Source organism: Martes martes (assembly GCF_963455335.1).
Source record: "Martes martes genome assembly, chromosome: 5".
NCBI classification, from domain to species: domain Eukaryota; kingdom Metazoa; phylum Chordata; class Mammalia; order Carnivora; family Mustelidae; genus Martes; species Martes martes.
Window position 1 is genome coordinate 34269191 of NC_137892.1, and position 72089 is coordinate 34341279.

Consider the following 72089-nt stretch of genomic DNA (forward strand, 5'->3'; position numbering starts at 1 on the left):
GAGGATGGATATTTTGACAAATAAGAAAGGACGTCTAGCTCACTTAGAGTTGTTGGAAATCAAATGAACTGCTTTAGGAACAGCATAAGCACCTGTCATTAGAAGCAAATGATCAGAAACTGAATGAACATTTAGTGGAAGATCGAGGCTCTGATAGAGGCAACAGGACAGGGTGGCCTTTAAGACCTTTTCTGGCTCCTGGACAACTCAATGAAGAACGGTGGACTCTCTTCATTTTTCTCTCCAGATCGTGCCCTCCTCTTCCCTCTCCTTCTCTTTCCCTCTACATATCTACCTCCTTCTTGCAGTTTATATATGAGCTATGAGAACTTGGGAAGACGTAGGAGTGCCTCAGACCTCACGCCTGCCCCAGGGGTGCCTCTCTTATCCCCCTCAACTCCCATTCATTGCTATTGATAATTCATGGCTTCCCCTAATAAGATGTGCAAGGCAGACACATCTTCAAGACCTCTTTTTTCTCCCTTCCACCAACTCACCACCCCAAGCCACTTCTTAGATATAAATTCTGAAGTCACCATGGCATGTACCTATTTTTACCAACAGTAGCTTCCAAAACTTGGAGTAATGATTAGTCACTTTGAGAAAGAAATGAGTCGTGTCTGAGATCAGCGTCTCTATGTTTAACAAAACCATGCTTCCCATTAATGAAGAAAATCATGATGGATATTTTGTGGTCCAAACAATCTATATTAAAGGAAAAAATGGAACAAGATCCCAGTGATGGATTGTTACTGAGAACACTTCCTCCTCTTTCTCTCCAGGAAGATGGGATACAGCTTCTGGTTGTAGTTCAGACACATACCCGATATTCTTTCTAGGCAAGACACTCCGTGACTCTCTAACTCCAGACCCGATGATGGCAGCAGAGGAGCCCTGGGAATACAAGCCGTCTCTTGGCTGGAACAGTTTCTCCCTTTCCCAGGCACACCCAGCCTGACTTTGTGGAAAGTGAATTCTGTTCCAGATATCATTGTATTTCCTTTATAAAAATAAGTGGAATGAGTGATGGTTAGGAACGCTGAAAATATAACTTTTTTTTAATTGCTGTCATTGAATATCCATTGCCTTAATAATTCTCAAGCTAAGTCCTGTTGTCTTCATAGGTAATTTACAACGATCTAAGGTACGGAAATGCTTCACATTCTATGTATTCTGGGGGAGTCAAAATGCATATCAATATATTAAAGGTCCTGAGAAGACTTGCAGGAAAGACACTTTTTAAAATATGTTTAGACTTAACATTTCCTCATTTGACCACACAAAACCTTTTTGTCAAAGACCATCCATGGTGCAGGACTTCATTGTTCTGCTGGACATAGTCTGAGAAATGCTACATTATAACAAACCAAAGGTAGCATAGCATACAGTATGTAGCCTAGTACCTGACCTTCAAAGGATGCTTAATAAGTACACCTTCATTTTTGGCTTCTCAAGGCAGAGATAATTAACAGTTCACCAAAAATTCATGCTCCACTCTTTACAGTAATTTGATAGGGAAACAGACTACATTGCCAACCTCCTCTGCATCTATGTGGCTTCATGTATAAAGCTCTGACCAGTGAAATATGAATAAAAATTAAACATAGCACTTTTAGGCCTAACCTATTTTAAAAAGACCATGTGACATCTTCTACTATTTCCCCCCAGCCCATTGGCTGGCTATATTCCTTAAGATAGCATTGAGAGCCATATGTTAAAGAAGGCAAACCCTCTTGTATGCTTGAGTTTCTAGCTTATTTGTGGAGCAGAGCCCTCTCTTCCGTCATCTACCCCTCCCCACAACTGCACATATATATCACTTGGATTTTATAGGAGAAATAGAAATAGTACCTTATCCCAAATTTGTTTGCCATGCAGATTACTGAGCTCACCGCTACTTGTATAGGAAGGTTTTATCATTACTAAACAGAAATAGAAGCCAACACATACTTGATATGTCTGGTGTCCTGAGTTCATTTATTCAGTCATTCAACAAACATTTATTGGTCATGCACAGGGTTCTACATTTAAGAATAAAAGGATGAATACGTTTGAGTCTCCATCTAAACATGGATATTTAGGGGCACCTGGGTGGCTCAGTGGGTTAAGCCTCTGCCTTCGGCTCAGGTCATGATCTCAGGGTCCTGGGATCGAGCCCTGCATCGGACTCTCTGCTCAGCAGGGAGCCTGCTTCCCCCCACCCTCTCTGCCTGCCTCTCTGCCTACTTGTGATCTCTCTCTCTGTCAAATAAATAAATAAATCTTAAACATGGATATTTATACACAAAATTTGGACATTCCTCAAGTGGTTGTATTCATAGAATAAAGGAGAAAAGCCATATATCAATTTAATAGATGTTTGTATGCTTGACAAAATTCAATACCCAGTCAATATAAAAAATGTTCAGCAGACTAGGAATAGTAAGGAATTTCCTCAAATGAATAAAGAACATCCCTGAAAAAAGCAAACAGATTACAGCTAATGTTATATTTGAATGTTGAAAGACTGATTGTTTCCCCCTTGAGATCAGAAACAATGCAAGCGTGCCCACTTTCATCATTTCTATAAAGCGTAATTCAGGATGTCTTATCCAATGAATTAAGGCAAGAAAAATACATAAAATGCATAAAAGACAGAAAGGAAGATTTAAAACTACCCTAATTTGTAGATATGATTGTTATAGAAAATACTAGGGAACCTGAAAACTGGCTAGAATTAGAACTAATTAATTCATCAAGATCCCAGGATACAAGGCTAATATACAAAAAATCAATTATATACGATCTGCCAACAATTAGAAAAACAAACTTTTCAGCAGAAATTGACTTTAGAAATTGAACAAAAAAGTCTTATATTTAAGTACTGAAAACTAGAAAACATCACTGAGAAAACTTAAAGATGACCTAAATGTGTGGAAAGGTATACCATGTTCAAGCATCGAAAGATTCACTTTGCAATTCTGACCAAACTGATCTATGGCTTTAATGTAGCCAAGTCAAAATTCCAGCAGCTTAATTTTGTAGAAATAGACAAACTGATTCTAAAGTTCATATGAAAATGCAAAAGACAAGAATTACAAAAGCAATTTTTTAAAGATAGAGTTAGAAGACTTACCCTGCCAGATTTAAGGACTTGCTATAAAGCTGTAGTACTAGACATCTTTATATCAAAGTATTAACATAGAGATCAGAACAGACCTACATATATGTTGTCACTGATATCTGACGAAGAAACCAAGGCAATTTGATGGAGAAACAAATGTCCATTCAACAAACTGTGCTTATTAACCTCCTATGGGGGAAGAAAATGAACATTGATATTTACCTTACTCTATACACAAAAATTAAATCAAACTCTATCGTAGACCTAAATGTAAAACCTCAAACTATAAAACTTCTAGAAGAAAACATAGGAGAACATCTTTGTGAACTTGGAGTAGGTAAGGTTTCCTTAGATAGCATCCAAAAACCATAAACCATAAATAAAAATTGGGCTTCACAAAAATAAAAACATTTTTGATCTTCATGAGTTGAAAAAGAAATACTGGGAGAAAATGTTTGCAACAGATACATTAGACAAGGGACTTGCTCTACACCTCTAAAGAATATTAACAACCCCAAAATAAGAAAACAAACAACCTAGTAAGAAAATGGATCAACAGATTTGAACAGACACTTCACAAAAGAAGATACAGGAATAGCCAAGAAGATGCTGAACATTATTAGTCACCAGTGAAATGCAAATACAATGGGATACCACTACGCATCCATTAGAATGGGTAAAATTTTTAAAAATCTGATAGTACCAAGTGTTGACAAGGATGTGGAGCAACTGAAGCTTTCCAACACACAGTGGCAGTTTTTTAAAGAGTTAAACTTACATTCTACCATATGACCCAGCACTTCTAATCCTTAGTATTTACCCAGGAAAAACAAAACCTATGTCCACACAAGGACTTGTATACAGGTATGCATAGCAGCTCTACTTGTAATTTCCCCAAACTGGAAGCAACCCTAGTATCTATCAACAGGTAAATGAATGATCTAATTGTGTTTTCTCTACATAATGGCATATTCATTACTCAGTAATAAAAAGGAAGGAACTATCGATGTATCTAACAATGCGATTAATCTCAAAATCATGCTGAGTGAAAGAAGGAGGCCAAAAAGAGCACGTACTTGAGGAATCCATTTAAATATAATTCTAAAAAGTGCCAAATAATCCATAGTGACAGAGAGGAGATCTGTGGTTGTCCATGGATAGGGACAGAGGGAGAGAAGCCTTAGAAAAGGTCACAAGTTAACTTGTAGGGATGATGTAAATGATTTTTATCCGGATTCTGGTGATGATTTTGTGGGTATATGCATATATCAAAGTTGATCGAATTGTACACTTTAAATATGGACACGTTACTGTACCTCAATTATCCCAAGGTGAGCTGAAAAAATTTTTTAAATGAAAAAGATTGGCTTGACAGTTTTCCACCTTATTCAATGTCATGCATTTCAAAATTGATTTGTTAGGCTTTGTGAAAAAATCTGTTGGAATCTGTACACGCTGAGACATCTTTTGAGCAAAATTGATTTCACCTCTGACAGACATCTTAACTAATTCCTTTTTTGTGTTGTGTCTACATGGCTGGTAAAGTTAAAGTGAAAAATGACAAACGGATTTGCATATTTGAGCCAAACAATCTCCTGTTGTATATTTTCCCTAACTTGAAGAATATCTGAAGGAATCTTGGGAAGTTTTTTTTAACTCTTTCAGGAAATTGAAATTTCAGATTATGAAACAATAAAATAGAAATGTACACAGTACAACTGAGTTGCCTCCAGGAGTCAGCACACTTTCTCTGCTCCAACTCTTAGAGGAACGATAGGGATGAAGATTTTAGTGGAGATATTATGACCAATTATGTAGTTAGTAAGTCTCTTGAAGTGTCACCTATAGTTTGGGGGTTGTTTCCTACTGATACTGTAGAACAATGAGGCCTTCCTACTGCGAGTTCACCCAAAGCCTGAAAAGGGTCTCTATTCAAAAAGTAGCATGTGGTTCTTTGTTGTCCTACACCCACTTAGTTGAATTTCCCAATTATTGTGTGTATTATGGAAAATTTCTGGGTTTTCTCTGCTTTACTCATCAAAACGTTATTTATAGAGTTAATTTAGAACTATCAGATGCCCAGAGAAGCTATTTTCAGCTCTATTTTACAGAAGAGTCAGAAGTTTCATGTAGTTAAGTGTAAATGGAATTAGCTACTCAAAATGTAAGAGTCTAATTTGAAACACAGATCCTCCAAGTTATGAATATGTTCCAAGGTTGGCACAACATATGATCACATCTCTAAGGATTGCCATTTATACTCCAACACATGTAGAGATGACTCAATGCCTTTTTAGGCTGGTAGCTAACAAATAGCTTTAGGTTAGGACATTTTGAATGAGTTCAATTTTATCATGAGCTTACTCATTGTACTGGTATTGGTACATTCAATATACTACAGAACTTTCTGTCCTCTTCGTATGCAAACTAGAGGGGCATGGCCATGGACTAGGAAGGCAGAATTTAGTGATACAGATTAGCATGTTGGAATAAATACTTGGAGCACTACAATAATTTCAGCCACCATTTATTTAGCCATTACCTAGTGTTAGGTGCTGTGCTAGGCATATTATTAATAACTAGCTAGTATTTATAAATGGCTTATTCTGGACCAGACACTATGCCAAACAGTTTGCAGGCATTTTCTCTATTTCTCTCCTTACAATATAAACATGGATTCGCTGAATTTACAGGTGAAGAAACTGAGAAAAAAAAAAAGTAATCTTCCAGTAACATGGCTAGTAAATACCGGAAACTGCAGGAATTAATTTTTTAGTGTGTGAAGCTACTTGTTTTCTCCTTGACCATCTCTGGAGTGTGCTTTTTTATTCCTGAAAGATGAAACTGCTCCCTTCTTGTCTTAGTATGTTCCAGCTGCTGTAACAGAATACCACGGGCATTTACACAACACGAACTTCTTTCAGGGTCCTGGGGGCTGGAAGTCTGAAATCAAGGTGCCAGCATGGTTGGGTGAAGGCTCTCTTGTGGCTCTCAAACTTCTTGTTGCCATATGGTGGAAAGGGTCATGCATCTCTCTGGAGCCTGTTGTGTGAGGCACCAACCCCACTCATGATGGTTCCACCCTCGTGACTTAAGCACCTCCCAAAGTCCCCACCACCTCATACCATTACCTTTAGGGATTAGGATTTCAATACACTAATGTCGTGGAGAGTCGGGCGTTCAGACCATCCCTTTTATGCCCTGATCACCTTTATCTTTCAGACTACAGAATTCTTCCTCTTCCTCTCCCCCTCCTCCCCCTTCCCTTCTTCTTCTTCTCTTTCTCCTCCTCCTCCTCCTGCTTCTCCTTCTCCTCCTCTTCCTCCTTTGTCATCGTCATCGTCATCGTTGTCTTCTAAGATTTTATTTATTAAAGAGAGAGAGAGAACACGTGCACACAGGCAGGAGCTAGGGGAGCTGGGGGGGGGGCGGGCAGAGTGAGAGGGAGAAGCAGACTCCCTGCTGAGCAGGGAGCCTGTTGTGGGACTTGATCCCAGGACCCTAAGATCAGTCTCTTAACCGACTGAGCCACCAAGGTACCCCAGGCTACAAATGTCTTGAAGCTCAAAGACTACTACTTGAGATCTAACAAGGGCCATGAAGACAGATATGATGCCATTCTTTAAGCTTTAAGTAGAATTAGTCCAAGTTTCATCACAAAGTTCTCAATTCTTTCTGGGGATTCTGGGAGTGAGGATTTATTACTTATCTAATATAGCATAACAAATTCCCCTAAAACTTATGGGCTTAAAACAATAATACTTATTTCTTATGGCTTCTTTGAGTCAGGATACAGCAGAGATGGCTGGCCTCTGCCACACAATGTATGGGGTTTAAGCTGGAAAACTTGAAGAATGAGAATGGGAATCATTGGAGGCTTGTTTGCCCATATTTTTAGGAGTTGAAGCTGAGGTGGTTGGTTAGAATATATACACATGGCCTTTCCATAATTATATGCCTGGGCTTCCTCACATATGGAGGTGTGGTTCCAAGGGCAGGCATCCCGAGGAAAAGCAAGAACAGGTACAAGCCACATTCTCGTCTTGGACCTAACCTCCGAAGTCCTACAGTATGCCTTCCACTCTGTTTATTGGTTGAGGCACTTATGAGGCACCCCCCGGATCAGGGAGAAGGATCATAGACTCTATCCATGACGGAGATGCATCAGTGTCACATTGTTAAAAAAAAAACAAAACAAAAAAACAAAAAACCCACAAGGGTTGGGGAATACACTGGCGTGGCCTTCTTGGCAAAGAAAGGGTTCCTGCAGGAAGCGATAGTGAGGAAGTGAAAAGCTTTCCATCACTGATGCCCCTTAGCTCCTGCTTTTCCTGAGTGAGTTCCACGAATGAACTGTGTTTTACGTGCTGTCTCCCTATTCTCTATCACTTAGAAGACTCGAAGTCCGGCCTCCTTCCGTGATTTACACACACAAAGAAGGACACTCCCTACCCAACAAACACTCACAAAGAAAAACACTCATTAAAGTTTTTTCTGTGTAGCTGACTTGACTGAGGTTTGCAGCAATGGATGGGATGTACACGGGGGCCAAAGAAATCACTTAAAAATAGAATATTGGAAACCCTTAATTTGAAAAGCTCTATGGACCCTTTCCTGTGTCCCAGGGCTTTCCTCTCTCCCTGTTGCCCTGTTTCCTTGTCTGCCTCTTCTCTCTCTCGGGAGTAAAAACTTTAAAAACCTTCCATTTTTTTATAAAAAGTAATTCTTCTTGGCTGCACTGAATCTCCATACCCCACACTCAGCAGATGGGCTCTCTTTGTCTGAGCAAAGCCCCGCGCGAATGTAACCTGCTAAACCACACAGGCCGCCTAAACTTCCGCCTCACCCCATCTCCCTCCTCCACCTCTTGCTGCAAGGGGAAGGAGCAGTGAAGAGATTCAGTCTCTCAAAGGGATGAATTACCCCCTCTTCCCACCCCTGTTTTCTCCATGGAAAAGGCAGAAGTTGCCACATTCGGTTGTGGTTTTAAATAACATCCCCCCACCCCCACCCCCAGCATTGCACTAGCATGCCTTGAACTGCAGCCAGCACTATCCACTGAAGTTTTCCATCTCTGATTTCCAAAACATTCAGGGAAAGCTTCAGCCTCGGATGTTATAAATATGCCTTAAGAACAGAGCTTCCGAGGCAAAAATCACCATTCAATGGAGAAAGCCTCCGAGTCTCCATTAAAATCTAAATCAAGTAGGTAAACCCCACCGTTGTCCTCTCTCCTGTAGCCCCATTCCAAAGCCTATCCCTAAATCCTATGAATTTTCAGAACTAGATTGACTCTGGAGAAGCCTTTATGGAAACATGTAAATATGACGGAGAGGCTGTCTGCCTAGTCCCTAAATAGGCAGAGTCGGGAAGAATATTGCTTCCCACATGGCAGCTATAATACAAATTGTAACTATTTTCGCCACAGTCATGTCTTCACTGCTCCCCCAGTCCTCTTCTCAGCAAGTGTGCTCCGGGTTCTCTCCTCTCCACTCCCATGGCCCCGCCCAGGGGAGGGCACCCTGGGATCCCACACGCTTGACCACCGCTGAATGGACTCTGGTGCCCACTGGCTTGGAGTAATCCAGTCCAGTGGTTTCTACAGGACAGTGGCACAGGACTAAAAGACGGCAGCTAGGAGAGTCTGAACAAAGCAGTGCACACCTGTCAGCTGAGGCAGAAGCACAAAGTAGATGCTGAGAGATTTGACAAATATGCAATCGATTTGGCTTCCAGAACTGGAGAATGAAATCTAGTTCCCCAAAGCCAACTAGTTCTGGCTTCTAGGTCCTTAAGAGGTCGGGTTACTCCTTGCCCCCAGGGCTGGCGGAGAGACTCCCAACAATGAAACGACAAGCTGACTCCATTTCTTCAACTACTTCGCAACCAACCAAACAGATAATTCTACATACCAAATGTGAGAAGGAAAATGGCAAGCTATTTCTATTTTCATTAATTTATCTACCTACCATTTTCTGGGCATCTATGCTGTAAGCAATGAAGAATTTTAAATCAAGGAGTTTCTCTACAGTGTAACTGATGTTCCTCCCTGATACTCTAGGACCATTAAAAGGATAAAACATACTTTAATACTGAATGAGATGTTGCCATCGTGAACTTACCTAGATAATCAAAGAGTTGTCTCGAGAAATAATATGCCATTGAAGTATCTTTGAAGGTATTCTGCATTTTTTAACACTTGAATAGTGAACTTTGAGGGGGCTTCATCACAGGGCTTTGCAAAATGCCAAGGAATATGCTACTTGTCAGGGTGTTTTTTTTTTTTTTTCTTCCCAAGAGATCTCTATCTGCTCCCTAGGATGAGTGTCACAGCAAAACAAACAGGCAAACAAAAACAAACTTGTAAGGCATTTCTAAGCAATGTGTGCCCATTTCAAGAAATGGGGTCAAACACATCAGCAAATTAAGAAATGTAACAGATTGTGGAAAAAGCCTAAATCACGATGAAATAAGTAAGGAGTTGGACTCTGCATGCGTAATTCTTTACATGAGGAGTTCATCGGAATTCTGACTGGTGACGAGCCACGTACTACACAAACAGGGGGGTTCAGAGGAAAGAAGTGTGCGTCGCACTCAACTATTGAGCAAGCTGCTTATACTCATTGAGCCTGTTCCCTCAATTGTAGGAGGAGGATAACAGCATCATTGCTGCAGCAGAATGCTGTGAGGATTTAACGACAGAGTGTACCTGAAGCCCTCTGCACGTGAACTGATGTGCTCACTAAGTCTTCTACTTCTCGTTCTATAGTACTTACTGTTCTCTTCATTGTTACACATGTATCTGGAAATTCTGGTGCAATTTTCCTGGTATATGAAGAGCCTGATGTGCTGGTTGGAGATTGGAACACAACTTGATTCTCCTCACCAAGACCACTAATTTCTGGGCTGTGTGTGTGTGTGTGCGCGCGTGCGTGCGTGCGTGCGCACATATGTGAAATTGGTCTGTACTAAATCCTATGGTTTCTGCCATCATCAGGCTTCAGTTTCTGTGGCTTTCTTTAGTTACCTTGATTCACCAGCAAAACGGAGAAGCTATTTTGACATTTTGCTGCTTAACCTTTAAAGTTACCAGCCAGACAGATTCCCAGACCTCCCCTACCTCCCCTCTTTATCGCAATCATCAGCTCCTTCACAAGACAACTGGGCTTAGATGGGGAAAAGTGACCCAACCCGCTGAAAGAATATTATCAGAACCTTGCCATACTTTCATCATGCTCCTGACAAATTCCATTTTCTTCCTCCACGCCTATAACTTCTGGAACTTTGACAGTCTTAAATCATATACTTTGCCATCAAAGCTTTTATTTTTTCTTTCTTAGAGAAACTCAAAGTAGTATAAGAGTTGCTTATCTATTTATTTGACAGAGAGAGAGAGAGCATAAGCAGGGGGAGTGGCAGGCAGAGGGAAAGGGAGAAGCAGGCTCTCCACGGAGCAGGGATCCCAGAACCCTGGGATCATGACCTGAGCTGAAGGCAGATGCTTAATCAACTGAGCCACCCAGGTGCCTCATTTCTTAGTTAGCATATAACCATACCGAAGCATCACTGCATTAGCTCTCTCATACTCTCGCTGCTCCATCTAGAAATTTCTGTGTTTCCATACACATAGTATACAATTCAAGTTGTACAATTGGTCAAACAGTTGGAAGTGAGCTACCAGATCCCTCTCCAACCGCTATTTGTTTTTTTGTGATAAATATATGTTTTTAAAAAAACACAACATGTAGCATGCCTAAACATTCTCATCTAGGATTCCTTGAGAAAGTTAAGCTCTTGTACCTGAAGGTATCCGGGGCATGTAATAAAGTAACATTTCTCCTAGGCACCAGAGAGTTTTAGGTACCATACTTGGGAGAATTGAGGAAATAGTTATAAATAATACTGTGTGTGCAGTGGTTCAGATGAGAAACTCAAGTTGGGATATGCCTTCACTTAATACTCTAGCCTACAGGTTCTCCACAGGGATGGAAATAGATCACTCTCCTCCTCCTACTCATCCTCGTCTTTTTCCTTATTCTTCCTCTTTTACTTGTTTTATCAAAGTTAAATTAGAAAGTGTGTGGAGTGCATCGGTTTTAAGTGTACAGGGGGAAGAATTTTATATACGTGTACGCTCCTGTAACCACCATTCAGATCAATGTATAGAACATTCCATCCCTTCAGAATGCTCCCCCAGGCCATCAGAGACAAACCTCTAGGCTAACTTCTGTCATTGCACTTAGTTTTGCCTGTTTCAAAACTTCATATACATGAAACCATATCTGTATCTCCCTTCTTTCCTTCAACAAGTCAGAAAGATTTTCCGAGTTGTTGCATTTCCGTTTATTTTTATTGCTGAGTATTATACTATTGTATGAGTAGATCACTGTTGACTCATTCTCCTGTTGATGGACATCTGGATTGTTTTTAATTTGGGGTTGTTTTGATTAAAGCTGCTATGGACAGACTTGGGCATATCTTTTAGTGGATATAGATATTCATTTCTCTTGGGTGTCTATCTGTGTGCCGACTGGGTCACGAGGTCGGCTTTTGTTTTGCTTTGGGAAACACTGCCAAACAGTTTTCCCAAATGGTTATTCCAGTTTTGCTCATTCTTTTTAACAGCTGCATAGTATTAAGTGGATTTTTCCATGATTTGTTTAACTAGCCCACTAATAATAGACATACATGTAAGTTGTTTCCAAACACTTGCTATCACAAAATATGTCCCAAATAGTATCCTTTTCAGAGATCACTTTGTAGATATACAGGTTTATCTTTGGGAAAAAGTATAAGAAGTAAAGTTGTTGGAACGAGAGATATGTGCATTTTTAACTTTAGTAGATATGAATAAATGGTCTCCAAAACGTTTCAACTAGCATGGGCCCCTCCTGGCAGTATTTAACACTGTCTCACCTCATGTTCATGGCCACAGTAAATCAGCACATGTTTTGAACTTATCTGTCCAATAGGCATAAATCATGTTTCCTTGTAATTTTAATCTGAAAGTCTCTTACTACAAGTGAGTATCTTTCCAAAATTTAAAAGCATTCTTATTTCCTTTTCTGAGATTTCTCTTTTAATATTACCTAATCCATTATTCTTAAAAAAAAAAAAGATTTTATTTATTTATTTGACACAGAGAGAGAGATCACAAGTAGGCAGAGAGAGAGAGGGAAGCAGACGCCCTGCTGAGCGGAGAGCCCGATGCGGGGCTTGATCCCAGGACCCTGAGATCATGACCTGAGCCAAAGGCAGAGGCTTAACCCACTGAGCCACCCAGGTGCCCCTACCTAATCCATTATTCTATTGAGTTGTTGGTCCTTTATTGATTTAGGGGAGTTCTTTTGATAATAAAGAGGTTAGACCTTTGTCTGTGAGGATATTTTCCCTCAGACAGTTGCTCGTTTTCTCTCACTGTTAATAACTGACAGAATGATTTGGGATATTTCCTTTACATCAGGTTTCCAAAGCATATTGTCTTCTCTTTCTTCTACCACCCACATGATGTGTCTTGATCATTATTAATCATTAAAAATAATTTATGCCGTAAATTCACTCTCTGGATTATTAAAAATAATCTTGCCCTAAGGCATGCTCCAGAGAATTAAAAGAAAGCCTCCATATAAAAAGAGTGATTGACAGACACACAGAACCTAAGTGTGGTTGCTATCTTAGTTTTTTCAAGAAAGCAAAAGGCTAATTGCACTCTTAGTAATATTCTGTGTTAGAGTCATTTGTTTAGTTGTGAAAAGTTTTATGTGTGGTAACCAGAGGGCTCACGCTACCCTAGGGAGGCCGACAAGTCACAGAGGGATGGGAGGGCGCTTCACACTGCTCCCAACTTAGACTGTCACATAAAATGCCCCCCAAATGAGGACTGGTATAGAGAGGGACTTAAGGTGCAATCATTGAGATGCTTAAAGCTATTGATCTCGTTCCTCAGGAAGATTTCTCCTCACCCACTGACCTCTTATAAAAACCCTCTTAATGATAGAGAGCAAACTGAGGGTTGACGGAGGGAGGTGGGGGGATGGGCTAGATGGGTGATGGGCATTGAGGAGGGCACTTCTTATGATAAGCCCTGGGTGTTGTATGTAAGCGATGAACCACTGGATTCTACTCCTGAAACCGATATTGCACAGTATATTAACTAAGTAGAATTTAAATAAAACTTTGGAGGAAAATAATTTTTAAAAATCATCATGTTGTAGCCTGACATTTACTCATTTTCTCCTCTATCAGATTCTCTGCAGCCGGGGACCATTTATTGTTTGTATCTGTTTTCCACTGATGCCATAACAAATTACCATAAATTTAGCAGTTAAAACAACAACCATTTTTTTTCATCTCAAAGTTCTGCAGGTTAGAAGTCCAGGTATAAAATCCTCTGCTTAGAGTCATGTACAACAGAAACTGGGGTGTGAGCAGCGTGGGATCCTTTCTAGAAGCTCTGGGGGTGAATCCATCTCCCAGCTGTTCGGGTGGTTGGCAGATTTGCTTCTTTGAGATCATAGAGTTGAGGCCCCTGTCTCCTTTCTGGCAGGTAGCCAAGCACTCGTCTCAGCTCCTTGAGGCCACCTGCACTCCTGTCTTACTGCCCCTCCAGCTTCAAGCCCATCATAGTGCATTGACTCGTCACATTTTGAATCTCTCGGAATGCCCCTTCTGTGGCCTCTCTTTTTGCTGCAGCTGGAAGAGGTTCTCTGCTTTTACAGACCCACGTGATTACGTGGTCACAGCTGAAAAATCCAGGGTAATCTTCCCCTTGTAGGGTCTATAACTTGAATTACATCTGCCAAGTCCCTTTTACTATGTAAGGTTATCTATTCAGAGGTGGTGGGGATAGGACAGAGACATCTTTGGGGGACCATTAATCTGTCTATTGGTTTATTCTTTTTCTCCCTCCCTCCTCCCTACCGCCCTATCTCTCTCTTATCCAAAGCTCTAGCACAATGCTGGGCATGTAACATAAGGAGAACTAACTGAATACTGGTTAGTTGAATGGTGTTTTCAGAGCTCTTCATCTTGAGGCTTCAGTCTTAATTCTGGTAATATGTATTGAATCAAAATTTGTCAGGTGCTTATCAACTCCTGGAAGAACAGAGTAGAAAAAACCACAAGGGGCTTTTTGTGACCCTTTCCCTATAACCGGGGCTGAAGCGCCTGCCTGGTGTGGGAGTGTGGTGCTGTGTCTTAGGGTCTAAGCTCACCTTCAGGATTGCCCTAAGTGCTTAGAGGTTGCTATGCCATTCGGGGCCCTGTGACCATTAAGAATATTAAGAATATTAAGGACTCTGTAGAAAGCAACATATTTTGAACAAAGAAATATCCCAAGGAAGAACTTTATATCATTTAAACCCTTAGCTTTGGCTCTGGGTCCTCTTGGTAGAGAGGAAAGAGACATCTTGGCATGAGAACTTTGATCACCATCTACCCAGAGGCAAATTCTTAGAGATGTTGGTTGGGCAATGGAAAAAGATGGGTTCTCACCCTTTCCCAATAAAGTTCACTGAAGACATTCTCACTGTTAAACATTCTCAGTGGAAGAACCAGTCATTTCCAAAGTTCTTGAGCAAAGAACTTTTGACTAGTATTTCAGCTCGCACTTCTTGATTTGAATGAAATAAAAATAATGTGTCATTCCTATTTTTTTGCATCAGTCAAGGACTAATGAATGACCTCTAAATACAATTTATTACGTTTGTTTTAGAGAGTTACATAGTTATTAGAGTCTTTATGTATGTTTATAATTCTGTCTCCTCTACTAAGCTGCTCCTTCCTTGAGCAAAGATTTCGTGTTTAATCCGGGAACATAGTACAGTGCTGGGCCTATGGTAGCTCTCTAAATTGTTTTTCAAACAAATAAAGGCTCAGAGAATCGAGGGAAAGTAACTTTCCCCTTGTGCACTGTAACTTGTCCACCTTACTGTCTGTTGTAACCTGCAACTGAGGACATATAGATGATGTATGAAGATAATAGTTAAAAGACAGTGTGTTTATATATAGTAAAATTCTGGAGTTATCAATACTGTGTTGACTTTAGTTGAATACAGATGAACAGGGAACCTAAAATAGATCATCTGAATATCAATATCATCATTCTGCTATTTAAGAAAAACCAAGCAGCAGTAACCATTAGTAACAAGGTAGCATTACCTAAACTGCCATGCTCTGACATGCAGCGTCATTTATGTTAGGTCTCTTGATTAATAACATGTAATAAGGAAGAGTCATGGAAGGGAACATTTCAGGAAAATGACATCTTTCAGGGGCTGAATCTAAGGCGATTCCAGTTATGTTCTTTAGGGGAAATATCCAGCCCCCCGGTCAAAGGCTGAGATTACAGTTCCCGTAAAGAACCAGAGACACCTGTGGTCTTGTGTTTGGTGAGAAGCTGGAAGAGATGACTTGATTGTGTAATGCTGAGGCTTTTCACCTTTTCCTTGATGTGGGGCTGGACTAAGTAGGCTCACCTCCGTCCAGCACCTCTGATCGTGTATCAGGAGTGTAAAGAGAGAGACGCTTGACCAAACAGAGTGTGATGGAGATGATAATTTTCCAAGTCATCACAGTTGGAGGGTAACCAAAGGAATGCATTTAAGCTGGAGACGCCATTTGTCAATTTTCACACAGTAATTCCATTCCAAGATTTAAAGTCATAGGATTTTTACAACGTTAGAACCAGAAGGGATTTGGAGAACATTCTAGTCCCCTCCTTGTCTTACAGATCGTGGAATACCTCATAATTCCATTTCCTCTGAAACTTTTCCTGATGATGGCATTTTACAGTGGCATTCATAGCTAAGCTATTGTAACAGCAGATAGATATTTTTAAATCATTCTGTAATCACAGTTCTTTTACTTCAATTATTTAGCCAAAACTGAAGTCATGCAGTACGTTCTTAGGGACTTTGGTGTAATTTTTGGTTTATGTTAGGAGGATAGGGAAATACTAAATTTTGATGGCACAATAAAACCCTGCCTCTAAATTTTCCATTGGCAGATAGAGATATACAAAGAACATAAATATTCAGTTTGTGTGTGTGTGTGTGTAAAACATATATGTGTAAAAGAGTAAGAAGCTTCTGGTCAGTCAGTCCTGCTTTCAAATCCTGTCTCTGTCATTTACTAACTGTGTGTGAGCCTGGGTGGGCTCAGGCAAATTATTTACTCAGTAATCCCATATCTGTTAAACTGTATTAAAATCTGTTCAAATGAGTTAAAGAATGTTTAACTCGAAGAATTTGGTGACGTTTAAGGGAGATTATGCAGGTGAACGTGCTTAACGTTCTCAGGGGCTAACGAGCCCCTGAGAACACACAGCTGGTCCTCTCGTGACTTGCATCCACACCTCATATACCTTTACCTACCACTTAAATGCAGGCCGCATCATTTCATTGTTTCTAAATGAACTATCGGTGCTATTCTCCTAAAAGCTGCAGGAAAAGAAAAAAAAAAAAGGACGTTAACACAGATAAAAGATAGAAGTTTGAGCACTTTTTCTTCTTCAGGTGAAACCCAAATCTTCTATGTTTAAAGTTCCTTTCCTAGGAGAAAAATGGTTTTGTGTATGAGAGTTGGAGAATACTTTGAAAGAACTCATTCAAGTCCAGCTCTAGTGCTTGTTACCCTTGCTTGCCCGTGGAGGAGCATCGGGAATAATTCATTATCTTTCCTTCCTGACATCCAGTCAGATTTGCATCATCTTCATTTCAACTCCGATACCAAATCAAACTCGAGTTTTGGTGTGGTTAAGGATTCAAAAAAAAAAAAAATTCATTTTAATGCCTCAAATAAATTCTAAAGAGCTGTCTTTATAAACTGAAGAGAGAAACTACAGTTTGTTTATATAACTCTCCGCAAATTCTGTGCATCTTGGAAATTAACTATGGATGATTTATTAAACACTTAGTAAAACTTCACTGTCTTGAACTGACTAGCCACTCTAAACTCTATTTTAAAGGAAAACATGTATTCTTTCATATTTATACACTAAACAGATGTTCTACCCACTGTGTCAAACATCAGGGGTCTGAAAATCAAAAGTAATGGTCCCCAAAGTCTGGTGATATGACAAACACAATGAAAGGCTTAACATACAATGGGGCGTGTGCTAAACCAGAATTCCTGCCTTTCTGATCTCATCTTCATTACTCTTTTCTGTTGCTCATTACTCTCCAGCCATATTATCTCAATCACACTCTTTCTATGCCTTCTTTTTTTTTTCTTTTTTGTTCAAGTTTTTATTTAAATTCTAGTTAGTTAACATAGTGTGATATTGGTTTCAGGAGTAGAGTTGAGTGATTCATCACTTCATGTAACACCCAGTGCTCCTCACAACAGTGCCCTCCTTAATGCCCATTGCTCATTTAGCCCATCACCCCACCCTCCTCCCCTCCAGAAGCCCTCAGTTTGTTCTCTAGAGTTAAGAGTCTCTTATAGTTTGCCTCCCACTCCTTTTTTTTTTTTTTACCCCTTCCTCTATGTTCATCTGTTTTGTTTCTTAATTTCCACATATGAGTGAAATCATATGGTATTTGTCTTTTTCTGACTTATTTCACTTAGCATAATTCCCTCTATTTCCATCCACATTGTTGCAAATGGCAAGATTCCATTCTTTCTGATGGCTGAGTAATATTCCTGTGCCTGTATGTATGTATGTATGTATGTACACACCACATCTTCTTTATCCATTCATCAGTCGATGGACATTTGCGCTCTTTCCATAATTTGGCTATTGTAGAAAATGCTTCTATAAACATCGGGGTGAATGTGTCCCTTCAAATCAGTATTTTTGTATCCTACGGATAAATACCTAAAAGTGCAATTGCTGGGTCGTAGGATAGCTCTATTTTTAACCTCTTGAGTAACCTCCACACTGTTTTCCAGAGTGGCTGCACCAACTTGCATTCCCACCAACACTGTAAGAGAGTTCTCCTTTCTCCACATTCTCACTAACATCTGTCATTTCCTGTGTTGTTAATTTTAGCCATTCTGACAGCTGTGAGGTGATATCTCATTGTAGTTTGATTTGCATTTCCCTGATGATAAGTGATGTGGGGCATCTTTTCATGTGTCTGTTAGCCATCTCTATGTCTTCTTTGGAAAAATGTCTATTTGTGTCTTATGCCCATTTCTTAACTGGATTATTTGTTTTTTGGATGCTGAGCTTGATAAGCTCTTTATAGATTTTGAATAGTAACCCTTTATCATATTTGCAAATATCTTCTATTCCTTTGCTTCTCCGAAGCCTTTTAGTTTTGTTGATTGTTTCCTTCACTGTGCAGAAGTTTTTATTTTGATAAAGTCCCAAAAGTTCATCTTTTCGGGGCACCTGGGTGTCTCAGTGGGTTAAAGCCTCTGCCTTCAGCTCAGGTCATGATCCCAGGGTCCTGGGATCAAGCCCCGTATTGGGCTCTCTGCTCAGCAGGGAGCCTGCTTCCCTTCCTCTCTCTCTGCCTGCCTCTCTGCCTGTTTGTGATCTCTGTCTGTCAAATAAATAAATAAAATCTTTAAAAAAAAAAAAGTTCATCTTCGCTTTAATTTTCCTTGCCCCCAGAAATGTGTCTTCTTATGCCTTCAACACCCCATAGATTCATGCCACAGTACCTTTGCCCTTGCTTTCCTCCCCTCTGATAGAACACTTACCCCCATATCTTTCAGCTGCTGGCTCCGGCTCATTTCGGAGGTCTTATCCCAAGTATCAGCTCAAAAAGCACCCCCCCAACACCCTTTCCCCCACCTTACCCCCAAGCCATTCTTTGCCACATCATTTAAGACATTGTTTTTCTTTATCTTAAAATGCCTTGCTTGCTAACTTATTTGTATTATGAATTGTGATTGTAGAATTAAGTTCCATTAGGACAGTGCCAGTGTCTATCTTGTTCACTATTCTATTTCCAGTGCTAAGCTTTTTCCTCTGTGCATAATAAGCAGATGCTCAACAAATACTTAATGAATCGAATGAATGGTGTCACGAGGCATAATGGGTCATCAGGGAAGCTTCACAAAAGTGGTAATATTTGACTTGAGGCTGAAGGATGCTGTTTAAAGTACAGGCTTAACACCAACCAGAGATGATCAGAAGAGTGAGTTGAGGCAGGTTTCCACCTGATGTGAGTGAGCATATGGAAGTGTGACCATTTGTAAAAACAGAGAACAGAAGATATTCCCAGACTTCCAAGAAAGTAACTTCAGTTTGGGGTAACATGAGTTTCTGATGCCTGCAGGACACACAGATAGCAAAGTGCCAGGGACACTAAGTCAAAGGAGACTAACACATCTGTGTTGAAGACAGAGATTTCTGCTACTTTTTACCTTGTAAAGCCACTAGCAGAGTTGCCATTGAACTACTCCAAAGCATGGGTCTTTTAGGATTACTTTAATAAGTAAGCTCTGTTTTGTTTTGTTTTGGTTTGGTTTTTCTTTTTCTTTTTCTTTTCTTTTTTTTTTTTTTTTTTTGGTAATTTACAGCACATTTTGTGAAGATTACTGAAAAGGTGCTGAAGCTCGACTCTAAAACATAAAGCTAGGCTTTTAAAAGATTGAACCATGTTTATCTCATTAATTTGTCCTGTAAAAATCTTCCTTTTCATATATGTTGCAAAAATACAGTTCTGTCTCCTCTCAGGTCAGCCTAACTCAAGTTGAAGCATCAAAATTCTTGACTGTTTGGATTCCCAAGGCTGTGTTTATATATCGCCAGTGGAGGCTTTGTTCATGCGTATCCTTAAGTCCCTAGGGTAGGAGAGATGCTAAAGTAAATTGCAATTTATGAAAAGTGGACAAAACGAATTCAGGACATGTAAGATTGTAAAACCATACATTTGTTGGCAGAAGGAATGAAAACGTTTCTGAACTTAGCAACCAGTGAAGAGTTACTACCCAGAGGATTTCTGTCAGAAAGAAATGTTCTCCCCTTGTCATACTGTTCCAGGGAAAAGCACTTACCCACTGCTTTCCTGGGCCTTTGGCTCCTGTCTCCCACCTAAACTGAAAGGGCACCCAACTTCATGGGGGAGAAACCAAGGGGCCGGTAATTTGAACTTGAGTTTGTGAGGAGGAACCAACAGAACTCCAGGGGGATGAAAGGAGGAAGAGAGGGTGAGGTGTGGGAGAAGAGAGCGAGAAGGTCTAGTAGGTGATGGTGGAGGAAGACCCAAGAGGAGAGGTTTCCAGGTATCTCCTGGGTGGATTCAGTATGTGGGAGGCTAACACAGCACCGCCTTGCACGCCCACCTCTACACCTGTGTTCTTGATTATCTGCCTGAAGAGTTCTCTCCCTAGTGATTTGCTGACGGGTTTTACCCTATCAGCTCATCAGAGCATAGCTGAGGGATTACCGCTGGATGCTTTAAGTCACTGACCTTTTGGCACAAAACAAGGGCAAGTCCATGAAGATGAAAACCTGGCCATTTTTCTTGGAACTGTCCTGATTTCAGCTTCTTAAAGTACACATTCTCAGAATTCTCAGGGAAGTCTCGTGGGCCTTCCTAATCACGGAGTCAGATTCTCGCTATTTTATCATGATGCCTTTGAGGATCAACAAAAATAAAACTCTACTCTATTTTGAAGAAACGATTAGGACACATTTTCCAACTCCAGCAAGGTGTTTAATTTAGAATGAAAGGGTTACACACAAGGCCAAAGCCAAGGTGAACCTGAAATTATGAAATCTGTGTGCTTTCAAAAGGAACTGTAAGCATCGTTGCGTGTGTGAGTGAGTATGTGTGGAGCAGGACAAGAGAATCTGGGTTTTTCGGTGCTTTCGGACGGTATATCATTACCAGTATTTGGCGGCGTAACTGGTATATAGTGTCACTCAAAACCATTTATAAAAGAAATGGATCACCTCAGAGGATCACAAGCTGTTTTAGGGACAGTTTAGGTGATTTTTTTTTTGATGAACTCTTCTGCCTGAAGGACCATCTCATTTCTGTCAACTGTCAGAATTGACGGTGTAGAAGGAAGATGAGTCTGTGAGAAAGAGAAGCCAGAGAGTATGGCCAAGAATTAGGGGAAGTCAGAGAGGGAAGGGCTAACCAGTGTCCACCGGATCTGGATATATTTTGTAGACCTCAGTGCCCAGCAGGGGAGCTGAGAACATGGTGGAGAAGAGAATGGGTTCTGGAGTCAGACTTCTGGGTTCAAGTCCCAGCTCTACTACTGACATCGTGCTGAGCGCTTGGAGGGTGTAACCTCTCTCTGCCTCAGTTATTCATCTGTGAGGTGAGGATGTCACAGAATCGGTACAAGGAGTCCATGAGGTAACTGCCTGCACGTGGGCAGTGCTTGTTGCAAATGCTAGTCGTGGGGCAACGAAGGCAAAAAATAATGCAGTGCAGTCATGATTTAGACAGTCTAATCCGTGTTCACTAACTGAGCTGTGATCCTAAAGGGCTCCCTTTGTTTTTCTCCTTTTTCCCCCATCATATATATATGTATGTGTGTGTGCGTGTATAAAAAGTATGACAAACGTGTGATATAGTTAGTTAAGCCCAAACACTTCCGTTATTCTTTACATCTGTATTTCTATGAATTCCAGGGGAATCTGATATCTGAAGCTTCTGGCTAGGGCTTCTTGAGTATCTCCACAAGGAGAAGAGGTAAATTACCCCAACTTCTGAGAAGAAGAAAAAACTCATTCTGAAGACAAAGAGCCTTGTCTTCCAATCAGCTATTTCTTTCTTTGGTGTCAGCCCCTCCTTCCCTCTCCACTGAGTGGTCAAGTGGGGAAGGTGCCCCAAACGAGATCCCTGGGCATCTCGGGCTCTCTGGAATCCTAGAGTCTGAGGATGGCAGTAATGGGGACAGAACTTTGCTCAGCAATCAAGCTGTTCAAGTTAGTTTCAGAATTAGACTTAGTATGTATGGAACACTGTAAACACAGCACAGTATCGGGGACATTTAAATCTAAGGACATTTTTTTCTTACTCCACCTCTTGAATGATAAGACAAGCACTACCTTCACATCATGTAATGATATATAGTTTGTGAGTCTTTTAGGGTATTAATTCTGCATTTCTCTAGCATTATGGAGAATACACATTGATTACGTTAATCACTTTTACAATTTCCCCTAGGAAAAAAACATTCTTTGTTAAGGGTAATTAGCTAACACACACATACACACATACAGGGTGCACACCCACTGGAATTTTAAAACAATTTCCTTTTACTTGTTTTGGAACAGCATTAACCACCAGTATTATTTTTAAAGCTTTGCATCACCATTCAGATAACTTTTAAGACAAGCAGAAGGCAAATTTTTAAATGTGTTTCATATGGTCTGTTTTGTAGGGTAGGATAATCTGGATAAATCTTCCTTTGAGACATTCCTTCCATTTATCTCTTTGTTTCTGCAACAGCTAGCTTGTTCTTCACCTCTAGAAAGGTTAACTTGACTTTTCCAGGGATTTCCAATTATTTCCAGATGTTGGACAAAATATAGGCCTGAGGGTACCATGACTTTCAAAAGTTCCTCACCTCTTACATTTGTCCTTGATCTTTTAAATGCTATGCTCATCATTATGTTTTCTAGAGTGGCATGGGTTATAAGTATCCTGAATTTGCTTCCACATTCATATTTCACATTTTGCTCAGTTTACACCTATTTTTCCTCCTTTCGTTGCCGGTGTCCCCAGTGTCAGTGGCTTGGTTCTTGATGTTTTGTGTTCCTTCCTGAGGCTTACTGAATTTTCAAATACGGAGGCATTTTCTGAACTTATTCTCAGTGTGGGTTTCTAAGTGGTAAAGGGAGAATCCTCATCTGTGCTGCCTTCACCAGCTGTGTAAATACAGCTGGAAACTTGCAAGTAGACAGGGGCGAGATCATAAATAGGTTTCCTTATGTGTTTCGGAATGCTGTTCTGAGAACCACGGACCCTGAATTTCAGATTAGCCTCCACAACTCCAACTTTTATATACATATTTAATGGGACTTTCTAGATTGGGACAAAGCCTTGTCCTTGGAGAACATATTACTTCTTTAGCTTCCAGATCTTTCTTGGACCTTCCATTTTTATAGTATCCCCAAACTCGTAACAAACAGAAATATTACAGATCTTCTACCCTTCCGGATGTTTGGTGCAAGGAAGGTGCATTAGTTTGCTAAGGCTGCCATAGTAGAGTACTACAGACTCGGTGGCTTAAACCAGGTGGATTTATTTTATCACAGCTCTAGAGACCCGGTGGCTTAAACCAGGGGGATTTATTTTATCACAGCTCTAGAGACCGAGAGAGAAACTGGTAGATGGCTGTCTTCTCCCTATGTCTTCCCATGGGCTTTCCTGTGTGTGACTGTGCCCAAATCTCCTCTTCTTACAGAGACACAAGTCGCAATGGATTAGGACCCACCCTCAAGATCTCGTTTACCTTAATTATCTATTTAAAGACCCTATCTCCAAATACAGTCACATTCTGAGGTACTGGGCGTTATCACTTCAACATAGAAATTTTGGAGGGGACACGAGTCAACCCATCTTGGGAAGGAAGTAGGAGGAAGAGGGAGATGGCGAGAAGAAACTTATTCACGGCTTGCTGTTGGAACATAGACTATGAGGGTTCTACTCTCAGTAGGTATAAAACTGAACTCATTGTCACTCCCTTCTCCTCCCAAATCCACTCTTCTTCCCATATTTTCCATTTTAGGAAGGAGCATGAGCAGTCACAAAGCCAGAAATCTGGGATCATCCTAAACTCTTTTCTCTAGCTAATCTCTTGTACTCTATCAAGCCCCCAAGGAACCCTGCAATTCTGCCTCCTTTCCTCTTCTCCTTTCCCATGGGCCATTCAGGATTCCTCACCTGGATTACTATAAATAGTCTCCTAATTGATCTCACTTCCTCAGTTCTTCCCCTTCTCCTACCCAAATGCATCCTCTGAATTGCGCGAAGAATAATCTTTCTAGGAGGTAAAAAATCTGTTCATGTCACTTTCAGATTAAATATCATCGATCGTTGTATATTGCTTTAAGCATAGAATTTAAATTTCTTAGCTCAAGCATGCAATAAAATTCTTTCCTTTCAGTTTGACTGGTTGAACTTAGGTCACATGCTTATCTATAGCCCATTATCAGCTCCGAACAATTTAATACACTGATGGGCTAAAACCACCAGGGTCTGTTCTTCAGAATCACTTTTGCTGGAACTTAGGGACTATAGGGCAGGGGGGTGGGGGGAGGGGGAGATGGGAGGGAGGAAGACTAGGACAAATCAGGGTTTCATTAAGAAAGAGGAGGAGGAAAGAAACAATGGGTGTTAGGCAAGTTACCAGAAATGTCTACTATAGTCTGTTCCTTCATGGAATTTACAGTCTGGTGGTAAAGACAGAAAAATAAAGCCAAGGTTACAGCAGTGTGATAAGGACAGTGGCAACCCCTAAGCACAAAGACTCCTTTCTAAATCGGGCCAGAGGTTCAAAGCACATTTCCTAAAAGAAATGATATATAACCTAAATTTATGAAGGAAGAAACACACTGGGGAAAGGGAAAGGGCCATTCTGGCAGCAGGTACAGCAAGTGAAAAGGTCCAAGAGTCATGTCACAGAGTCACTCACTCGGAAACTGTGCAGCATCAAGACTAAGCCGAAGAGGATAGGAGATGAGGCTCAGAGAAGATACATTGTATAAGTTTGGTTGTATAAAGCTACTTATAATACCTACTGTTTGAGCCTGTGTAACTGCAGCTAAAGGCCAAACATAGTCTGTAGTTTCATGTAACACAGCACTCTGGTCCTCTGGTGTAAACCCCAGTCGAACAGTAAAGAAGGTTAAATCAGTTCTCAGGGGTCACAGAGCGCTGACTCTGACCACTTTACATCCAGCCTTTTGCCCAGAGCCCAAACTCATGGAACTTGTTACCCGGAGCCATGAATGACACAGAAGATAAACACAATTGCAAGACTATATATTTGAGATGCATTTGAATATATGAAGATACATTTGAGAATGAAATACCTAAGGGAAGTTGAAGGAAAAGCCTGCATCTAAAGCCCATCCTCATTTTTTTTAAAGATGAATCTTTTTTTTTTTTTTTAAGATATTATTTATTTATTTATTTGACAGACAGAGATCACAAGTAGGCAGAGAGAGAGGGGAAGCAGGCTCCCTGCTGGGCAGAGAGCCCGATGCGGGGCTCGATCCCAGGACCCTGGGATCATGACCTGAGCCAAAGGCAGAGGCTTAACCCACTGAGCCACCCAGGTGCCCCAAGCCTATCCTCTTTTTGACCAAACCCTGGATGGAATGTTCTTTGGCAACCATGCAAAGGACAGAACACAAGGGTCAGCTTCTGACCTAGGATTCTTGCGTTCTGGAATCACCTGGCTATCCCCAGTCACCAAGCAAATTCCTTAGCTCATGATTTACCCCTGCCTCTACCCCAAATGTCACTTTCCCCCTTCTTCAGTTTGCTGGCTTTTTTTCACTCTTTACAGATTCAGCTTAAGCATAGCCTCCTTTAGAAAACTGTCTTTGAGCCCCCTGGTCTGATTGAGAAAGGAGCCTCCAACCTTGCAGGGCGCCCTGTGCGGAGCTCGGTCCACAGTTGTCCTTATCACTCTGTGCGGCAGCTTTGGCTTAGGTTGCTTCTCCACCCCCTCGCCCCAGACTGCAGATTCCATGAAGATAAGGACATTGCCCACTTCTTTGCCATCTTTCCCAAGAACACATTGCTTTTGTTCAGGTCTCTGTCCCTCCTGCACACAGTCCACATGACTCAGGGGAGGCCCCCTCTCCCACCTCAACAAATGGATCTGATTGTTTAAGACAATGGTTCTCAACCAAGGGCAACTTTGCCCCTTCGAGGAACATGTGACAATCTCTGGACACACATTTGGTTGTCACCACCAGGGTTTGCAACTGGCATCCAGTTGGTAGATGCCAGAGAAGCCACTAAACATCCTACAAGAAATAGGACCTCTCCCTTCCTCCGCCCCACACCTTGGCCCCATCAAAAAATCATTCAGGGGCACCTGGGTGGCTCAGTGGGTTAAAGCCTCTGCCTTCGGCTCGGGTCATGATCCCAGGGTCCTGGGATCGAGCCCCACATCAGGCTCTCTGCTCAGAGGGGAGCTTGCTTCCTCCTCACTCTCTCTCTCTCTGCCTGCCTGCCTCTCTGCCTACTTGTGATCTCTATCTGTCAAATAAATAAATTAAAAATAAATAAATAAAAAATCATTGAGCCCCAGAAGTCAACAGCACTGACGTTGAGGCATCCTGTTGGAAGTCAGTGTTAGCGTGACTTTGCTTCCCGAATGGTCTAGGGATAAATATATGCCCTAAGCAATCAATGAGACTGAATTGGAGGGCTGCTATTCTACGACTGGCAAAGAACTGGATGATGAAGCTAGAAAGTTGGATTGAGGTCACACTGTGGTGAGATCTGAGTGGAAGGTTAAAGTGTGGTCTTTATCCTGTAATGAAGTAGGGGGTGCTGTGATTAGAAAGGTATTTCAGGAGAGTGGGTCTGCCGTACAACCTGCAGGACAGATGGGAGGGGCTGGTGTGTGCTAGCCAGGATTGTGGGAGCTGGCTATCCTCACGTCTCCTGAGTGAGGTGGCATGGCGCAAGTTCCTTCATGTCCATAGTGTTTAGTACAGTCTCCTCTACCCAGAAGGGCTCAAGAATGTTTCTTCGATAGTCAGATTGTAACCGTTTTCTGGAACACAGTAAATAGACTATGATTCTGACCCAGTGTTCTTATTTCTTAAAAAAACAAAACAAAAAAAAACGATGTCACCCGTATGTTTGTGGCTATAGCAAAGAAAAAAATAACATATAATAAATCCCAAATTTCTCTGTGTTTTTAAAGAGCATCTTAGTTAAGTTTTGCATAAATACTAAAGTCAGTGTGTTGTGTGTATGTTTTCTTGTAGAAGTAATTTTTGAACGTATGTTCCTGGGATAGATTTTTGATTGATGTGGAAGTACAGTGCCTTCTTGGATTACTTTTGAGGCCAAAGATCTCAATGTTGAGGTGCCTTTGAACCAGACTTCTGGGGATTTAGACCTACCGAAGCAGCCTGAGTTTCTTCCTGTCCCACCTTCTGACTCACTCCCCAGACCATCTACTTGAGAGGTGAACATTGGCTCTGAAGGCATTTAGGAGGTTTGATGAGTTTTGTGTCTTCGATTTTTTCCTAGTAATGGCTCCAAGGTAAGTTTTTTGCAGGAAAAATGTGATGTTTTAGATTAATACAGGGAAACTCCTAGCTAGTCCCTTATGTGTCACATTCACTGGCAGCTTAATAAGGATTTGCCTCGGCAGGGGCTTTTGTAGTGTGAAAGATCTATGGGCCTGGCAACAAATTTATAGATAATTTATTATTCAGAATTAAGAGTGTAAAATATTGCTATTTAAGGTGTGCTCTATCTATACCCCCAAAAAACCCTTAAATCTAAAAAATAAGACCATCCATAAACATGTTGTTGTAAATTCTCCCTCCCCCGCACCCTCCCCCGCACCAGTGGGAAAACACTGCTTTCAGTGATTAGAACTAAAATGTGAATGTAAATTTAGAAGAGGTTATGATCTTTTATATCTTTCTTCTTGGCAAAGCATTTTAATTAGGAAATAATCTTCCCCTCTAACATCTGACATTTACCATAAAATGATATTCTGTTTTGTTGGCAACAAAACCAAGTTGTAGCAAAATTTTGAGCTGTTACACTACTATGAAGATAGTCAGATTTTAAATAAGAACAATTTTTTTAAAAATCCGAAATGTAAAGCACTTTTTAAAAATGCAATCTCCGAATTTAAAAAGTACTATTTTAGTAGGGCAAAGAGCAGGGGTAACAGGCTAAATCCTTCAAGGAAAAAGGAGCAAGAGTGGAGTGTGTCTCGGGCTGATCACACCAGGTCGCCCCTCTTGCCTGTTCGGGCGCGTGCAGCCGTGTGCACGCGTGCGTGCTGCCTGTGCACAAGCGTGTGCCCAAGTGTGCGCGCGCAGCCATGGGGCCTCGGGGCTGGGCCTTCGGGGTGCTCCCCAGCCCGGGCTTCCCGCGGACTGGGGCGGGCGCGGGGAGCCGGCGGGGCTGCGGGCCGGCCGGGCCGTGCGCAAACGCGTGCCTCGCGGCTCTTTGTGTGTCGGTGTGCGGCTCCGCGCCGCCGGCGGGCACCATTTTCTGCTTCGCTCGGGACAGGCACATAAAAGGGAAGGCGGCTGCCGCCCGTCGCCGTCCTCTTTCCCTCAGATGCCCTCTGCTGCAGGTTTATTATTACAGTACGGGCCGCGCCGCCTCTCCCCGCGGCCTGGCGGCCTGCCGGGCTGTGCAGCGCTCTGGCCGCCTTCACGCCTGGCGCGCCCCCAAACCGCCTCCTCCGCCTCCTTATTTGTCTGAAAAGCAACCGCACGTCGAGGCGTAGAAGCCCGCCCGGGGCGGGAGAGACCGGGCCGGGGTGTGTGCGCGCCGCGCTCCGGGGCGGGGCCGGGGCGGCGCGCGGGTCTGCAGGGGCCCCTTTGTGCCCCAGGGCCCCCACAACCCGGCGGGCGCAGTGGGGGCCGCGGGGCGCGCGGGGCGTTCGGGGTGCGGGGTGCCTGGGCGCGCGCGCGCTGGCCGCTCGCCGATGGGGCCCCGAGTCGCCGATTCCTGCCGAGTAAGCAGTCTGGCTCCGCCGCGGCCGCACAGTGGCAGCAAGGCTGGGGCGCTGGCGCTGCGCCAGCCCCATCAGAATTAGCTCATTGTTCACTAGCACACTGGCAGCAGAGAGAGGGAGAGAGAGAGAGAGAGGGAGACTGAGACTCTTAGAGAAAGAGACACACACACTCTTGGAGAGAGCGGGAGGCAGGGAGACCTTCCCCTCCTCCTTTTTCCACGGCTGCACTTCTTGGAAGTGAAGCCGGTTTGGGTTTTGTTTCCCTTCCCCCTCCTCTCTCCTCTTCCTCCACCCCTTTCCCCTCCCCCTCCCCTCCCCCTCCCCTTCCCCCCCCCCCCCCCAAGCTGTCTTTCTAGCATGATGCCCTTTTTCATCCACATTTGTGTTTCAGGTGTAGAGAGGAGAGAGTGAACAGGGAGCGGGGCTTTTGTCTGTAAGTATATGCTATTCCCATCCCCGGCCGGGAGCGCTGCTTTCTCTTTTGTGTCGATTTCTTGCCATTGCTCTTAGCTGGACCCTTCAGCCCTGCAGAGTTCATGCTTCTTCCCTCTCAATTTTAAAGAGCCGAAGCGTGTACCTTGAAGAAATACTGGTATTTTGGTCCTGCTGCATTAAGGCTGGAATTTAACTTGGGCTTTTTTTTTTTTTTTTAAATGCACAAGTTAAGAGGGAGAATTCTTTTGGGAAGGGGTGGGGTTTTTTGCTTGATGGTGTGGTTAATTTTTGTTCTTCTTGCTCATAAAGCATTGTTAGGAACTGTTTTTGTTTCTTTGCATTAGGAGCACTTTGGTGCATGCCCCCCCCACCCCCTTGATTAAATGAATTCGTGTCCCTCCATCCGTACACTTTATTACTCTCTCCGCGCTGCTGCCACCGCCAAGGGTCTTCTCAGACATTCGATCTTGCAACACTTTTTCTGCATTTTCTTATAAAGCACTTGAACTTTGGGGGAGGGAAGGCTTAAAAAGAAATGACTGCTTTCTGCTTGATGATGATGATAATCTGATTTGCATTTATGTGTATCTATGATAACATTATAGGAAAACTCTAAGAGCTTATGATACCCTCTTGGAGAACTTTTAGTTTCTCCATTCATCTTAATTTTTGTCATAACTTATGTTAACAAAAGAACCGTGTTCTGCTGACATGAAGGCTGAGAGGAAGATCACTGCAGCATATACGTTAGTGTTTGTTTGGTATAGAGAGAAGGGCATAATGGTGTATATTCCTGACTTGCCCCCCCCCCCCAGTGTAGTGTTTTTTGTTTTTTTTTTTTTTAAACACGGAAGGTTATGTAATGCAGTGCCATTTCCAAAAATATCCACTCTGAGGCATTACACTACACGGTGGAAGGCTGATTCCTATTCTGCTGTCTTGATTGCAAATATACTGCCAGTAGTATGTCTGGGAACAAAGAGCAGCCAGAAAACAATCTATCTTTATCACTTGGTTCTACTTTTAAGTTGCTAAACCTTTTGAACTCCTTCAATTTAAAGATGAACCAAACACTAAGAATAGCCCAGGACTCTGCAAAGCGGGTACCAGGGATTCCTTTGTCCCCTACTTAAGCCTATAGACCCTTGGAAAGCTCTCTCCGAAGCCCCAGTGGTTACAATAATTTGCATGTAACTTATCTTAACCACGGAAAATGGCTATTTGTCTGTAACCTTTCAACAGACATTTTTCATTTGCTGACCTGCGGTGAGGCGATTTGTCTATTGTGTTTAAACATATTTTGCAGGTTGGTCTCCCTGGACTGAAGAGAGGGAGGGTGCGAGGCCAAGACTGTTAGCGATTCTCAAAATGGTAAGAATGGGTCATCAGAGGGGATTCTCAGTAGATTCTTGTCAGTCTTTATTTCATGTAAATATCAACCACCCGCCTTCATCCTGCCTCAACCCCTTATTGTTCCTACCCCATTTGACCTTTAAAAGGGTCTCTCTCTCTCCAGCATGTGGGAGCTTTGCAGTACAGCAATTTATATGAACTGGATGTGGTGAATTAGATCTTTTGATTTGCAATCATTTTGAATAGAGGACTGAAATTCCTCTTTCAGAACCGAAGATTTATTTAACTTGAACAACGGAACTGTTCTGTTCTTTAAGAAGAGTGATGTGTTGTGACACGCAGAGAAGAGGGGGCAACAGTAGATCTCAGACAAAGCAGTGGGTCCCAGTTTAGAGGTAGCTAGAACTTACCCACAGAGTAGGAGTCTGTGTCCTGCTAACCAAACAGCCATAGTATCTGCTCGCCTTAAGAGCAATATATATGAAGAACATGGACTTTGATATTACTATACTCTGTCTCTTGTATCTCAAATGGTATTGATACTTTTTGTGGACTTGTAACTTCACTTCTGAGGGGCATTACTCGGTTTCAGAAGTCAAGCATGCTACCTCCAGAGGAAAGTGTGACTATTTCAGACAAGTATTATGATCCACAGAGAGGGCAGTTTCGTGTTTGGTGACTGATTAAAGAGCAAAAGAGATGAAATACATATCAGAAGCCGTTGAGTAACTACATTGGCCTCGTATGAAAAAATGTCCTCCTTGGAAATAAGGTTGGACTGCAAAAAAATAACAGAAATGTCCAACTTTTCAGTTAAGTACAACATGTCCCACTGCAGATGTTTATACTCTCTAAAACACCTCTTTGCCACTTAGAATGTGTGATTTCCAAATTTAGTTTTAGGGTTTTTTTTTTTTGTAAACGAGGGTGGAATTTAATGAATCAAAATCGAATCTGATATACTGGATGTTTTCTTTGAGAACAACCCAAGTATAAGGTTCCAAGGAGAAGAATGAATCAGAGCAATTAAATGAGTTCAGTTTGAATCCTATTAGCAAGGAAGCTCTTTATTTTTTGTGTATGCCTCACCGTCAGTTCAACAGGTGGGTGTCAGAGCCTCAAGTAAAATAGCTCTTACTCAGACTCAGAGCGTAGAGGCCAAATTAAGGAACGTGAGGTAGAAGGGCAAAAGGGATGAGCAGAAAATTAAACTGGTCCGGGGGTTTTGCATGAACATTCCTAACTTTATATTAAATTCCTAATCAGCCATTGTCTCAGAGTGCTAGGACGGTAATAAAATGCCCTGCCGCAAAGTATTTTTCTTTTTTTTTTTTACTGAGACTGGCCCCATCCGCTTGTCTGGTAGCTCTTTATCTAGAATCTTACCCCCTGTGTCTCCGTAGTTAGACCATGAAGGTTCATGTATGTTGTAATACGTCCAGTGACCAGTTTGGTTAGACATAAATCTGACCGCTTACCCTGTCAGAACTAGCCCTATAGGTCACGCTCGGGGAGTAAATATCATGTTTCTGTGTTAGTGAGTGCAGTGAGCTTCGTGAAAGGCCAGCGTGTGTGCCAAAGCCGAGAATGAAAGTTGGAACGATTTGAATGCACAAGAGTAAATCTGAATTATTATTACATGTTGTTAATTTCTTACAGTTGTCCCTTATGTATGGTGGCAGGATAAGAAATCACAGTTTGTTGCTCTTGGAAGGATTTTTACTCATGGAAAAATTCTCACAACTTTTTGGTGATCCTTTCATCAAGATGTCAGTCCCTTTTGGCACAAGCCCATTGCCTGAAATGAAACCACCGACAGTTATTGTCTGTGGGTGATTCCAAGTAACTTTCTAGCAATTCGCTTATTCCGGGAGGCCTGAGCTCTTAGAAGTCTTTGCATATGTTAATGTTTAAAAATAGTTTCCATTTTATTCTTTAAAAAACCGTTATTAGTGGCACCTCCTTTTCTCCTTTTTGGCAAAATGAAGTTATTTTCCTTCCTCGATTAAAACTGGAATTACTTTGCTGATCTCTCTGACTGGCTTACTTAGAGGAAAGCTGTAGCCTGAGTACAATGGAAACTTGGGCTGGGGAGGCAGTAGCTCTAACACCTGGCTGCCTCTGGAAAATGGATGAACATGCCTTTTCTGTTAAATGTGTATTTCCATTTACATAATTTGAAACACTAAAGAGGATCTAATTTCAGTGTACTTAGCTGGTTTAGTTAAGAGCTTATGCCAAATACAAATTTATAATCAGCTCATTCCAGGGTAAGAAATTACTGGTAGACCTCAGAGTGCAAAACAGAGAGATTCAGTATCTAGACATTTTATAAACCCTAAAATGATGATGTTCCACAGCAATAATTGGAAGAAACTCAAGAATCCTAGAGTGCCTTTATAAAAATAATAATAATAATAAAAAATTTGTTAATTCTCCCAGGCACTAATCACATTGTATTCTGTGTAGGGGATTCTCTGAGCACAATTGCCGGGGGTTGGGGGGGTGGGCACACCATGTATATAGATAACAATGTATTGTGTTGTACAACTCAGTACTGTTAAAAGGTGTAATTTTGAGTATAGTTTGCTGTGTCTTAGGTGACCAGAGTGTTAGTTCAGTAACCCATTCCCAAACTTTTTAGGTTATCTAGTAAACGTGCATTTTCCCAGTTGCCCTTTTTAATTTTTATTTATTTTTGCAATTAACAAGATATTGTGAGTCTGCAGAGAGCATCCATATTTCTTTAATTTATATTTGGCTTTTTGTTAAATTTGAATTTCTGAGATATATTTTATATGGGCTTTTGGTATTTAGGTGTTTTATTTTCAAGGTACTTGCTTCAGGTACGTCAATGGTAAGAAAATACTAAAGAATGAGCAGATGATCTTATTGGATAGTTTGAAAAAAATGAATTATTTAATCCAGTGTCCAGGTTAAGTCCTGATTTTGAACAGGACCACCCTCTGTGCAGTAAGCTTGCCTTTGCGTACGTGTGTGCACGGACTCACAGTGACCTACACATGGACTCATGATGTTTTAATGGAGATCTAGGAATTGGAACAATTTAAGTTCTCTCTAAGGCTGATGCTGAGCTTTTCAAAAAGATGAGTTGACTCTATTGTACTGTTCATAGAGCTCTGCTTTTTGTACAGTCTGTGAAGAGGCATTCATGGGTTTACAAGGAGACTCTTTCAATAATCTCTCCATTAACATAAGGTTTTCTTGTTTAAAGAGAAAGACAAAGATTGAGGAGGGATGAGGTCCTATTGGTAGCTGTGCCCCTGGGCTTTGGAATGTAAATTTACAGGTTGCTCAGTTGATTGTGGAGATGCTGGAGAGTACCTAGGAGGGTAATTTTATATGGTGCTATCTTACACAAGGCCTTCCAGCACACTGTGAGGGGGAGATTGGGGATTGTTTGGGGAATTAGGACAGTAGGGATTTTCTATCCAGCTTTAACAAACCCAGTCCAGCTTCCTCTGGAGTTATATAGATAATTCAGGCAAGAGAAGGCATTTGAGCAGAAATCTTAGAATAAACAGCTACTCAGAGTGTCACTCTATTTTAACCTGATAGAATCCTTAAAAATTGGTATGTAAAGCAGATCATCATGAGTACATTAAAGGAATTCACTTTATTTTAAATCTTAAAATTAATACTTCTAAAGTAGAAAAACACACTTCTGAAATGTGACTACTTCGGAATAATGCAATAAAATATGAATACTTCACTAAATTAGATGAGGGACCTCTAAATGATGAGTGTTATACATTAAGCATTCATCACCTTGGACTGAGTGGGGAGCCTTGGGGTGAACTACTGGCTTCCTTGGTCTGGCACATTTTTTTTCTTAGTGGTATTTTTGGCTAAAAAGTCTTTTAAGGTCTTATCCACACAGCCAAAGTGAAATGGAGCATTGATCACTTATTGGAATAACTGTGCCTAAAACAAAACAAAAAAACTTGATTTCCTGATTCGTCTTGGTTATTCAAAATGTTGCTAGAGTGATAGAGGAGTGGGAAAGACTTGCCTAAATGATCTGTGTAATTTCTTTGTTATACAGGAAAAGACTAGGGATAAGGAAATCTTATCAGCAAATCCAGTTTGAATACATCAGAGGAAAATGTATTGAATGTACTTGGACTAGGTCATCTTGGTTGATCAAGATATATTAAAAGATTCCAATTTTAAACTGCTCTTTTGCTTTGAACTGGAAAACAGATTAACCATAAATCTTAGCCCACATCTGTAGAAATTATGGTTGCTAAAAATACCATTTATTCGGTCTAAATTTATCTGAAATAGATATTTCTAGACATATTTTGCAGGTAGGGACAGCTTCAAGGATTTCTGTCTCAGTGTTTTAAAAAAATAGCAGTGACCCTGAAATTGATCTGCTAGTGCATGACAAGTATTAGCAGCTCTAATGGCTTGGGATTTAAGCATTAACATGGCTCTCAACTAAATTCTAAATATCAATTCAGTTATTAGTAGCAATGACATGGTATTAACCTGGGTGTAACACTAGATTATACTGTCCTGCATTATTTGTTGGTTGAGTCATCTTCATTTCTTCTGTTGACCAAATAACTTATAGGATCCCAGAGGGTTCATAAACTTCATATGCAGTGCTTAATAAAGTTTTAAATACATGTTAGAAGCTCAGTAAATATTGGGTTGGACTTGTAAAAGTTCATCCTAAATGACTGAATCATGTTTGGTTTTGGTGATCTGGAAGTAATTTGTATCCTTACCTTTTTCTACGAGCTAGGAAGTTGAAGTGAACATAATTTTAGTTTTCACAGTAAATTATTTTCCATGATTTATTAACAAGAGACAAAATTTGTGGTTAGGCCATAAAGCCACTTGCCAAAAGAGAGTGGCTTGCAATTGTTCCCACTGACCAGCTGTTAGAGCCACACTCTGATCAACCTGGTGATATGCTGGGCTCAATCCAACTGTGGCGCTCAAAGCTTACAGCAACTTTTCCCATAGCCCTAAGAATCCCCTCCGAGATCCAGGGGGAGCTCTGACCCCCTAGTGCTGGAACTTTAAAGCCCTCACTTATTTCTAGTATAATCTGATTCTGTGATATTATGAAAATGGCCCTGAGAACACAAAGGTACCATGACTGAAAGTATTGAAGAGAATGAGAAGAGTTAGTGGTAGGATTGTGTGTCTGTTCCCATGCCAACTATACAAGTACTTTCGGAGCATTTTATCGGTGCTTCATTCTTCCACATTACGGAACATGCACACTTGGCCCCTGCCTTCAGTCGACTTGTATTTTAGTTGTGGAAGGAAGACTTAACGTGCACGACAAATCGAATTTAATGTCAGGTGGTATAATCTGGTTCTAAACTGTAAGATGCAGAAGAATGATGTTATTGAACACTGGGGAATGGGGATGGTAGGGGAAACATTTTTTTTAAGGAGGCAGAAATTGAGCTAGACCCAGAGACAGCAAATATGCACACCTCCACTAACTCCTACTGTCCTGGTGGTGGATAGGCCAATCAGGCCTGATACTCATTCTCATTATTCAGCCTGAGTATAGAGCTCAGTAGTAAGTGATTGGAGTTGGCATTAAATTTGAAACCTAGAAGTGGACTGTTTGACCCTTGAGAGCAGGTACCATGCCTTCTTGAGCTTTTTATCCCTAGGGCTTAACACTAGTCCTTAGTAATTACTAAGTGAATGAAAAATTAGAAATATTTGGATGGATTTAGATGAGAGAGAAGTGAATTCCAGATGAAGGGATTGCGTTAGAAAGATATACTTACTTGCAAGAGTAAGCATGGTGCATTTTTATACAGCGGGGACTGTCCTTCTTCCTATTTAGGGCCTCTGTGCTGTCAAGGACAGACCTCACAAACTAGACCTAGAAGTCAGGATTTGATGTGCTAAGTCAGAGGAAGCCACCACTAAGCTGGCATCTTAAAGGTGGTCTAGGGCTGTCACTCAGGTTCCAACCTGTCAGGTTCTTTGCCTTTGGACTGTGCCCAACAGAAAAGATCACAGACTTACACATACTTCTGGTTAGAGGTCAGCTTATTGTGTCGGTGCCCCTCACTATCCTTGGCTGGGGTGGAGTGGTGGAGAGAATGAAGACCCCCTCGCTACAAGGAATTGGGAAGGAGGAAGGGAGCACAGTTCACCTCTTTCTCTCGAGAAGGTGGCAGCACTTCTGCCGGCCACGCCCAGCCTCTCTGTCAGCGCCCATGTGGCCAGACAGGGTGTTGCTGCCGTGCCAGCACCACACTTCCCTTCTGTGAGGCTAACTGGGTGTAGCCATGTGCTAATCAGTTGCAACCACATGGACCCAGTTGGTTCTCTTTCTCCACTTCTTCCTGATTGGCCAGACATACTTACTCAAAATTCAAGCCAACACTGACATCATCATCATAAAATTGTTTATAGTTTGAGGTCCTGCAGGCTGTTACTAAGTTAGTCAATAGTCTAGTGAGAAGGGAATCTCATCACAGGATAAACAGAAGTTGGGGAAAGCCAAGACTGAGAAGGACTTTTCTGGAATTTCTTCTCGATACAGCACAGACTCCTAGCTTAGAATACATCAGCCTCGAGACTTTCAATGTGAAGTGATTCCACTAGCTCTTTTAGTCCTTTCAGATGTGGCTGGACTTACCCAATTCTCTTGGTAAAAGTAATGTAGGTAAGCATGGTTCCTTGAATTCTTTATGCCTACTCTCACCTCATACTTCCAAATAATTTATTTTTAATTTCTGTGTTTAGACCTTCAAAAGTTTAATTTCTGTGACTGGGCAGCCATGCCAAGAATTTATATATAAACTTATCTTCTATTTCTTATTTATTTATTTATTTATTTATTTATTTATTTATTATCTGTCAGAGAGAAAGAGAGAGAGCACACAAGCAGGCAGAGAGGCAGGCAGAGGCGGAGAGAGAAGCAAGCTCCCCACTGAGCAAGGAGCCTGACACGGGACTCGATCCCAGGACCCTGGGATCATGACCTGAGCCGAAGGCAGCGGCTTAACTCACTGAGCCACCCAGGTGTCCCTTATCTTCTATTTCTAACCACAGTGGAATGTATTTTCCTAGAGGGACCAGCCACTTGTTACTCTAAACATACCCCATGGGTCCTTCCTGTGTCTTGGCTTGCTCAGTCCTAGAAAGAAGGTTCCTTCAGACAAAATAAATGTATTCTTCGAGACTGAGTGTAAATGACAGCTCCTCTGTGGAACTCAGCCCTGCACATCCAGCAGGAATGATCTCATGCTCCTCTGTACAGGCGTCACCCTTATAACATTCTACTTGTTGGCTGGCTTATTTCTGCCAATCTGTTCTTCTACCCTCCAAGACTGGAAACTCAAAACAAGAACACTGACCCCTGGTAAATGAGCATCAACCCTCTTTTTGGTAGCAGCTGAGGCTGTGATGCCTTGGTTTTGTTTTGTTTTGTTTTTTCTTTTCCTCTATGGTTAGGATGGTGAATTCAGATGTGGGAAGGTCTTATCACTGAGAAGGAACTCTCGAACAGCTAGTGAAGTTGATTGGCGTTCTCTTTCCACGAAGTGGAAGGAAGCCCTAACCTTCATTGACATGTTCTAATGGGACCTTGGAACAGACCCCTTGATGTCTCTGAACCAGTCTGATTGCTTCTTCAGTACCTATCCAGGAACTGGTGTATCCTTAGTGATCAATAAATGTCTATGGAATAAATGAATGAGTCAGTAGTCATGGATACATGGAGATCTGTTATTTCTGGGCAGAACCAGGAGACTCACCTTGAGATTTATAGCTAGTAACTGCCCAGCGCTTTGTAGAATTGTGACAGCTCAGGTTATAAAACGTATGGCCCAGGAAATGAGGTGAGCATGGACGGATTCTGAATTGATTACTGAAAAGCCCCCTTCCCCGATCATTAGAGGAGGCTTCGTGACCAGGGAAATAGGGGTATAGTGATATGAAATGTAAGCACACTACAGAAACAGCTCCCTTCTTGTACATGTCCTTCAACAGAGGAGGTCCTAAGAGAGTCCAGAAAGTTCACTTGGAATGGTCTGCTCAAAGAGAAATCTCGTTCTGGGGTAGAGTCACATGTGTCCTCCAAAACATGGACCGTGTGGTGCTGCTCTGTGCGGGAGTAACTCTGTGTCCCTAGAGGTTCCACACGTGGTGTGTCAGCAGCCTGACTGAGGCCATCGTGACAGCAGAGCGTCACCAGCTCTGGTGCCCAAGGGGACCATATCTTCATAAATAAAAAAAAATCACTGCCTGTTACTACCTGAAAGTGCTCTCCATTCTAAGCATTGTGCCTTAAAAAGTGTTAGGATTGTCTAGCTGGAGATGTTCTTAAACCCTCAATTTGAGACCGTGCTTGCCCAACATCCATCCTTACTTTTGTAGACTAAAATACAAATGTGACTCGTGTCTGAGAAGGAGAAAGAGAAGATACATGAGCGAACGTGGCCCCGGAAAGGAAGGTCTGTTTGCCCCGTTGAAGCCCAAATCGGGAAACAGACCCCTGATTGGAAAGACAGGGAGAAAAGCTGCGTAGTCGTTGCCAGTAATAATACAAGCCAAAGACTCATAGCAATAAGTGATTAAAACAAGAGGGAGATTCATAATGTGCACAGACGTTTGGTGGGGGCGTCCAGTTCTAGCTCCTTTCCCTTCTCCACTCCAACCGGTACTCAGATCACCATCACACACCACTGTCCTTTGATTACTGGGGCAGGTAACAGCCTTCTGTCTGAACTGTGTTTGATACACTTCCAGCAGGGAAAAGTACTACAGTCCGGTGGCTGAACAAAGAAAAATCTACAAAAGTTGTTGTGTTTAAAGTGGGTCCAGGCATTCTGAGGACGCTTTTGTTGGACAAAGTCAGTGTCAGATAGAGAGCCCGTCCTTGGACAGGAAAGAGGAGAAATTAGGAGAAGATGCCGCATCTTTGGCAGCCAACATTCAGAACTGTCAAGGAAAAGCTAGAGTGAGTAGTTAGCTGGATAAAACTTACGAAGATATTAATAAACATGACCCAAGTAAGGGATTGTTATGAAGTGCTTTTCCAAGAAGTACTGTTTCATGCCCTTCATCAAGTCATCGTAGTGAAAGTTTCCCAGAAGGCTTATTGGGACCACGATCTGGAAGTCTGTTCTTGTTTGGCCAGGCAGTTGCTGAATTTTAGTGGTTCAGTGTACTGTGTGGGTTTGGCAGCACATGGTTGAATACTTAGCCTAGTGCCTCCTGCGTTATGGGGACTCTGTGAATACGGGCAGAAAGGATGAGGAGTGTGCAGGGAATGGAACCACTCTTTGTAACATGGATGATCAGGGACTTCCAGTTGCTGTATGTTTCAGAGAATTCAGATTTGAAAAGATGACTTAATTATAAGCCCACTCCTCTCCCAGATAGACATCCCAGGATTTGGTGACTTTGCTCTAAAAAAAAAAACGTTTTTGGAAAAAATGTGTTTGCTACCCTGGTACTTGCAGCCTGAATTAATGGGATGTACTCTTGGTAAGATGTTCATTCTATAGGATTGAAAGCTACCTACCACATATTCAAGACCTCATGGAAAGTAGGTACGTAGTACATATTTTCTGATTAATTGGCTGGATAATTGAGATTATATGCCCAACCAATTCAGTTACTCCAGCATCAGAAACTCTGCCCACATCTTCTCTGAGTCCTTCTCTTGTACATAACTGTGATCCTTAATTACCTGGATTTGACTGTTTCTGAAGCCTAGATGCTGTGGACCATAACTGAGTTTCCATTTCATGCTGCCCTGTGGAGACTTGGGTCTAATTATACATCAGGAAATGCCCCCGGCCCTTGGATATTTTGCTCACTTCTTGATAATAGAATCTTAAATTGTTCTGATCTTGTTATCAAGGTCTGGAAGCCAAGTCTCTACATCTTTTCATCTTTATTAAGCATATTCCTTTTCCTTTTTTTAAAATGTTTTTTAAACTTTAATTTTATTATATGAAGCTTAACTGTCTACACTGTCACAATCAATTCAATCAGAAATTCAATTAAACTTGTTCTTTGGCCTCATAGAAACAATTCATCTGATTATTAATGTGAATTTTTACTAAACTGATCAGCTGCCCTTACATCCCTTGGAGAAAGCCAGAGGGGTGCCCTATCTTTCAGTGTGATTGAATACAGTACTCCACACATAATCGGAGGGTCAAATGCTATGTACCTTGTTAATTATTATTTAGTACCTTCATGACGGTAATAACTAGTAATTGGCTTGTTACCCCATCTCTACTTTTTTCATTTTTTGTCTTAGAACTATCTGCATTTTTACATTAATTAGAAGTTTCCCAATGGAATGAGGTTAAATTTGTTTTTCTTTCTGAATTACTATTCTTGGTAGTTGATACACTATCTCTCTGGGCTAATATGTGTTTATTTTCTTCCTCAATTGGGACCACTTTATATTTTTATGTAGTAGAACTGACTCTTGAGCAGCACAGGTTTGAACTGCTCTGGTCCCCTTATATGCAGATTTTTTTTTTTATAAATACAATATAGTACTGTCAGTGTATTTTTGTTTTGTGATTTTTTAGTAACATTTACTTTTCTCTGGCTTACATTATTGTGAGAATACAGTATATAATATATATGATGTATGAAAGACGTGTTAATTGACTCTCTTACTGGTGAGGCTTCCGGTCAACACTAGATTATTATTAGTTAAACTTGGGGGGAGTCAGACGTTACACACAGATCTTTGTGCAGGGCCTTGGGACCCCTAACCCCCATGTTAAAGGGTCAACTATATATGGTTTGTATATTTGAAGATCATTGATAAAGATAAAATTTTAATTCTCCTTTAAGCAGTTTGTTTTTAAATGGAAATGTTGAAAAGCAAAGTTCTAGTGAACACGAGTCTAAATACATTTGATGAGGGAAAGCTATTCTGAATTCGACTGTGCATTGCTAGGCCATCTGAGAAGTTGTCTGAGAGTTCATTTGGGGGTCATATTAAAACAATTTGGTTTCTCAGCAAATGCCCTTTGTAATTAGCTGCAGTGATTGCTAGATACTAGTTTTGTTCTAAATATTTCCTTCCAGGGAAAACTGAAAAAAGACACAACTCTGATGACCAGTGTAGCTTGGGTTTAACCAGATCCAAAGTCTTAACGTGACCCAGCCAGAGCTGCTGCTCTAACAGTCCTTCGAGGACTCTAGTGACACATGGTTACTGAGAGCAAACCCTGTCTGCCCTCAAACTGTGCTAACTGGTTTGTAGGTAAGTTATTTTTGAAGGGCAGCCAGTTATCAGAAACACAGGCAGCAGAGCCGCAAATATTTTTGAGAAAACTCCTCTTGATAGTAGGTGTCAGAAATTCATCACTAGGGCAGAAAGCAGAGATGCTCAACAACCCTCGGTTCTTGGGGGATGGAAAACAGGCCCTGGTTCTCAGGGGAGTTCATGGCAGCGCTCCAGGTGGCTATGGGGAAGTGGGGAGAAGGGCCACGTTGACAGATAGTATTCCATGAGAGGAGAGGCTGGGTTATTTGACCATGGGCAGGCTCCTCGACTGCTCTCCCTCAGTATTCTCATCTGTAAAACGGGGAGGATGATGGTAATGACACCCGGCCCAGATCCACTTATGTGCCGGATGCTGTTGCCAGCACTAGATTGATGCATTTCATCCTTGGGGCCACACTGTGAGGCTTCAATAAGTGCACGTGGGAAACATGCCTAAAAACATTATAACGAACCCACGTGTGCATTTCCACCAAAAACCGCAGGTCCCCAAATTTACATGCTCTGCGTGTGAGGGTTCCAACAACTCCCGTGTACTGCTTATAGTCCTCTTCCTTTAGAGAAGTAGAGTTTTGATGACTGGTTTACAATGGAAGAAAGACTGGGGAAGAAAAACAAGAACATGAGGTCCAAGTATTCTGTTGTTGGAGAATGCTGCCGGCACTTGGAAGGAAGGCCTGAGTTTCCAATACTACCCTTTTCGTGTCAATGAGAATGTAAGTGGGGGAACACAGCCCAGCGTCCTCTAACTTGGCCTTCCTTCTGCATTTATCTTCACGCTCTGTAGATTCTTGATTCTTTGGTGACTCCCAGCCCTGGGCTGGTGGCTGCCCCTTTGAGTCTTATTTGCTTCCCACAGTACTGCCTGACTGAGCCCTCATCAGAGAGAAGCCTCCTGAATCAGACCATGTCCACTCTCCCCCCTACTACCACCCCTCCAAGACCCTCCAGTGGGGTTGAAAATCCAGATGGTGCAAAGGGGCACATCCATCCCAGTCTTACTCTCTTCCTTTTAGATTTGTGCCTGTTTTCATAGGGAATCCTCTCATAGCCTCTAACCTGAGCACTTAACAGCATGTGGATACAGATCTGGCTCTATTTTTCCTTTTTTTTTTTTTTAAAAAAAGCCAAACTTTTAATAAGGTAATCAGCATCTGATTTAAACCAATTTTAATTATATCCTCTTGCAATAGAAATTACTTTCCCTCCGAATTTGGTGATGTGTTATGATGCTGTTTGTTGTTGAAGAGATAGCCGTGTTTAAATGACCAAGACAGGGTTGGGCTCGCGTGACTCCGTAAATGACTTTTGCTCAGTGCTGGGTTGGGGGCCGTGGGGGCAGTCTGCAGGAGCCAGTAGGAGAGGGTACGCTGATGGAGAGAGTGGACAGTTTCTTTGGGAATGTGCACTTTGGGACAAAATGCACTTTTTGGAAAGTTCAGTCTTGAACATGTCAGCCAGAGAATGCTTTGAGATGTCCACAAACTCCTCAAAAGCAACTGGCTAGCTCATCCTCCACCCAGACCAAGAAAAATACCAAATCATTATGTCTAGATAAAAACAAAACAAAAAAACCTTACTACCTTTTGATTGACGACTTTAACAAAATAAACTGATATTTGAGGACTTTTTCTTCTATGTTGGTGAAAATTTTCCTAAGATTTTAATGAGTAGCACATTACTTTAGGACAAGAAGGAAGAAAAAATGGCATTCTTAGTGAATAGAAGTCAGACTTCTATCTTAGTTATTTGAAGGTGAAAGCTAGCATACCTAAAATTATTTAAACCAGCTGATAAAAGCAAGTCTAGATGTTTCCTATTAACCTTGGAATGTGCTGGGAAGAAGTCCTGCTAACTCTGATGTCTGGTACTGGAAAGCATGTCAGCAGCATTACCCTCATTTGTGGCAGAGACTTTGTTCGGAAATTCACGAGTACAGTTTGTTGTACAGGGCACAATATAGTTTTCTTCTTTCTCTGGCTCTCCCCTCCCCACCCCCCCCCCAACTTCCCTTCTCTTCTTTCACCTTAAAAGTAGGGAGAAACATTGCAAAATGTAGTGTTTCTAATTTCTTAATTACAAGTGAAAACCAAGTTCTATTAGGGAATAAGGTGGTCCAGACTTAGAAACTCAATGTGTTAAGTAAATATTTATTCTGGTTCCACTCCAGGGAGGTAAAAGATTTTATTAACATATTTGTTGAGGTCATACGGCCAAGGAAAAGCTTATGCCATGCTTAAATGCCTGAGGGGCTTTTTTTTTTTTCCTTGCTGCTAGTTAACAAAAGCCGGTTTTTTTGTTTTGTTTTGTTTTGTTTTTCTGCTGAAAAGAGCAAATATCTTTTGTGGCCTTTACTTTCTTATTGTTCATTCACAAACTGCTTTATCTCAAACCAGAGCTTTAAAAAGCTGCTTTATTTTTTCCCTTTGTCTGGAAAATCTCTTCTTAGATATCTCATATGAGTTTTGTTTCCAAGCTTTGTTCTTATACTTTTTCCTCTGCTTTACTTTGGGCTGTTATCAGCTGTTTGTACTTTGTTTTGTCTTCATCACCGAAAAGAAAAATTGTCCACTAAAAGTCAAGATTTGAAGTGTTTAACTTCATTCCTAGAGTCCGGTCCACAGTTTGGCTCTGATTATTGTACCAGGCTGACCTCCAGCCCAGGGGAGGGTGCCTTGGCAGAAATCTGAGAATTCCTCGATCAGTAACTCCCTTTTTTGGATTTATGGAGTCTTTAGGTGGATTGCTTTGTGCTGAGCATGTTCCTTTTGGAAAGGAATGAGGCTGGGGTGGGAGGAGGAGTTTGTACCATGCACGTGTCCGCAGCCGACCGTGTCTGCCAGCTGCCACTGCACCCTGCCTTGAACCAGGCACTGCCAAAGCCCTGACAGGTCACCTAACAGTTTCAGAGTGGCGAAAATGCAAGGCTGGATAATGATGTTAACCTCCTGTGGCTTGCTCCTGACTTGATTTGTTGCTCCTCCTGAAAGTCTTTGCTATTATTCTTAGAAATCAAATTTTTAAAGACTCAGCAGCCAAACCAGCAGCATATTATACTGTGGAACAGAGTGACTGGGAAAGCTCTTTGTGCTGACGATTAATTTCACATGTAAACACTTTCGTTTTGTTGCCAGCGAGATTTCCTTTTCCTTTCTCTGCCTCCTTGAAATCTAGAAATAAAATTCCACAGCTGTCAGGTTCCCACATATTCATCAGCGGCCTCTCAAGATGGCTTCACCGCAAGCAGAGTGAATTTAAAGGATTCTACTATTAAAGTTGACACAGCTTGTTTCAGACACCCCAACTCACAAAACAAAGAATTACCAATCTTTGGCCTGCCTGACAGGTAGTGTTGGCAGGAACACATTGTGCCGTGTGTCAATAAAAGATGGACATTTTCTGTGCCCGTGGTGGACCCGTGCACCCAAAGCAAAGCGAATGCCAGGGGGCTTAAGCAGTTGGTGAGATACCATCATCTTCCTCCTTGAACCACAGTTGTCTCCCCTTCCCCCATTTCTATGGGTTAAGAACTTGTCAGGCCTTGGAATAGCTGAGTGTGTCAGCAGGTGTTGTAATCGAGCAGCGCCCTAAAAGGCCACGGTCTCCTTTCCAGCGGGAGGGCATTTACAGCTGAGTGCGATGGTCAGGTGTCTGTAAGGAGTCCGTAAGCATCCAGCTCGAGCATGCGTGTGTGTGTGTGAGGGTAGATGTATTTAGGTGGTTGCTTGTTTCATTTAGTTCCCAAACCAGAATGTTTGCCAATTCAGGCACCAAGTGACACTCTGCTTTCCCGAGTGGGCAGAGGTTACATACATTATCTGAATGGCCTGGTGTTCTGTACTGTTATCTTTTTTGTCTTCTAGGGGCAGTGCATTTCCTCAGCGGTGTGCTCCAGCTCCAGACAGCACTCGCAGGGTTAGGCAAATTGCTAAGACTAGGTCTCTAGAGAGAGAGCTCAGTGCATCATCTTTTGGCACCATCTAATCTTTGATGTAATGCTGTTCAGAGAAAATGATCCTTGTAACTCATTTATGGTTTCAGTTTACATTTTGCCCTCTCACATGGCCAGCAACACCTGGGAGCAGAGTCGCTTTAGAGGGAGAATCTTAATAGCACCACTTCAAAGGGTATTTGCAGAAATGAAGTACATGTATATGCATATAAATTCTCCTTGTAATATAGTACCAGCTTTCATGACCTCCCGGCCAATTAAGTGGAATAGAACATGTACACATGCACACACACACACTGTTTAATTGGCAGAGAGATTATGAAATATGCTCCTTTGCTGTTAGAAGAATTAATTATGCAGGTTGGACACCTGCTGCCCTGCTCTGTTTTCCTAATTGCAGGGGGCGGACACCTGTCCTTGTTAAGTCATAAAAGGGCCATGTGTGTGCATTCCTCAAGCACACAGAACTCCACCAAGGATAGAAAATAATATTATAATTATGGTCACTAACAACCAAGCCATACAGCATCTTCATGGCAGGTTTCTAAGAAGGTATGTTACCCAGTTAAGTAAGCAGCGTATACATATGTGTTTGGGCTCTGAAGAAAGCCACGGCCCTGATTTGGGGATTGTTCTTTAACAAAGGAGATCAACAAAGATGATTGAGAAAGACAGTAAATGAACAAAGAAAAAATACAAATTCATTTATTTCCCAAACCAGAGTGTTTGCCAACTTGGGCATCAACTGACAATTACTCTGCTTTCCAAAGAAAAATACAGGTAGAAACAGGTTATAAACAGCTACAATTAGAATTTTACATGCTGCATCAAAGTGACAGAAGACACGTCAATTTGTTAGATTGGGTGTGTGGACCATACTACTGGGAAACATTCTGCAAGTTTTTAAATGAAAAGCTTAGAAGAGGTTTCAGAAAGAAGTTAAGCGATAACCCAATTTGCACGGTTTTAGGACTTTGCAGGAGTGGCCTCTGATTTCCCCGTTTTATTTTTCTAATTTGGCTATCAAGTAGTAATTACTGGCAAGCTTATTACCTCATGGACTTAAAAAAATGAAGTTATTTTTCATAATGCATTATCCAGAGAGTAAAGCCAAAAAAGAAAGAAAGAAAGACAGGAGATTTACAAAGGTGAACCCATGAGTATTTCATTTCTCAACTTATAGGATAGACCGTTGAAACTTAAATACCCAAACATCATATACATGGAAGAGAATCAGTAAGAAAGAGCACATTTTCACCATAAAACTGTACTGAAATATATAGTGAGTTTAAATATATTTAATAAAAACAGAAAATTGGTTTTACCTAAGAGTTGCTCATGGATATCTGAATACATATCTATCATTATTAGCTTGCTTAAGCCAGTGTGATTCATTTTGTCAGTTCTGTTGTTTTTAAACTTAGCTGTCAGCGAGATAATGCAGCACTGTAAAAAAAGATGCATTAATTAATATATTCAGTGACAAGCATAAACCCTTAGCCTTTCCCAGAATTCAAGCAAAACCTTTGCATGTTCTTCAATTTAAAACACAGTTCCCTTCCCAGTGTATTTTCTCAAACACTCATGTGTTCTTCATTGTTGAGGATGTAGCTTATTTCTGTGATTCCTAACTTCAAGAAGAACAGTATTCCAGTATTCTGAGGATTTTACCTGAGCAAGACCAATTATTTTCTATATGGAAGACAGTTTTAAAAGAATACATATCTTCTTGTTAACAGGACACAATCTTCTGTTGTGAGGATTAAGCCATACTTTGGTTTGCTTGTGTAACAGAGCAGTAGTTTTGAGGTAGCACCATTTGTATTATCTGGAACGCTTGCACGTCACCAAACCAATAGAGAACTCAGTGAAGTTTAAAAAAGAAACAGTTAATTAAGTTGGTCTTCATGAGGAACACAGTCTTGAATCCAGAAAATGGAATGAACTGGAGTAAGTTTAAGCCATGCGTCATCACGTAGCCATCAGCTGACTAGTACCAAAATGAATGAACAAGTTTAGGGTCCAAGCAAGAACAGGTGGACTTCAGGAAGACAGATCGACTTCTCTGTTTTCTGACCCACGTTTGATCAGTTCTCAAAAACCCCAATCCTAGGGCCACTGGCAGCTCCTGATATTCTGAACTGAGCCAAAAGATGGGGTAGATAAGCTGTGGGGCTGCATTTGTGCTGCTGCTTGGGTGGCCACCGAGAACTGCAGCGTGACCTCCTGTCCATAGGGGGCTTTCCCACATGGAGCTCATGACGCCCTGACCCTCAACCCACTGTCTTTCTTGGCTTGCACCTGCTAGCCATCACATGCCCTCCCAGATCGGCTCACTGCCACCCCCCATTTCTTCTCTTGCAGCACTACTGGATGGCTTGCTGAATGGTTTTTTTTTTTTTTTAGTCTGTTGATACATTTTCTAACAGGTATTATATTTGACATAACCTATGCATTCCTTTTTTTTTTTTTTCTTTTAAAGCACATAATTAATTTGCCAGGGCTGTCGCAACAAAGTACCACTGATTAGGTGGCTTTTAAACAACAGAACTTTGTTTTCCCACAATTCTGGAGTCTGGTACTCTGAAGTCAAGATGTCAGCAGGGTTGGTTTCCTCTGAGGCTCTTTCCTTGGCTTGTAGATGGTTGTCTTCTCCCTGTGTCCTCATGTGGCCTTTCCTCTATGTGTGTCCTCTCCTCCTTATAAAGACACCAGTCATACTGGGTTAGGGTCTCCACTCATGACCTCATTTTAACTTAATAACCTCTTTAAAGACCCTATCTCCAAATATATGCACAATCTAACTGGGGATTAAGATTCTGACATATGAATTTTGTGTGTGGGGAATGTACAATTTAGCCCATAGAACACACTTTTATAAAATGATCTTTTGTGCTCCGAGAAGGCAGGGACTGTATTTCTCGTAATCCCTAGAACCTAGCAGTGTCCAGCACACTGCAGGTGCCCCGAAAACTTGTGGCAAATGCATGTTTAGACAAGGGTATTCTGAGGTATCTGAGAGCAAGGGTAATGTTTGTCATAGATTTTTTTCTCTTAAGCCCTTCAGAGTCTCAAAACACCACAGGTAAAAGAACAAACAAAGCTGTAATGGAGGTAGTATATATTTCCAATAGTCTACCAACTTTTTCCAAATCCAAAAAAAAAAGTTTAAACATCCCCTTCAGATGCTATATCCAGGGATATGCTGAGTTCTTAGAGACCAACCAAGAAAGATTTAAGGATGTAACAGATGCCTCTATCCCTGCCATTTTTGGTTTCAAATTCTGATTCTGAAGGAGAATGGAAGAATTTACCACACGGCCAAAGGGACATTTATTTTTCCTAAAGTGTACCATGACTACTTGATGATTCAAACCCTAAAACGTGCCTAATCGGAAGTGCCGTTGGTCAATCTGTGGCTAAATTATTATGTTTCAAAAGGACAAATTGGGACAGGGTAAGAAGTTTCTTTAGTTGTGGATTTTGCTATCAGATATCCATGTTCCTGAGTTATTTGGAAAAAAAAAATCACCGTTTTTCTAAAAAAAAAAAAAAAGAAAGAAAGAAAAAAAAAGTTCTTGGAAAAACAAATTGTAACAATAGTAAGTATAATGATTTCTGAGGCTAGCTATTTTTCCCTGCAGATTGGACTTGGGTGGCTTTTGTAGTGATGCTTTGAACCTGGAAGTTAAATGCTAAAGCAGTGACATTTTGTTAAAATAGACTATCACAGAAAAGCTCAAGAACAAAGATAAAACATTTACTTGATGTTTCTTTTCATTGTGTCCATGCGCCTAAGTTTTTACATGTATTTTTATCATTTATTTACAATAGAGCTTTATTTCTTGCTAATATGTATAATATTTAAAATTTGCGCTGCTTTTGAAAGTAGTAATGTAGAAATTTATTTATATTAAGTGAATTTTACATCTATTTATATTAAGTGAATCTGTAGTTCATCCTGGTTGGGAGCTCCTTAAATCAAGCACAAAGTGGGATTTAGTATGCTTTAACTTTGTTTTTAGCCTTAAAAAAAGCTGTATATTTTAGCTGTGTATTTTAGATGGCAATTTCTTTTTCTTTACCCATTCCCAGTTAAAAGGTACGTTAGGGGTGACTTGTTTGTCCCAAACAAGGCGGATGGTGGAATTCGGAGGGGAACGCTGGAGGAGGTTCAGGTTGGGGAAACCACATGGCCCAGAAAGCAGACCCTGTCTGAAGTCAGACTTCCGTTCTTGCAGAATGAGCTCTCAAATATGTAGGATAGAAATGTGTGTGGTGTCTGTGGACTGGTGTAATTTTGAGAGAGGTGGTAGGCAATTTGCATTCTGGGGTGATTTGAGGGCATCAGGATAGTGGGAAGTTGAGACTCTGGAAATCTGGTTTCAGTTCAAGTCCTATCCTGTTCCCACTCTGTGGCTTTGGACAAGTTGGTGACCTTTCTGAGTTTCTGTTTTCTTATCTCTGAAATGGTAAGACTTAAGTTTATTATCAGGATGTAGTTAGGATAGTGTGTGCAGAGCTGCTTGCTAACCTGGGATGTGCTGTAACGTTACTGCGGTAAAGCAAAGATAGTTGCTATTCGACTATCCTGAAGAATCCACACAACCATCCACATTTCCTAGCTCAGGCCCCCTGACCACGTGGACTGACCAGGACAGTGAAGACATTGCAGTTGCCCCATGACTGGGCTCCCACATCTGTGGCTTCCAAAAGTAAAAAAGGTTGTCAAGCCTGTTTGTTAACCTATTAATGAGATGTGATTCTTCATATTATTTGTTGAATGTGAGACTTACTTAGAGCATTTAGTGAATCAGATCTGGAGGGAATCTTATCTAATTTCCTCCCCTCCCTTCAAGCAGGGCTGTATCAAATGTGAATTAACTCTGGCAGATGGTTGTTAGATTCTGTTTCTAAATTTCTTAAAGGAGATTTCACAGTTTTCCTCTCTAAATTCTTTCAGTAATTTAGCAATTCTTATGCCAAGTCCTTCCTTATAGCTGACCTAAATCCATGTTGTAATTTAATTCCTAACCCCCTACTCTTGTCTTTCCTGGAGATGGAGAACAGCTGGTCTGCAACTTTCTTATGCCAATAACCCTTTGTATACACTTAACGAAGAATTACTCAGTTCCACTCCGGGCTCTCCCCCTTGTCCTGCATGGCCCCACCCCCAGATTCATCAGCTGGAATTCTCTGATAGTTCATGGCAATGCCGCCCATCTCCCTGCTTCTCTCTGACACTTGGCTACATTCAGGCACGGGGCAGAGTGTCACCAGTGGCCATGTGGACCTGGGAAGAATGCAGGCTGCTTGTTCCTGTCCTCCTTATGCTTTGCGCATAATGTTGAGCCTTTTAATCTATTATTGGGATAACCCCTCACAGATTTGTAGGGGTGTGTGGCACGTTTATCTTGTAAACATGGAGTTTTGTAAGTATACTTACCATAGGTTGCTTTTAAAGTTAGGCCTCCCCAGTGCCTTAGTTTGCTCAGCCAGTCATGTCAGGAGGCTGCCACTTAGGGTGCTGAAGGTAACACTGATTGACATCTTTGCTCTGTTGGACTTAGAAGACCCTGAGCCAGAACTCCCCTGAGTGCTATACATCTGGATGCACACTAACTGTCTGAAAGAGGTGAAGGGCTTTCCCACTGCTCTAAGTTGTAATCAGGAAAGAAGTGACACTGAGGATTGAGCTCATGAAGTTGATCCCATGTGGTTTCAGAGTGGATGCTGTTTTTAATCTGAATATGTGTGCTTTTATGTCTCTGTAGGTTTATTACCCAGAGCTCTCTGTCTGGGTCAGTCAAGAACCATTTCCAAATAAGGAAATGGAGGGAAGGCTTCCTAAGGTAAGATCCCTAGCTACCATTTTGTTAAAAATGTTTTTCAGTTTAAAGCCAACTAAAAAAATCAGTTATTTCTTTTTTATTTTAATATCCATTTAGTCTACAATAAGAATCTATTAACGTGATACTGTTATGATCTTACAAATAATATATAGTACATATGTACTACAGATACATATATATCCTAAAGTCCTATGATTCTTAAGGTTCACATTATCTTTTCTTTTTGACAAGTTCAAAGCAGATTTTCATTTAAGAATCACAGAATCAGTTTATCAAATGCACATTTTACAGGTTTTTTTACTTTGTTCCATTCAAGTATGATTAAACTAAAAGATATCTTAAAAGTACAAAATGATGACACTTTTGTCTGGTAATAGTGCCTAAATGTCTGATGAAATCACCCAAGAAACAAAACAGAACATGAAGTATTATTTTTCTTTCTTCTAATTTTTAAGCTTAAAAGTATTTTCTATAAACATCTTTTCTTTGTTCTGACATCTTAGGTGTGATAATTCTCTACATTAAGAAAATTTGTCAGATTTACATTTTGGATTTTAGCACCATTTCTAACAACAGCAACACTTAGCAGTTTTTAGGATAGATACCTTTGGACTTGCCTGTTAAGGTAAATATCAATTTGACCTTAAGGAAGAGGACGGTACTTTTTACCACTGACCTGTTGATTTTGCAATTAAGAAAGAAAATGTGCACTGAAAATAAAAATTTCCATTCAGAAGTTTCATGAGTGTAATTGACACATGGTGAGGCTTTCCCAGCTCTTATTGACATTTTAATGTTTGAGAAACTCTTACTTACACTAAATGGTTTCAGCAGTTCCCTATCTTTTACTGACAGGCAGCATTTGGAGAGATTGTGTCAACTGGTAGTTAGCACTAAGAGAAAACAATTCTAAATCACTTTAAATCTTCCAGAGAATTTCTGAAGGTCCAGGTTGAAACCAGTGTTAGGAAAGTAGGTGAACAAAAGGATTCTGGACCTGCCTGAGCTACACTTGTGTCATCTTGTAGAGCTGGGGTGGAAGGGAGCTGGTGTCCTGGAGCTTTACTTAAAACACACGCACACCCCCATCACCCCACCACCACACCCCCCCACCTCACCTCACCACCACTTTACCACCACACACTCCCACACCTCCACGCTGGCACTCCAGCAGCTCCCCCACACCCACCCCAGCAGCAGCAGTAGTATAACGCTAGGCATTCTTTACTGGGAAGCTCAGGGCATCATTCATCTGAGCAGCTGAGGGAAAGACATGATAATGGAGGGGAAAGGAAGAGTATAGTGTTTTCATTATTTCTGCCCCATTCAGCTATCCAGAAGTCCTTGCTTTGATACCGGTGACATCAACCAGAGTGGCAAGACTAGGCAAGTTCTTCAGTGAGGTCAACAGCCCCTCCCTTTTTCTTACAAGGGCAACCCAGGACCTAGGCCATGCCTCTACTGAGTCATGCTTCACACGGTTGGCACAATGGACCCTGAGATTCAGGTCTTCTGTTAATTTCTTTTCTCTCTCCATATGTGAATAATCCTTTAAGCATAATATATTTGTCCTTCCCGGCAGTTTCCTTGTGGAAAAGCACATCTTCGCACAATCAAGAAAAATAATCTTATGTTGTCCGAGGTACATTATTGAGAAACCGGGGGATTCAGACTCGAACAGTTCTCAGCAGAGAGGGCCGTCCAACCTGAGGTAGCTTAATTATAGAAGCATCCGGGAGAACCAGTCTGGGGAACCACCGGACACATCTGTTGCTGCGGCTCCAGCCTTCTAGATCGATCCTCAGTTGCCTGGGAGCCATGAGGAGCTGGATGATGGAGGAAGATAGGATTATTTTTGCCTGAATTCTTATAAGTCCTAACTTCTGAAGAAGTAAGACTACATTGTATCCCCTCTTCAAAAACCTTCTCCCCTTGCTATAGAAGTCTATAGTTCTTTCAGTAAGGGAGCAGACTTTATTCTTTTTTCAAAAAATGAGGGACAGGAAGTAAGGACTGAAATCTAGTAAATTCCAGCCTCCAAAGGGAAAATGTGCAAAGCTCTTTCTGGCTGGTCAGGTTTTGCCCTTCAGCACACTTTAGCAGCATGCCTGTCCGCATGGCTTACCACTGTTGCCTTGCCATTGTCCAGTTAACCTGGGCATCTCCCATACAGAAAATAAAGGGCAGGATGGACAGGGACTGTTTTTATCTGTTTTAATCTCTGTAGCTTTAAAATCTGAGTATTCAAATCACAGTAGGTATTCAGAACATGAATAACAAATGAAGACATGAACTTTTTTGGGGGGGGTGTCGTCTCAAAACAGAAAAAGTAGTAAAAATGGTAAATTCACATCTGAAATAATATCCTTCACATTTTTTTCCCCCTAGAAATACCTCTCCCCAAATTACCCAGAATCCCACCCAGTCTTCATTTGGTTTTGTTTTGTATTTTCCATGAAGGTAATGGGGTTAGGAAGATGGAGACTTATACAGAGACTGGCTAGTTAGTCATGTAGGAACTGAAGTAAGCCGCTTTAAGGGCAGCCATGGACAAAGTGTAGCTGAGTGAAATCACACTTATGAAGTTTTGATTTTCCTTCCTGGTCTGTGATAATTAGCAGCCACTGATTCTTTATTCGTCCAAAACCCAAGTTTGTCACATCTTGAACTAGGCTAACTGGTTGAGGGAGAGGAGAAAAACAGTTTAAAACCACCAGGATCACAGTGGATTTTTTTTTTTTCTATATCTTGGGATTATATGTCAAAATTTCAAGATTAAAATTTTTTGCACAACTGAAAAAGACTGCCCAATATGATGATTCTAGAGGTTTATCTAGGTCCTTAAGTGTGTGTGAGTGATGAATTACATTTTAATTCAGTTTTCTGATTTGGTCCTGTTGCTATTTAGTGATACCAAAACAACTTATAAATCACAATCTAAGACTAGAACATGAAAGTACACACTGAGTGGATTTTCTATATACCCTGAAAATGTATGTTCTCAAAGTCTGAGATTTTTAAACTCAAAATTTAGGCATACCAGGTGTTTAACATTTTAAAAATATATTTATAGGAAATAAGACTTACTAAAGCTGAATTATCTGTTACATTTAGTTCCTTTGGCTGCTGAAAACATTTACTCAGTTTCAAGTTGTTTGAAAGTTCCTGACTTCTGAATTCTTAAAAAGAGATTCAGATGTGATAATTTACAGATCTCAGAGCAAGATTATTATTTTAATTCAAGTATTCATACCCAGCCAAAATAGATTGTAAATGTCTAATTGGAACATATGATCTGAGCAAAAAGGAAAAAAAATCTTTTAAAACCATATTGGATAATGTGTCTGAGAAAACTCCAGCAATTAATGATTTGGCTAAAAGATAAGACTATTGTCAAATCACTATTTTCATATCTGATTGGGATATACAGGGTATTTGTGGTAAAGTTAAAAGTTAAGACCTATCATCCCTTGAGCAAATGGGCTTCCTATCCTGTCCTCTTGCTCTCTGGTTATGATGGAGAGCTGCTCCCCATGGGTGCCTGATGGAGCATCAGTCACACTGTGGTTGGATTATTCTAGACAGAAACAGAGACACCTTACTCACATTTGTGAGGATAGACTTAGAATAGCCCCAGGCTAAACGAGGTGGATCTCACTAAATTCTGTCCTAGGTGTCACACTGTCCTCCTCTTTCCTGCAAACACTCCCATCCTTGGTACCTGCTTGTGGTTCTGATTATTAGGCCCACACGGACTGGGCCAGTTGTCCAGAGAATAAACCATACGTAAATTACCTTTGTATAAGCTGTCATCTCCTTTTAAATATTTTTATTATATATTGGAAAACAGGCAATTGCCCATCTCCTTCACAGTCACTGAACGCTTTGAAGAGAAATGAGCACCTCTTACCCAGCCTCATGTTGGGCCCTGTCTCATACTAGAAACTGTCCTCAGAAACCTGACTCTGGGGAATGCTGCCTCCCACATGGCTGGGCACAGCCATTAGAGAAGCACTTGATTCTCCTGAAGCCAAGGCAGCAAGTGTTTAATTACTTCATGCCCCCACAGACCTAATATTTACATTCAGGTGAACTGTGTTTAATATGTAAACTCTGTTTGCAAAACATCTGGAGTTCAAGGATAAAAGGCAGGAGGGAGAAGAAAAAATTTCAAATGGTTTCAGAAACATGACTACGTGTCTTTGTGTGTGTGTGTGTCCCCACCTGGTTTTCAGGGAAGACTTCCTGTCCCAAAGGAAGTGAACCGCAAGAAGGATGAGCAGATTGAGGCCGCCTCCCTGACTCCACCTGGCAGCAGTGAACTCCACTCCCCAGGCATCGGTTACCTCCACTCTTTTTAATTGTCACACCTCCATTTGTATTACATATGGTGTATGGGTATTGATGAGGTCATGGTATCATATATGGGATTTTTTTCTGTGTAAATCATCAAGTATAAGAAGAAACTATGGGACTCTGAGCCTTGCTTTAGAGAATTTACAGTGGACAAATAGGTATCATCAAACCAGTTTTTAATCATTCTGACTCAAGTGAAACCGCTCAGAATTTCACACTGTGAATCCACGTTTACAACCCTTACAGGTGGGCCTTCAGGCCTGGTTCTCAACAACGGTGTCTTCCACAACTCAAACTCCCTCTGCTCTCACACAACTGGTCCACTCCTGCCTTTTCACTCACACAGCTCCCGACGGCTTCTCGCAGAGGCTGAGAGTCCCCATTTTTTTTTTCCATTTAGATGTAATAAGCCTAGTAGTTTATGTTCATCAATTGTCTGTATATCTATATTTTATCCATGTACTCTTTTGATGTATAGAAGTAGTTTGAAACTCATTGTTTCCTTGTGGTAAGTGACCGAGATGCTGCCACAGGACCTGAGACACTGATGAATGGTGCTATTTTGGACTTTCAACATGCTCCTTGGCGAGGTAGCTCTGATGGAGTTATATTTTATTTCCATGTTCTAAGAAGGTGTTGGTACTCTGTTTCCCTGAATGTTGTTCTCTAGACTGGATTGACTTGTTTTCCTCGTGTCTTCAGTGTGGCTTTCTTCTTCAGCGTTGTAGGTTGAGTGAACGCTACCAGAGAGAGTGAGAGACTCACGTCTCACCGGATGGCACTCACGGACAAGCAGTCCCAGTAGCGGGAGCAATCACAAAACTGTAATTTACTTACCAAATCTCTTCTTTCCGGTAGCCTCGCCTGCCTAGCTTAGAGAAAGAAAAGCAATAATTTGACAGGCGTTTTTAGATGTCTCTTTTGGTTCTTTTTGTTTGAAAGGATATTTGGGGGGAAGAAAGGGCAAACGTTTCAAACAAATGCCCTCTGAAAAATAATCCAAAACAAAAAAAAAAACAAAAAAAACCCTGCCATCTGAGTCAGAATCTGAAAATTACACCTTTCCCCAAAGTTAAGTTGGAAAAAAGGTCTTTATAAAATTTTTAAAAACCTGAAAAAAGGCAGAGCACTTTTCTTCAGCAATTTTGATAAGCAAGGTATAGATTTTACATTTTTGTCCTTGCTCCCAATGAAATGGATAAACAAAAATAAAACCAGACAATACCATCTACTCACGGATTGTTGTTGTGTTAGCCAGTCTGAAAGCCCACCTTAATTTTTATATAACTGTCTTTCAGCTCTTCCTTGGACGGGGCAGGCTGTGTTCCGCCCTGTTCCGCGTCTGACTGTTAACGCCCATGCTGCATGCAGCGCACTTCTTCGTTCTCTTCTCGCTCCCCCATTGGCCTGAGTTTCTTGTGCATCTTCCTGCCCCCTCCTTTGTTAGAATAGGTATATCAGCTGTGTAAATAGAGCAAGAAAACAGTATTCTGCATCTGTGGCATTTATGTAGAGTTGCAGTTGTGCACTGCTGGAAATGCAGGCTTTTGTAACAATGTGATCTTTACTGATGCACTCACAACAGGTACCCAGTGTATTTTAGCTATTTTAGTAGTATTTGTTCAATAAATATGCAAGCTGTAAGGTAACTGGCTTGGCTCGTCATTGGAGAGGCCTACTTCTGAATGCTTTCACTGCTTTGTGCTAATTCGTGTGTTCTCAGAGCCCCCAGAGGAGACCGAAGGGCAAAGATCAAAAGGGAGAGAATCAGCTCTGCCCTTCACGTGTGTTCCCTTCCGAAGGTTCTATGATTAGGGGCGAGGCTGTGGCACTCTTTATCCAAAAGATACGAGACCTCCCTTCTTCAGGGAATATTTGCACTTATACATAGACAAAAGTCTTCCGCTTGGAGGAAGATGAGAATTTGAGGCGGGATTTGAAGTCATTAGCTCATCTGTACTGAGCTACCTGGGATCTAGCACGTGATGAGATGGCATCACCAGAGGTCTCCTGTGACCCCACAACCAGAAACTCAGGGGGTTCATCCTCTCCCTGCACATAAGAAATGCAGCTGCTCCCTCCTCCATGAGGACGTAACTTCACCTGGCTTACCACAAGTTGCTGAAGTGGCTGGTTGCATCCAGATACTTCAGTTTCACCTGAATAGAGGCTAAGGCCCAGGCCTCTGAGATAAAGGCCAGAGAGGAGGGAGCGGAACCAAAGGGGGCATGGCTCCAAACTGGGTGCTCGGCTTCTGGAAACTGGGGATCAGATGCCCGCTTGACACCTGTGTGTCAGGAGGGACATTTATGCTGGGGAGTTATTTTTGAAATTCACGTGCATTGCAGATTTTGGTTAGTTTTCCTATTTACCTTCAACTTTTATTAAGAGAAAGGAACCTTAGAGCAGAACTAAATCCCAACTGCCTACCACGTGCTCAGAATTTGTTCAATCCAAAAGAAAATTCTTTAAATGGAGCTACCGCTACCTTTTTTGGTAATCTCATCCAGAGGCTAACATTTCCGAATATAAGAGAAGTCGTCCTTAAACTAAATTGCCTTTCACCTTACAAACAACTGCCATATTCCTCACGCAGCAGCTTCCCATCCCCTGTATGTTTTCACAGCTTGGAGGGGATGCATCTTGTCTTCCTGCCATTGCTAAATGGGAAACCCAAGAAGCAATGAGGCCATGCCACAGAGGCGGTATGGCCTAGGTGGCTTTATACCCATCTGTGTTAATAATCTGTTGCCACAAAACACATTACCGCCACACCATGCACCCTGAAACAACACTTTTCTTAGCTCACAGATTCTGTTCTATTCAGGAGCAGGTTAACTGGTGCTTCTGGCTCAGGAACTCATGAGCTTGCTGTCAAGTCAGCAAGCTGTGGTCTTCTGAAGGCTTGACCAGGGCTGGAGAATCTGCTATTGGCAGGAGAACTCTGTTCCTCCACTCATGGGCCGCTCTACAAGGCTACTTAAGTGTCCTCATGACCTCTGGCTTCCCTCAGAGCAAGTAATTCGAGAGCTGGGAGCGAGCCATAATGCCTGTGACCTATTCTCAGAAGTCACTATCATCCATCATATTCTATTCATTAGAATCAAGTCACTAAATATAGCCCACACTCACGGTGAGGGAATTAAGCTCTACCTCCTAAAGGGAAGAATACTGAAGAATTTATGGCCACATTTTAAAACCAGCACACCATCTGAAGTTAAAGCACTGAGGGCAATTGTAAGCCAAGGGCTGAAAGTGAGAAGGGCTGAAATAGAATCATAGCCACTTCTTTCACTGAAGAGGTTTTCACAGTCTTTATAGCTCCAGAGTGAAGGTCCAGCTTTCCAGATTGAAGGTGTGTAAGGGAGAGCATCCAGGAACTGCAATATTGGGGCTGCACACCCTCCATTTATTAAGACAAGTGCTGCCAGCCCTGAAAGGAAAACTTGAGAGAATATATCGGGAACTGTAAAAACAGGAAAGCTAGAATAAATACTGTCTAAAGTTCTATTCAACGCAGTGGACTCCGATTTGCCCATGACAATTCCCTCAGCCTCCGTGAAGCCTGAAATATTTGCTGCATTTTAAACTTGTGGGACCCAGCTATGACTTGCTGAGCTATGCACTTCAGGGGTTAATAACTGCTGAGGCAGAGGTAAGGACTTGGAGTGCTAGCTGGAGTCCATGTGGGAGACACAGACTCTGATTAGGAGCTGCTTTGTTCTCTCAGGAGGCAAAAATAACACCCTGTGGCCTTTGGGCAGAGATTGCTAACCAACAATCACGGATCAGATAGGATGTGTAGACTTGTTTTGCCTGCTGTTTTATAAAAAATCTCGATTTGATTGCCAACATTTACAAATGGGAAGATTTCATGTGAAAATGCAGGTTTTTGTCTTCCCTGGAAAACTGAAAAATCTGGCCCTGAGGTAGTGCCTCCCCCCTTTGGTGAGGCATGACCCCCCTCCCCAACAAGAGCTCATAACCTCTTTTCTTGTACCCTGCCTGCCTCCATTGGCTTGTGGGTCTGCAGCACCCATGGCCGGTTTCAGACAACAGTGACTTGCTTATTCACCCACAAAGGACCAGGGGACCGTCTCAGATCTTTTTGTTTGGCAACTGGAGCGCATGCAGGTCTATGAACACCAGACGGGGAACAGGCTTCTCATCACTGCTCCCCAAATAGGGGCTGCTGCCGTTCCATCCGCATCCCCAGAGTCTCTTTTAAACTCTTCAATGGCCCTCCCTCAGGGGCTGCGATCCCTATGGTTAAAAAAAAAATCTTGCACTGGGTCAGGTTAGGCTAGATAAGGGTCTGATAAACTCCTGATTTTTAAACTAGGGTGTGTGCCTCAGGGCATGTGAAGTCTTTCCAAGGAGTACATGCTCCTGGGTAGTTTTAAGGGAACTAATTTCCAGATCCCCTACACATATCCTACTCTTTCCCAAAATGGATCTACTGGAGAACAAACCTGTATTCATATTAGTCCCTGCCCCACATTATAAAAACATTATAAAACATTATAAAAACAAAGATGTTAGTCTCACCTATCCCAAATCTTAATACGACACATGGCCCTTAATATGAACCCAAACTCCCAGATGTGGCAAACAAAGGGAAAATTCCCTTTAATGGAACCTTTATGGTCCTTTGAAGGTTCCTTTAATCAGAAATTCATACAACTCCGGGCTCTCCTTTCTTAAGCACATGTTAAAACTGCTATGTTAGAAAACACAGAAATAAGGTGTTTGGACTCATAAATGGCTTTTTAGATATATATAGTAATATATATAGTAAAGTGGAATGATAGAAATAATGACAATTTTTATTTAATACCTTTCCTCTCCCATCTCTTCACTCTTTTCAAAGAACACCTTGCTCTTGAGGGGGAGAGACCTGAGAGAATGAAACACAGAGAAAATCAGAGAAACTGAATACCAAAAATGGCCTCTTTGCACACTTGTACACAATTATTTTCCACAATTCTCCATACTCATCCCTAGGATATATCTGAACTGGGAAGAAATGCAACTTAGAGCAGCTACAGCAATATACAGATTTACAATGGTGACTACTATAAATGTAATTAGAATGCCTTCAGGCAATACTAATTTTTACAAGATAAGATGGATAAAGCCCAAGGATAAACTTTCCTGTGCATTTTCATAGTTAACGCACATTAGTTAATACAGTTGTCAAAACCTGTTGTATCAAACCAGAGAATGAAATAATTATTTCAGTTATAGTCATATAGTTTTCTTCATATTCTCTTATTAAGTGTTTAATATCTTTTTCATAATAATAAAAAATTATGTGCTGCCAGACTGATTAGCAGCATAGGACCTTTCCATATTATTAGTAGTATTTCAACCACTATTTTTACACTAGTTTTTTTTTTTTTTTTTTTAGATTTTTTAATTTATTTGACAGAGAGTTCACAAGTAGGCAGAGAGGCAGACAGAGAGAGGGGGTGGGGAAGCAAGCTCCCCGCCGAGCAGAGAGCCAGATGCAGGCCTCATCCCAGGAACCTGAGATTATGACCTGAGCCAAAGGCAGAGGCTTAACCCACTGAGCCACCGAGGTGCCCTTTTTACACTAGTTCTTATTCTCCAAAGCCAGTCAGCCATATATGCCATTTTTACCAGAGATATACCGTGCCTTTTATCATTCTTATTTTTTTTAGTTTTTATTTTTTTAATTTCTTTTCAGTGTTCCAGAATTCACTGTTTATGCACCACACCCAGTGCTCTGTGCAATACATGCCCTCCATAATACCCACCACTAGGCTCACCCTACCTCCTACTCCCCTCCCCTCCAAAATCCTCAGATTGTTTCCATTCTTCTTATTTTATATGAGGAAGAGTCTATTGATTATCTTGTTTTTATAACTTAAACATGGAATTAACTATATTATATATTTAATTTTTATTGTGTTAGTGATCAGCTTCACAAGATATGTTTTTAATCTTCATTGATTTTTATAGTCTTCAAAACAGCTAAGTGAACTGAAAAATGAAGTCAAAGTTTTTTTCTGACAGAAAGTCTACCTGATTTGACCACTTGGTTTGGCAGTGAACACTGGCTCTGCCAATGTGGTTTGTGACAGACATTTTCTATAAATGAGTTGAATCTGCAGCTCCAAAGTAACAGTAATACATTTAAAGCAAAAATAAGGTCAAAGTATTTTATCAAAAGGCATTGTTTTGGCAAAACTGTAATGAAATTAAAAGAATACATTTCTGAAGACACAGAATTTTAAAAGGTGAGTCTATGTGAAAGTGTTACAGCATAAAAACAATGAGAAATCTTAGCAGAGCTCTTTTGGTGTACCTCCCATAAAATGAGAAAGTGAATTATGCTAATGACAAGAACAAAGCTCTTTGCAAGTCACGTGTTTTCCAATTCACTGCTTGTAAGAAAAACGAAGAAGAACCTAATCAAGTTGTCAGGTGACAGAGGATTAAAAGTATTTTTTGATAATAGCTCATTATACGAATTTTGGCATATAACATAGGAGAAGTTCAAAAATTGAATTACACTGCTATAATAAAACACTTTCAATTCCTGCAGCTTACATCAATAAAAAACAAAAAATAGAAATAGAATTGAAGCCAACCCATCTCATTCTAGCGAAAAGTAATATTCCTCTACAGAAACATGAACTGACAAAAGTCCTTCATCTCATTAACAGATGCACTTACAGTATAATTTCACTTTTTGCAATCAATAATTAGTATATTTGTTATTTTAATCAATACATTGCTAATAATGATAATTCAATCACAATTTTTTTAATGCTTAGAGTTTTATGGTCACAAAAAATAAAAGTTAAAATTTTTAATTTAGAAACATTTTATTAAAGTAAATGTAACAGGGTAATTAATAGTCTTTTTAAACAAAAATTACATTAAGGTAAAATTTGGGGGGAATGGAAAGAAAAGTTGAAGGAGGAAAAAAAAGTCAAATTTCTGCAAGTTAAATAGGAGGTTTTTAAAAATAGAATGATAGATAGGGCATCTGGGTGGCTCAGTCAAAGAAGCATCTGACTTTGGCTCAGGTCATGATCTCAGGGTCCTGGGATCAAGCCCTGTGTTGGGCTCCCTGCTCACTAGAGAGTTTGCTTGTCCCTCTTCCTCTGCCCCTCCCCCCATTCTCTCCCTCTTAAATAAACAAAATCTTTTTTTTTTTTTAAAGTGGAATGATGCATTATCAATTGCCATAGTGTTTAGATTTGATTGTATACATTTACAAAAGAAATTCAACTTTCATTTTAAAATGTTAACATTTATAATATGCTCCAAATTACATCCTTTGAAAGTACTCAAACTGACGGTGAAAAACTTTATTAACTTAAAAATTGCATGATAATTCATATTCGATTAAATTTTTTTCGGAGAGTGTAAGAACCAAGAAGTCTGGAAACCTCTGAGCTAGGCAACCACCTATGCACCTATGTGTTTTGAGGAACTCACTCTTGGGCAGAAATACTTCCCAACCAGCCACAATGCCTAAGTTTCTCCATTTTCTGATGGAAGCCTTCAAAGTTGCTGACCATGAACTTATGGCACTGCATACTGTAAGACCTTGAGGAAACAAAGCACCAATAAATTTTGATGGACAAGTGAAAGAAAGATTCAGACTGCCTGTCAGTGGATGGTCTACTAAGGCACCAACTTAATCACATGGGGGAGAGGGGGGAGATCCTAGACATCAACCATCCTGAGCTGCATATTTGATAAGTCTGTAGAAGACTGGCAATTCTTTTTAGAGCCTTTACTTCATTCCCTTACAAAGTCAAATCTCTTTAGTGCTAAAATCCCTCTTCTCCAGATTCTTTCAAGCATGGCATTATATCCCTATCCAGCATATCCAAAAGGGCGGGTTAATGGTCACGAGAGAAAGAGGCTGGGCGGTGAGAGAAGAGGGATTGCACATCAGGCGCTCAAGTCCATAGTCCTTGAGACCCCAGCACTTCTGGGGAAAAGCCCGTAGAGCAGCAGGCAGCTCGGGAATGAGGACAGAAAAGGGGGGTCACCTTTTCTTTCATTGCATGTGTCCATTAGTCTTACCCCCAAGCATAACTACTGAAAGCAACATGAAATTAATCTCTTCCTTCAAACAATACACAGTACCATTAATGCACGACTTGGCTATTTCACTGAGACCCATGTGGCTAAATGAAAGCCTCATAGAATAGAGAATTTTAAGAATGCATTAATTTGCTGATTCTTTCAAGTTGGGCAGCTTTAATTATTAGCTGGAACCTTTCTGAGCCCAATGCCTTCTATTACTTTCCAGCCAGCCCTTGGTCCTAGCTGCGTTCTGAGCTGCACAGACTAGGCTGGCTCCTTCTTCTACACAGCAGCCTTCTGCATCCTGCTCCCCTTGCCTTTTTCTCCTCCAGACCAAACTGCCTCAGTTCCTTTAGCCAGTGTCCCTGTGACCCATTTCCTGGAACTCTCACCACCCCTACTGCCCCCTTGCAAGAACCTTTGTTTGCAGCTGACCCAGCTTCTTTTTAGAAATGATAGGATTGATGGCAGAAGCTTCCACAAAAAACACACAGTAAGTGAGGCCCCGGCCATCAGGGTGCCTGGTGATATAGTTAACTTGTGAAAGGGGCACCTGAGTGGCTCAGTGGTTTAATAAGCCTCTGCCTTCGGCTCAGGTCATGATCTCAGGGGCCTGGGATCGAGCCCCACATCCGGCTCTCTGGTCAGCAGGGAGCCTGCTTCCCCCTCTCTCTCTGCCTGCCTCTCTGCCTACATGTGATCTCTGCCTGTCAAATAAATAAATAAAATCTTAAAAAAAAAAAAAAAAAGGAAAGAAAGAAAGAAAGTGGGAGTCCTGGTTACTGCCTAATGGCTGCCCTCAGGCTACTTGTGCTCTGCTTCCCCAACCCAACACATGGGGCAACCCCAGTACTAAGCCAAGCGTCCAGTATGCGCTTCCCTGCACTGCTGCCTTCATGGCCCCTGAGAAGGGGACACACAGTCCCTTCTTTTTCAGAGGCCCCAGACCACCTCCTGTTCCTTCCTTGAGCTGTATGTGCCAAAGGGGCCAGCTGGATGGGAAAGGGGAGCAAGCAGCAGTGCCTCCCCAGGCCTCCGCAGGGGTGACTGCCCTGCTGGCTCATGCCTTCAAATCTCAAAACTAGTTTCTGAAAAGCAGATGTTCCCTGCAGAGCTGAGGGACACTGCTTTCTAGGAGAGAGGGGTAACTCTCTAATTTGTCATTAACAGCTAGAATTTCCTTTGCCAGATGTGATAATGAGGGAGTATTTGATGTGAGTTCTTGTGGAGGAGGATTAGCTCGAAGGGACATTGAAAAAGTGTGGTAGCAGCCCCTGGGAAGGGTGTGAAAGATAGCCCTTGCTCCCTGCCACTGTGTGGGATACTTGAGGGCCTGTTACATCTCTTCACATATGGACCCAACTGTGAGGGCAGAATCGGCAGCTCAGCTGAAGAGTAATTCACTGCCTGGAATGAATGGCCTTGTCTAAGTCCACAGAGCCTTTTCCTTAAATCTTTACATGTCCTACACATGCATACATTGCTGGTGGGAATATAAAGTGGGGCAGCAGCTTTGGCAAATAGTTTGGCAGTTTCTTTAAAAATTAAACATAGATTTAGCATTGACTCAGCAATTCCACTCTTAGGTATAGAACAAAAGAATTGAAAATAGGGGCACATAAAGACTGTCTATGAACATGTGTAGCGGCATTATTCAGATCAGCTAAAAAGTGAGAATAACTGAAATGTTCGTCAGCTGATAAAGAACTAAGCAAAATGTGGTTTATCCACACAATGCCATATTATGCAGCCATAGAAAGGAACGAAGCATTGATATGGGCTATTTAGGTTGAACCTTGAAAACATGTGAGTTAAGAGAAGCCAGGCACGAAAGGCCACATATTGTAGGATTTCGTTTGTATTTAATGTCCAGAATAGGCAAGTCTTTTATAGAAATAGAAAGTAGATTAGAAGCTGTCAGGGGCTGAGGAAGGAGAGATTGATTCCTAACAGATAATGGTCTTTCTTTTTGGGATGATTAACATGTTCTGGAATTGTAAGAACTGTGAGGGTTACACAGTCTTCTGAACACACTGCAAACTGCTGGATTTTATACCTTAAAAGGATGAGCTTCATATGTTAACTATATCTGTTTTTAAAAATTCAACAATAAACCATCCAATCAGAAAATGGCACAAGGCATGAAGAGACGTTTCAGTGCAGAAAATATACAGACGGCAGCTTAGTACACAGATGCCCAACATCATTAGCCACCAGGGAAATGAAAACCACAATGCAGCATCACTAGACAATGATCAGAGATAGTTGAGACAACTGCTTACGAAGATGAGGAAAAGCTGGGTCACTCATACTTCACTGGTGGGAATGTAAAAAGGTATGTAGAGCCCCTCCAGAAAACAATCTGGCAGTTTCTTAAAAAACTAAACATGCAACTGACATATGACCCAACAATTATATTCCTGGGTATTTCTCCCAGAGAAATACAAAATTACGTTCTTTAAAAGCCTATGTGTGAATATTTATAGCAGCCTGATTCATGACAGCCCCCAAATAACCGAGATGGCTTTCAATGGGTTGTTTAAACAGACTGTGTGCACCGTATCATGGAATACCACTCAGCAATAAAAAGACAAGCATTACTTATGTGTGCAACAACCTGGAGGAATTTCTAGAGAGTTATGCTCAGTGAAAACATGCCAATCGCAAAAGCTTACATGTAATTTCATTTATATAACTTCTCTGAAGTTACAAACATATACAAAGAGCAGATTAGTGGTTGCTGGGGCCTACAGAGGGGCTGTGGTGGGCAGGAGGGAAGGTATAAAAGTTCAACATAAGGGGTGTCCGGGTGGCTTAGTGGGTTAAAGCCTCTGCCTTCAGCTCAGGTCATGATGCCAGGGTCCTGGGATCGAGCCCTGCATCAGGCTCTCTGCTCAGCAGGGAGCCTGCTTCCCGCCCCCCTGCCCCCCGCCCTCTGCCTGCCTCTCTGCCTACTTGTGATCCCTGTCAAATTAAAAAAAAAAAAAAAAAGTTCAACATGAAGGATCCTTGTAGTGATGGACATGTTCTGCATCTTGATGATATCAGTGCCAATAACCTATGACATTGTGCTACAGCTTTACAAGATATCATTGGAAAAACTGGGGAAAGCATAAATGGGATCCCTCTGTATTATTTCCGATGATGGCATGTGAATCTACAATTATCTCAAATTAGGAAGTTTAAAAAGAGGAAGAGAAAAACACTGAATGTCTGCAAGATATTCAGTTATAGCAAACCTTACCTATTACCTACACTGGACATTTATGTTGTTTCTTACCTTTCACACTCTAAATAATGCCTTGATGAACCTTTATGCTCCAAAACCTCTTCAGGTATCTGTTGTGTTTCCTTTTACATTTTGCCAAAGTGCTTTCGTAAAAGTTTGTACCAAGTTACATGTTTATCAGTACGGTAGTATATCTGCCCTAGAACCCCCATCAGCCTTGCAGTGTATACCTGGATGCCAACCTCTGCTAATTTCACAGGTGAAAAATAGTACCCCATTGCATCTATTTTCTCTTTCGTATTTGTGAGGGTGAACATTTTTAATGTTTTAAACCATTTATATCGTTTCATGATTAGTCTATTCATCAAGACCAAGGGATTCCTCTGACCCTTCATGCATGAAGCAATGGCCACAGGAAACATTATGAGCCAGTTAAAAACTGACTGTAACCTTTTAAAGGTTAGAGCAAAAGCGACCAACAGGTGTTAGGGGAATCCTGAGCTGAAATACAACCAAGAAGTGAGGAGGAGGAGCAGACATAGCCAGAGCGAGGTCAGAAGTAGGGCCCAGATGAGATATGATTTAAGTCTGGATGAAGTCAGCAAGTAATTGGTACAGATAGCAACAGTGTGAGGCAGGGGGTGGGGGTCAAGACTAAAGAGCTGCGTAGAACCTTTCCTTGGTGGGGGGGAAGGAGCAGGAAGTTGGTAAATATAAGAATCAAATGGCATAGAAGTACAAATGACAAAAAGCTAGAGAGAGAGCCCAGGGCACAGATTTAATCCCAGAAACAAGGTCCTATTGTTTCAGTAGAGACCTATCTTTTAAAACAAATGTGGGGCTAGGGTTGTTTGAAGATGTGCACGACTACGGGTGTAAATAAAGGAATGGGAAATGTCGGGCTGGCAAATGTGTATGTACCTGAACAAATGTAGAAGCCAAAAATTATTTATACTGCTTATAATGGGACTTTATACTGCTTATACTGCTTATACTGCTTATAATGGGACTAGAGATGCAGTGGAAGAGCTCCTGACTGGTTCCCAGGAAAAGGGCACACACCGACTAACTTCTCAATCTGTAAAACTACAAGACAAAAGACCCTCCTGTGACTACACACGGATAATCACATCTAAATCATACCTCCAAGGAAAGAAAATGGGCCAACATTACAAAATCCGGGTTGCAGAGAAGTGAAGAGAACTTTCTATATCCAATCTTCTACCTTTAGCAAGAATCTCTCCTGAAGCCTTGGATAAACCTTTGATAAGAACTTAAACAGTTCAGGATGCCTGGGTGGCTTAGTTGGTTAAGTGCCTTCAGCTCAGGTCAGGATCCCGGGGTCCTGGGACTGAGTCCCACATCAGGCTCCCTGCTCAGGGGGGAGCTCGCTTCTCTCTCGGCCAGCTGCTCCCCCTACTTATGCTCAAAAAGAACTTAGTTTCTTCTTGGATACTGCCCTTGATAGGAATTTATTTCAGTAAAAGATAGTTTAATCTATTTTTATGATACTAAAATTATCAGAAGATTCTTTGTTTGAATTAACTCACTATTTTCCTATTTTTGATTCTCATCCATAAATTCTAGTTCTCCCCCCCTGGAGCCACACAAAACAGTGACAACAACAGTTAATTAATTTATTAAGATTTTATTTATTTATTTGACAGGGAGAGAGAAAGCAAAAGAGGGAACACAAGCAGGGGGGTGGGAAAGGGAGAATCAGGCTTCCTGCTGAGCAGGGAGCCAGATGTGGGGCTCAATCTCAGGACCCTGAGATCATTACCTAAGCTGAAGCCAGACACTTAAGAATTGAGCTACCCAGGCACCCCAATAGTTTTTATTTTTTTATTATGCTCAGTTAGCCAACATACAGTACATCATTAGTTTCTGATGTAGTGTTCAGCGATTCATTAGTTGCATAGAACACACAGTGCTCATCACCACAGGTGCCCTCCTCAATGCCCATCACCCAGCTACACCATCCCCCCACCTCCCTCCCTTCTATAACCTCATTCTGGTTCCTGGAGTCCAGAGCCTCTCATGGTTTCTCTCCCTCCCTGATTTCTTCACATTCAGTTTTCCCTCCCCTCCCCTGTGTTCCTCCATGCTTCCCTCATGTTCCGCATATAAGTGAAACCATATGATAATTGTCTTTGTGCTAAGTGAAATAAGACAGCAATAGTTGATATTTAATACACGCAGACTACTGGATGCTGTGTAAAGCATGTGCATCATTTTCTTTAGTTCTGACAACACCTTTTTATTACCCTTACCTTACAGATAAAGAAATGGAAGCAAACGTGATTATGTAACATCCCCAAGTTAGTGTATGGCGACAGCCAATATCTGAATTCAGGTCTGTCTGTATCTGGCTTTCTCTCTCTCTTTTTTTTTTTGTTTTGTTTTTTTTTTTTTTTGCTTTTTTTTTTTTTAATTTTTAATTTATTTTCAGCGTAACAGTATTCATTGTTTTTTTCACCACATCCAGTGCTCCATGCGATCTGTGCCCTCCCTAATACCCACCACCTGGTTCTGGCTTTCTCTCTGAAGTATTGTGTTAGGTTCTGCTAAGCTGCCCCAAAAGTCTGCACCTTTAGGAGAGTCTGTAAGTCTAGAAAGCCAGCTCTTCCTTCAGAGTTACACATTTCTGCCACCAACATATTGTCACATCTGCCTCCAGAGACTTCTCTATGAAAAGTCTGGTCAGATTACCTACAAGGACAGAGAGCTGGCACTTCAGACTCTATGAACCACTGATGGGGACTTTGTGGGGAAGTAACTAATCTCACCCACTTCTAAATATTGCCTACCAAAAACAGCTATCATTATCCACAAAGCAAACAAAGAAAACATACTAAGAAAAACCTCCGATTTGGTGAATGATCAAACTGGTGTAAGACGGTTAGCAATTCAATAACAAAAAGGAATTTCTTCTCCCTCCTTACCCTGGGAATTCTGGAAGATCTCCTTAAGCTTCTGGTCAAGCTGCAGAAGAACTGAAAGGTGTCAGATGTAGAGAGTAGTGGAATCTTGACATCCCAATACCACTGGGAAACATTTTTACGTGACTGCCATCACAATGTGGAAAAGAAAGGAAATGTAAAGCAGCTGATTTGGTAAGTTTAAAGGGGGTGCCACCTCCTTCTTGGCTTTTAGTTTCCTCTGAAAAAATGCCTTGTGTTTTGGTCTCTAACCAAATGCCCATTAATGACCTCTCTCATTTTCAGAATTCACATAGCATCTGTTGCTCTATTTTTTCAGAAATAAGTTTCTTTCCCTTTGACCTACTATAAAAGCAAGCCATCACTGTAAAATCAAGTTCAAATATTCACAGAAGGTGAACATGTTCCAAAATCACAGACTCAGGAAATAATCTTTATCTTCTCGATCTTTCTGTTGTATATATTATACATATGGTTTTGTTTGCAAAAGCCAAATTGTGTTAGATGTAGTGTATACAACTTGTTTTTTTCTTTAAAAATAACATACTGTGAACATTTTCCTTGCTAGTTTTTGTATCTCTCTTGTTTTGAATATCTGCTTACTATTCTATTTTTTTACTATACCATAACTCAATAACTAGAACCATACTGACAGACTTTTACCTTGTTTCCAATTATCCATTACTATAGATGCTTCTACAATGAACAAAACTTGTGTAAATTATCTTTATGTCCATGTGTGGGCATCACAGCAGAGAGAAAGTAAGAACTGTTCCCAGAAATGAAATCATAAGGAAAAAGTTTATGCATGATTAAAATGTTCAAATCTGTCGCCAAACTATTCATTAGAAAAACTGCACTGATTTATACAACTACCAACAGAAAAATATTAGGGTTCAGACATATTTTCTTAGGTTTTCTATGTGTAGATACATCGTGCTAAACCACTATATATGCTTACATGCTACATGTGTCATGGGTATACCACACCATGTGGAGCGGGAAGCCTTGTCCTCTCTGAATTTCTGGGGCCTCATGTTCTGGAACACAAGTCAGTCAGCTGCAAAGAAGGCAAATCTCTCTATGGCCTGGCTTTCAAACTAACAAGGCACTTCTCAGTAGTAGAGCTTTACTGGCTGAGCTTGGGACTCTAACTAAGAATATAAAGATAAGACACTCTAAGAATTTATCCTGTTCTAGCTCAAGACAGTCTCCGAGGAACCCTGAATTACAGATATTCGAACACAATGTTATAAGGTAAAAGAAATAAAAAATATCAAATGTTTGTCAGGGGAATTCCCAGAACCTGTGAATATGTCACTTTACAAGGTAAAAGGGACTCAGAAGATGTGATTAAGTAAAGGATACTGAGGTGCAGAGGCTTCTTGGAATATCCAGGTGAGTCTAATATAATCACAAGGGTATTTATAAGAGGGAGACAGGAAGTTCAGACAGAGAATGCAATGTGATGACAGAAAGGAAGAGAGATTTCCAGATGCTACCCTGCTGGCTTTGAAGATGGAAAAGGGGGCCACAAGCTAAGGAAAGCCAGTGGCTTCTAAAAGATGAAAAAGGCAAAGAAACGGATTCTCCTCTAGAGCCTCTGGAAAAGAAATAGCCCTGTCACTTCAATTGTGCAAGCCATTTCAGACTTCTGACCTCTAGGATTATAAAAAAAAAACAAATCTGTGTTGCTACTACATTTGTGGTAATGTTACAGCAGCATTTGAATACAGAAAATTAGAGAAAGTTTAATGGAGGGTTTATTTCAGCTGAACTTTTGATATATAGGTAGGATTCTAGTAGGCAGAAATGAGAAATAGAATTGCAAGGAAGAGAACAGCATGGGCAACGACACAGAGGTGAGAAGTACACAGTGTGTGCCCTATAGGTATGGAAAAGCATTGGGACCTTTAG

At 41.3% G+C, this 72089-nt stretch overlaps 1 protein-coding gene across 1 annotated transcript; it reads left to right on the forward strand.

Annotated features, from left to right (window-relative positions):
- Positions 1–28879: 28879 nt before the first annotated feature.
- On the forward strand, positions 28880–57575 carry NREP (neuronal regeneration related protein). The gene is made up of 4 exons (XM_080804393.1): positions 28880–29138; positions 30447–30511; positions 51495–51572; positions 55808–57575. Exons 2-4 carry the CDS (start codon positions 30509–30511, stop codon positions 55931–55933), a joined length of 207 nt encoding a protein of 68 aa, XP_080660519.1. The 5' UTR covers positions 28880–29138; positions 30447–30508; the 3' UTR covers positions 55934–57575.
- The last annotated feature ends 14514 nt before the right edge of the window (positions 57576–72089 follow it).

Bases quoted from the DNA above. Each gene is read 5' to 3' on its own strand.
- NREP (XM_080804393.1), top strand. The intron at 51,573-55,807 runs GTAAGATCCCTA...CCTGGTTTTCAG, and splicing joins TGGAGGGAAGGCTTCCTAAG to GGAAGACTTCCTGTCCCAAA.